General features: G+C 41.5%; 1 protein-coding gene across 1 annotated transcript; it reads right to left on the bottom strand.

Moving 5' to 3' along the window:
• Positions 1–19,915: 19,915 nt before the first annotated feature.
• LRRC9 (leucine rich repeat containing 9) lies at positions 19,916–63,667 on the bottom strand (the record flags this gene model as incomplete). Its single annotated transcript, XM_080933173.1, has 24 exons — positions 19,916–20,093; positions 21,187–21,317; positions 25,290–25,412; positions 26,702–26,922; positions 28,412–28,589; positions 29,868–30,002; positions 31,535–31,660; positions 32,925–33,116; positions 34,156–34,275; positions 38,487–38,699; positions 39,688–39,791; positions 40,718–40,840; positions 42,979–43,111; positions 47,151–47,268; positions 47,973–48,149; positions 50,573–50,704; positions 51,487–51,668; positions 54,877–55,032; positions 56,776–56,958; positions 60,898–60,968; positions 61,494–61,557; positions 61,991–62,131; positions 62,869–63,087; positions 63,620–63,667. 24 exons carry the CDS (start codon positions 63,665–63,667, stop codon positions 19,916–19,918), a joined length of 3,468 nt encoding a protein of 1,155 aa, XP_080789299.1.
• Positions 63,668–72,089: the final 8,422 nt, after the last annotated feature.

The raw sequence follows: 72,089 nt of genomic DNA, 5'->3' as shown, positions 1-72,089 counted from the left end.
AGCCTGGCTGTGCTGGTCTGCTGGTTCCTGTTGTCAGGGTTAGAGCAGCCCTTCTTCCTATTCAAACAGCTGTGCCTGTAGTGATATGATTTTACAAAGTTTCGGGCTAAAAGAGACACGTTCAAACTGAGTTTTGACCCTTAATAATGACCTCTAACAATAATTCTAAATGGGTAGCTAGTTAACAAACCGAAGTCCTCCCAGGGCAGGCCTCCATGAGCTCTAACAACTAACTGCTTCCTATACCAGAAGCAAACATTTGGATTTCTACAATTTGCTTCATGTCCTATCACTTTTATCTTCTCGGATTCTTGTCTACATTATAAGTAGTTCATAATGGTTACAGTATAAAAATTGGGGCAAGTGACTAAAATAACCATAAAGTTTCAGATCGCTGGTATTAAGTCAGATTAATCAAGGGAGACATCTTCACACACAGCCAAAGTGTCTCAGCCATGTGGGTCTGCCATCTGCTGGTGTCTGCATGGCTGCTCATTTACTTTTAGGTAGTTATGTTCCATTTTTTAAAAGGAACTTGCCCTCAGGAATTCCGTAAGAAACAAGGTAGGTATGAATCGCATAACAGCCACTTGATGATCCGGAGTGACGCTGTGGTAAGTGGCTTCAGTGTTGTGTATGTGTTCAGTTCCCAGACACAGTATGGAGGGGACAGTTTCATCGCTATTTAGGAATCATGTCAGCCTAAAGATTCACCATGATGCTACAGTGAGGGAGTCGGTGCAGCCGGGGCTGCATTTAAAGAGCTTTGGAAGCATATTCTTTTCCTAAAGACAATGGAGCACACTGAAGAGAAGTTGTAGCAACATTGGGGATAAATTAAACTAGTAGGAAAAACAGTCAAAATGGTATATGGTTTGGGTTCTAGTGGTTGTTATCCGACCCATGGGCAATTACTGAATAGCCTAGTCAGAGACATTTTGACTTTCGTGTGCCACTGAATTTCACTTGAAAAATTATGTGTATGCTTATTAATTTATGTATATTTCACATGGAAATACATGCCATATATAACACACTTAGAGAATTCTGGCCAAAATAATAGTGGTTTTGGTGTGAAAAATATATAGTGTAATTTTCTACTCTCTTTGTGTATATAGTAAGAGCCATTCAAATGAACATCTTATGACTTATATTTTTAAAATATAATATGTAGCTTTGAAGTTTTTAGGTTTATGTACACATCCAATCTCTAGAGCACATATTAGCAATCAACTTGTATTTCATGTATTTAACCTAGAGATGTTTACTTCTTTACAAAGGGCTGTACAGTCCACGAGCTGATTTGAACTCATTACAATAAATATCTAAGTATTCAGCTGTGACAGGAATTACTCTCCTCTAATGAGTGATAAATACAGGTAAGTCATATGTCCCATTGGGGTACTTGGCCAAATCACATTTGGAGGACAACTAATTGTCTAAAATTTATCCAAATACAATTAAAAATGTATTTGCCACTACTTGCTGAAGATTTTGAAAGTTAACACCTTAAGTGTCTTTGTCATAGCACGATTTCCCGGGAGCGGTGTGTGAGCAACAGAAGCCGTTCTACCTACTGCAAATGTTTCAGCTATTTGGGTATCTAACATTAGGTCATCATGACTAAAACGGTGTCATCTTCCATCTTTAACACTGTGACATTTTTCATTGTTAATATTTTCGTCCTAGTTAATTAAAAAATAAGAAAGAAAGAAAGAAAAGAAAAAGAAGTCCGGAGTGTGAGCAGTTCCTGAAAATTCAGGCATCGAGGCGGGGCACAGCGGGGCGGGGCACAGCGGGGCGGGCACAGCGGGGCGGGGCACAGCGGGGCGGGGCACAGCGGGGCGGGGCACAGCGGGGCGGGGCACAGCGGGGCGGGCACAGCGGGGCGGGTACAGCGGGGCGGGGCACAGTGACTACATGAGCACTAAGGGTAGGTTCTTGGGGCTGAGTTGGGCTTGGGAATGGGTCACCAATGGAGGAAAAGTAAGAGGAAATGTTAAAGAAAGCTTGGGATATTTACAAAATTCTATGCCTTCACTATCTCAGTGTTGAGTTTATTTGCTGCGTGAGTGCAGCGAGTCGGGAGGAAGCACAGAGCTTCTCTGTTGTCATTTCTGTGTTTTCTCACTAGTGAGTGCTTCCTATTTTTGGAACACAGTTCAACTTTGTCGTTTTAAACCTTTCGAATTATTATACAAATCTATGAGGTTTGGCAGCTAGTTTATGCATGTGGGAAAGGAGGTCCTACGGTAAGAGTTTTTTTCTGGAAAGCAAAGTAAGCTACAGCAGTATATGGCAAAAGTCATGATTTTTATGCATGGTTAGAAGATTTGGAGTTTTTAAGTGGAGAAGCATGTTAATGGCTCGCAGACGGCTGCGCCTTTCTTCATCTTGATGGATCAGGTACATTAGTACAGTTGGAGATGTCACGGGCTAAGGAGATAAAAGAGGAGGAGAGAGGTTATCCCTTCAAGCTGCCTAAGGTTATTTCTGTACGGGTCCTTTGAGGATGTTGTCAGAGTCCCTCTAGTCTTGGTTATCTTTTGTCTGGAATTAGGAATTCAGATAGTTACAAATGAAAAGAGGACAAGGAGCGCTAAGCGGTAAACTTAAGTTACCCTTAGGCTCAATCCCTGCTATATAGGATTTACAATGTGAATTCGAAATTTCAAATACAAATATAAAATTCGGTTGCGAATGGAGACACAGCAAGGCAGGAGGGTGAAGAGGTTGGGGGCCATAGTAAAAGGCTACTTAAAAAACCGCACACAAGCTAGGTGTGGTGGGGCATGCCTTTGATCCCGGCACTTGGGAGGAAGAAGCAGGTAGCCAGACCTCTGTGAGTTCAAGGCCAGCCTGATACACAGAGTGATTTCCTGGATAGTCAGAGATATGTAACTAGACACTGCTTCAAAAACCAAACATGCTCCCCCACAAAGAAAGACAACAACAAAAGCAACAACAACAGCTCACAGCATTGCCATCTATTGCTAGAACTTACTATGGCTTACATTTTCACAAACTAATCTGTTTGATTCTTTGTAGGTATCTAAATAAAATGTAGCTATCTATATCTATCTGCTGGAGAGGAACACACTCGAGAAGCGACCATACTTCTCAAACTAAAAACTTGAGTAGTATAATCAGAGAATAGCAAAGTAAAGATTTTTTTTCCTCAGAAAGTCTAAGGAGCTGCTGACAAATCTTGAAGAAAGATACATAAGAGAAGAAAGAGATGTGAGCAGGGCTGAACTCGCGGGAAAGAGCAGTGGGGGAGAGGAAGGGAGACCAAGCCAACACCCCAAGAACAGCATTTTATGCTCCAGGAGACAGACCAATTTGACAGATCCAATTGTGTGTATAGTTGAATGAACCTTTCGAACAAAAACAAAGTAATCCTCATTATAATTAGAAACGTGAGAATAAAGACAAATGCCATATTCATAAGTTATGCTGTCTGCTTATTACATGTGTGTGTACGTGTGCACTTGTGCATGCATGTGCATGTACATGCATGTGTGTGTGTGTGCATGTACATGCATGTGTGTGTGTGTATGTGCGTGTGTAGGAGGTCTGGGATGGTAGGGGTTAGGGGTATAGGTGGTGCATTCCAAAATGAGTGTGCAGTGGTCAGAGAACAATGTTCAGAAGTGGTTTCTCCCTCCATTGTGTGGGTCCTGGTGATGAAACTTGGGTCCTCAGGCTGGGCAACAAGTACTGGATGAGCCATTCCAACAACCCTGGTTTCTTTCAACAGGCTTTTCTTTATGTATTCTTTGTGTTTCTTCATGAATGATAGCCTCCTACTCTTAGTAGGCCCCTAGATAATTTTATAACTATTGTGGTGATTTTGAACAAAGGGGATGTTAAAAGGAATGGGCAAGATTCTCTCTCAAGCAGGAACTCCATCCTTGTCTGTTCCAAAACAGAGCAAGCAAGGAAAGATCTGAAGTTAGGGAGTAGGTGTCTTCTAAATGCTAATTAAAATAAATATCCTAGATGAAATACTTCCCATGGCCTATTCTTTCAGTATTTCCCATCCCTTAAAGCTCTGGCTCTCAAACTCCTTCAGATTAGCTTCATGAGTTTACTGATAATCCCAAGGGAAGCATGCCGTCTCATTGGAAGATACTCTATGTGACTACAAGATTCTGTTATGTTTTATGCTTTCTGATTTCTACTTTTAGTAGAATTCACCACTGAACTTGTCTTGGGAGTTGTTCACGATGACATGTGGAAAACGAGAAATCTTTGAAAACAGTCAGGAAATTCTTGTTCTCACCGAGAGTGGATACATCACAACCTATAAGTTATTCAATGGAATTAAAACAATTCAGTTTTGAATTCGCACAGTCACCAACAACCCGACAAAATGTACGATGCTAAGATGCAAACTAAACCATGCAGCTTGAAGTAACATTAGACGTCAAATGAGAGGCTGTTTTACATGAGGGTTTTTTTCTTTCTTTTTTATTGTTGTTGCTGCTGCTGTTTGTCTGTTTTTTCATTCTCTCTGAAACTCTTTGTAAAAATACCTTCAACCTCAGGAGTTAAGGTGAAGTCAGGTCCCAAGAAATGGCGAAATCCAGCAGGCAGGATAACATTTGTTATTTTAATGGGAGAGGCTTTAACGGGGCAGAATGACCCACCGTCCACAGGAGAGCTGGTGACAGGAACAAACTACACAATAAAATAAAACAGTTAGGAACATCTTACCTCTGAAACTGGAGGGAACAGGTTTAGTCCTTAGCATAAGCCCCAAGGCCCAATAAACTTTGAAAAGTTCTTTTACATCGCCTGAGCTAGGGATAGTCCTGTAGGCCCAGGGTTGAATTCCCGCAGTCTGTGGTTTGCCTTTTCAGACTACACTGTACTAGTCACCAGAGGCAGGGCTTAGTGGTCCATTTACCTCCTAAAGCTTTTAGGTGGGACGGGCAGAACCGTGCACAGGAGAAGATGTTTCCTTTGTAATGGTTCTCTTCCTTTCTTCAAGTACTTATTTTTTTTTTACTTTGTATGTATAAATGTCTTGCCTGTATGCATGTATGTGTGTGTATCACATGTGTGCCCAGAGAACAGAGATCAGAAAAGAGTGTGGGATCCTTTGGAATGAATTCCAGTCAATGAAAACCACCATGTGGGTGCTGGAAACTGACCTGCCTTCTGCGTAAATGTTCTATTTTTGTTTGGACCGTGAGCTTGTTAAAGGTATTCACTCTGAGCACATGGTTCCATTTTGCTATTTGTCTAAAGTAACCAACTCGACTTCAGTAAGCATCAGCAAGAGTGTAGCTGTCAGTGTGCCCAAGGGATCTTTAACTAAAGCTGTGTAGTCCCAGGCTGCCCAACAGTTTTTTTTTTTAATGGGAGTTTGTTTCTGCCACTGATATGGTACATGGTTGACTTTCTCTTGAAGCCAAACCCTGAACACATTTAGGTGAAAATGCTGGGTTGAATTTGCCCTTCTCCTGTTGAAAAGAAACAACTGCAGTGACCAAAATAAAGAAATCTTAATCGAGAGACTTGAAATCTTTCCTAATCTTGTTTCTTCTGAACAGCTAAAAGAAACAATGGCTTGGCTTTGTTCCAGCCATGGAAGTAAGAGTTATTATTGGACCTTAAAATACACTTTTTGAAAAGCAAAGATTTCAAACACTTTACTCCTTTTATTGGATATAGATAAAATAAGATGCTTGCCTTTGTAACAAAAGAAGACAGTTAAACTCTTTTATATAGGGCTATTTAAAAAGGTAAGAATAGTTACAGCGAATAAATCATTACCCCGTTATGCAGAACAATGGAAAACAGGAATTCTTGAGAGAAATACACAAGTAAACATTAATGAAATGAAATGCTGAAGGTTAGTCTACATATTTTTGATAAATCAAACCAGTTTAAAATTTATATATATAAATTGTGTTTTAAAATTATTGAAGGTGATTATTTGCTTTAAAATTTAGCAATATTATTTTAAAATAGAACTTATACATTTTAACTGAACAGTAGTTCCTATAAGTGCCTCTAAGGAACCTCATATGCAGTGTGGCAGGAGCATCTTCCCCCAAAGATGTCTGTCTACTAGCCTCGTTTCTACACTTATGAGACCTTACCTTACACGGCAAAGGAGTCTGCAGGTGTGACGGAAGTAAGGACTTTGAAGTGGGGAGATTACTCTGGATTATCTAAAAAGACGGAGACAGAGGGTCAGAGGGAGAAGAAGTTATGATGACAGGAGGAGGAGTGGAGAGATGCCGGCTGGTGGAAAGCCAGGAGCCAAGACAGCCTTGGAACCTCCAGTACAAGGCTGGGTGCTTTCCACAGCTTCCAGGAAGAAATTCAGCTCAGCCTAGTCCTCCATGTAAGACCCAGTTTCAGACTCCCATCTTCCGGAACCAGAAGACAATCACCACACACTCTGGTCAAGCCAACTGTTTGAGGATAATTTGAAGCAAGGACAACAGAAAAATACTTCACAGGGCATTTTCCCCCAGAAATTGATTGAAGATCAAGAAAAGCAAACAAGGCTTAATCATGGAACTAAAGTTCATCTGACTCGTTTTTTTTTTTTTTTTTTTTTGAGAATGACACTTATGACAAGAGCTTGAGCACATGGTATTACACTGACTCGTAGCTACGTCAGTGGTTAGAACTCAAAGCTACAACTTAATTTTTTAAGCCCACTGATCAATCTTTTTTGTTTAAACTAACTTTTATTAACATCAAACAACTATGAACCTTAAGGCTTCTGTAGACACTTCAACCTATTCTAGAGGTACTTTAATCAAAACACATCAAGATTAATTTTTAAAACTGGAGTTAGTTAGAAAGTCAAGAAATCATTAAAAATTTTAAGTAGAGATAAAACTGTATGTCAGTGATAGGACACTTCCTGTGTGACCTATGCTTGCCCCTTGCACCACTAAAAAGGATAAAAAATACAAATATAAGAGATATTTATCTTTTGACAACATTTTTCAGATCACATTTGTTTGATGAAGAAGAAATGCCCTGCCTTTTTGAGGCAGGCCCTCAGGTAGCCCCTGGCAAGGATGACTTTGAACTTCTGATTTTCCTGTCTCCCCAGTGTGGTTGGAACAGGTATGCACACCCCCATGCCTGCTCAAGGCCATTTTTTGAGCAAGGGTCTCTGGTTGATATTTTATCTGATTATCCTTTAAGATTCTTACAATGGATTTCTTCTGCTGGCTTCTTAACATCAACTTTTAAAGATATGAAGAAAATTTAGAGACAATACGTTGCCTAGGTTTAAAAGTTAGTTATCTCTAGATATGTGTCCTTTCTCCTGCATTTTACAGTTTGTTTTTATAAAATTCCATATCCAGTTTGACATTGTGTGTGATTACTCTCTCTCCAGATTTTGCAAAGTACTGAATTTGGATTTTTTAAAAAATTTATTTATTATATATAAGTACACTGTAGCTGTCTTTAGACACACCAGAAGAGGGCATCAGATCCTATTACAGATGGTTGTGAGCCACCATGTGGTTGCTGTGGTTTGAACTCAGGACCTCTAGAAGAGCAGTCAGTGCTCTTAACCGCTGAGTTATCTCTCCAGCCCATTGAATTTGGGTTTTATTTTAACACAGAACTCCTAACTTAAAATTTGAACTTATATTTCATTTGTTGACTTAGTATAAAACTGCACAGCTGGATTTTTTTAAAAACAAAGTCATCTTTCTACCAGTCTGTGACAGAGAACCATCTCTCTCTGAGTATGTGACTCTTTTGCTGAAGGGAGAAGTAAGCCAGAATCACTGATAGATCAGAAGCACCATTTTTAAATGAAGGGCTGAGGGGAGCCATCCACCAGTATGTATTAATCCTGGGGTGGAGGGAAAGCCTAGTAGGAAGGCGTCCATCTGAGAGACTTTCCCCATTTTTTCTTCTAGAGCCTTTCCCCCTTTGTTTTCTTTTGTTGTTTCAAGCTAGGTTTTCTCTGTGTGACCCTGGCTGTCCTGGAACTAGCTCTGGCCTCAAACTCAGCAATCTGCCTGCCTCAGCCTCCCGAGTGAAGATGCTGTTCTTAATGTAACCTTGGATTCTTGACTCTAATGTCCTTGGATTTTTGTTTCTAGTTATAGTAAAGGTTCAATTGCACATCCCCTCCCCACCTGCTCAAGGTCGTTGTACCATCTCTTGGATTACTCTAAAAGTTTCAGCTGGTTTCCCTCTCTACTCCCGTCTCTTCTTCAAACTTTGCAAAAGCCCAACTCTAATAATTCTACATTTCTGTTAAAAAAAAAAAAGAAAAGAAAACCATCATCTTTCTGTGTTGAATACAGTATTTAGAGGTTGATGAGAATAAAAGTGACTAATAATAAAATCCCTAAACGCCTATTTCTGCTGTTTCTTCACTCTAGAATTTTGCTCCTGTTATGGTCAGGTACATGTTAAGGTTCATGGGTAAAGGGCCCAGTAATCCTGCAAATCTATGATAGCAGCACAGATCTCTAAGTTAGCAGCACAGTTCTCATGTTAGATGAACTATGAAGTCCAGAGAGCTGAGATAAAAATTCTCCTCCTCCCTCTGTGCTTAAATTGAAGCATTTTTATGTTTTTAGTTTCTATAAACATGGCACGTTCCAGATTCTTACCTTCTAACGCCACTTGAGGTACTGAACAATCAGATATTAAATGGTTTGTCTTATATCAATGTCTCATTAGGAAAGAGCTTCTACTGATAGTAATTATTAAGTAAATACTACAGCTTACAGAATCACAGGTGCTTAAGCAAAGAAGTCAAAATGCACATGTTGCAATGGTCACTTACAATAATCTACACTGAAAAGAAAAGTGCGAACAGTATACTTACCGAACTTTTTTTTGCTTGTAGTTCAGAGAAGTGAAACTCAGCTTTTGCCCTATCATCAGCAGTTATAGGAATTCCATCCAACATCTGCAGATTAGGCAGGCGGAATATGAGCACATGCCGATGAACCATTTTTCTACAAATCTAAAGAAAGGTAAAAACAAAAGTTTATTTCCCAAATCACTTATATTTTAAGAAAAAGAAACTTCAAAAGAAGGCAGCTTAGGAAAGGACACAAAGATGGTGGAAAATGGCTACTTTACAGTGCAGACTGCTACAGGCAGAAGCCTCCTTCCTGAAGGACTTCTCAATCTTCTGTAATACCAAGTAAAAATAGAAAATACTTTAAACTAAGGCTAGCATTAAGAGGTTTACTCTTTCTCCTTTCCCTTTTTCTTTCTGTCTCCTTCTCTCCCATCCCCTTGTCTTTTCCCCCTCTCCATGTCCCGTCTGGTTTGAAAACTAATCCCCTTGCCTGGCCCTCCTCGCCGCTGGAACACAGCTGCATGCCACCACCCTCAGATTATCATCCCTCTTAAGTCCTTAGCACTGACCACTGGATAGCACAACCTCAACTCAAAGGCCCCATTTCACTTAATTCAACATCTTCTGGTTTTTATGATCCATCTCTTCACAGTGCTAACTGGCTCTAAAAATTGTATATGTCCATAAAAAGGTAGGTAGAAAGGTAAGTAGAGTGGTCTCAGTATGTTTACTCTTAGAAGGCTCTGCTTGCAAGGATGGCTCCTGGTGTTTGGTACTTGGACTTGGGGATATTCTTATCATTCCTTGGTTGATATGGGTAGTTGACTATGTCTTGATAATTGCTAAATACAGTAGGATTTATTCTCAACCTCTTTTCCATCTGGAAAATTTCAGTTCTTGATTGGAAAGGATGCCTATGTGAGTAACTTTCAATTGTTAAATGCTAAGTCTCTAAGGGGCTTCCTTGAATAAAAGCAACACGTAAGACATGCCATTTTTGTGGCTAAATGAAGAGTGTGCTCTGTGTCCCCACCACGGGAGAGAAAGCAAGAGGAGGTAAGTATACACACAGATTCCTTCAGACTCTGCCTTTCTCTTCCTCGTATCCTGTGAGTTTGTGTCCTTACGATGGCATTGCAATTTATCTTACTGGTGTATTCTTACTATCTTAGCCACAAGGAAAACATGCTGATTTGAGTCTCTCTAATTTCTGAAGTAGTGGTTATCTTGAGGACTCCTAATACAGAAAGTATGCAGCACTATTTATAATGGCAAAGAACAACAAAGTCTTGGAGATGAATGGATAAGCTGGGTCTGGTGGCTGAGGCCTAAAACCCTGGAAATCAAGAAGTTAAAGCAGGAAGCTTTCTGTGAATTATAGGCAAACCTGGTTTATCTAATGAGTTTCAGGGCAAGCTGAAGTTAAAAAATAAAACAAACAAAATGGAAAGGAAGAAAGAAAGCAAGCAAACCGCTTAAAGTGAACATGAGACAGTGACAGAGAAAGACCTGTAACTCATGTAGCACCCAAACAAATCGCTGACCCACATTCTAGGTTACAAAATACTTTTCCTAAATACCAAAGAGCAGAGTGCTTGCTTCCTCTGATTGAGAAACTCCAACACTGGAGAAAAATGATGAGGATACAACTGGAAACACACCATAGATTTAAAAAGAATAAAAATGTGTGCACAGTACTCAGTAATTTACAGATGAACACCAAGTCTTTTGAAGAGTACAAGACTTTCAGATACTAGTAAAGGCAATGTATATAAAAACTTTCAGGACATTTTTAGAGCAGTTCAATATAACCTAGAACTTGCTGATTCAGAAATATATTGAAAATTAATATTAAGCTTAAATGATTAAGAGTTATGAAGTTAAGAATTTCCTTGAAAAATTTCAAGAAACTAAAAGAAGAAAATGACAAAGAGTAGATTGATAAAAGAGAAAGCAAACAATTCCCTTGGTAAAGAAATGTACAGGGCTCTGAAGACGCACTGCAAACAAGGCTTGAGCAAGATTTATCAGGAATAAAATGCAAAAGCAAAACTTGGCGATCTTAAGCATAGGCAGACAAGAAGACAGATACAGTGTAGGTTGGAAAGAACACCCTGAGCTTACCATGATAGCAATACATCAAGAGCTTACATCAAAGAACAAGACCTAGAAAAAATTAACTTCTCAAAATGAGCTCCTAAGGAAGTAGACAATGTGATTGGATTTATACTCATGAAGGAATTTGAACCAGCAAGTTAAAGTTCAGGTTATAAAATAATTAAGGCCAAGGGGTTTCAGAGATAAGGTTTAATTACTTTTCAAGGACCATATGAGCCTTCAGACTAATCCATAGACTAGTGTTCCCAAATTAATCTCATAAAGAAAAAGATTTAAAGTTAGTGTATAAAAAAGATAGAATTACAGTTTTTTATCTGCATAGATGTAGATATGCTATATTAAATATCAGATTGAATTCAGTAAAATACAAACATAAACAAATAATATTCACAACAGGAATTTAAGGGTAGTTTTATTCTACTAGGTCTGTTAAAGTGATTTACCACATCAGCAAATTAGGACGGAAACTATAAGCTGCTCCATAGAAATACATTCCTGATCGGGAACACCTTCTTCTACATATGTTAGTGTATAGAGCTGATGATAAACTTAGGATTGCTATACTTAGTGTGGTCTGTTGCTTTGTGTTTCCTTGTGAGCTGAGCACTGAGGGAATGCAGAATTTAGTTGTAATTTTGCTAGTACATCTATCTAGAGGCCTGCTGTCGTTTTTGTCTTTTATGAAATTTCTGCTGCCAAGGAAGACAGGATTACAATTCTGTCTGACAGATTGAGATGGCATGGTGTATTCCTGGTTATCAGAATTCTCGTAGCATGGGGTTTTTAGTTGGTGAATATTCACAATGAGGGAAATCATGGCACACACTACATAATCTCAATTACCTAAGTGTGTGCACACTTGCAGGATCTAGAATACAACATCTAGCGGAGCTGCTTGTGCCTGGGTGACTTTATTCTCACCTTCTTGTGTTTTATTTCCTGTACTGCACGTATTAAAAAATAAATGAAAGTTTCTTTAAAAACTTAAAAAGAAGGAAACTATATTATTCATCTGTCAAAACCTATGTTTTACCCACACATTTGAATAAACGTAAACTTCATGTAATCAGGTGAGTAGACCTCCATTCATCACCGTTTGTGGAATAATTTAATGACCGGTGTAGGGGCCAGTCATTGTCTGTAATTACCACCTTATTGACTAGCACAGCACAGATTCTGGCTCCTGTCACCTAGAATCCATTGATAACGTTCTTAACTCAAGAAAATTCTAAATTTCTGATTAAGACGCATAAAGAATATCATATACTTCTGAGTACAAAAGGTGAATACTGCAAGTTAGAGAGCGCTGCTCACGGACACATTCTTCTTGCTAGAAGACACAAACTGCTACCACGTAGCACTATGGCGGCCCCACCTCCTTGGCCCTGTCCCCTAAGACAAGCAAATACATGCATGGCTTCTGTCACCCCCATCTTCACTGGAAGACTGTTCAACTCCTCTCATCCAGAGAGATCCCCATCAGGAGTTTCCTGGTCCGCTGGAATCAGATTGCATACTTCTGTAATCTATCAGCATGCCTGTTCGGCATTTTCAAGGTGTGCATCGGCCTGAGCTGATCCCTCTCATCTTGTGTTGTAATCCCTCTAATGGTTCCGAGCAGCCTTGACCCATTGGTCCGAATCCCCACAGCATTTCCCAGTACTACAAATAAACAAAACCATTAGAGCAACGTTTGAACTTTCCAGCTGGGTCTGGATGCCACCACCACCACCAGGCATGTACCTGACCACCTCTCTGATATTAGCTTGAAATCAACTGCTCTGGGTTAGATGAAAGACCCTTGTCTTGCAATCAAATAAGCGCCTCTCTTTTTTTTTTTTTTTTTTAAGATTTATTTATTTTATGTATATGAGCACACTGTAGCTGTCAGACACACCAGAAGAGGGCATCAGATCTCATTACAGATGGTTGTGAGCCACCATGTGGTTGCTGGGAATTGAACTCAGGACCTCTGGAAGAGCAGTCAGTGCTCTTAACCACTGAGCCACCTCTCCAGCCCAATAAGCGCCTCTCTATGATTCACTGTCTTGCGGCCCTTGGGATGCTTCTGGAGATCCTGGACCTGCCTGTCTCATGGCCTTTTCAGTCTCGCACCTTCTGCTGTCCGCTCTTATGCTGGGCTTCCCTGAACACTCAGCACACTGACCAGAAGGCCGTCTCTCCTTTGCCATGTCTTTCAGTTTGCTTACATGTTAAATGGGCAAGACTCCAATAAGAGATGTGACAAATGTCTCCCAAGTTAACTAAAAACAAGTACATTTTAATTCAAACATCAACAAGACGTTTTTCAACTTAATTTGCTTCCTAAAATTCACAGGAAAGTATGAGGTGCAAAGAATAGCAAAGACAGTGAGGAAAGTGAAGGATCTAAGGAGGAAGATATGATGGAAGAAGAAGATAAGGAGAAATACTTTAATAAGAATTAAGACAATATACAACATTACACATTAACATACTGTAATATTATCTGTCATAATATTAGCAATGGGCAGGTAAGTCAAAGGGTGCAGCACAGGATGGGAAACACACATGCTTGCATTTGGCAGAGCTGATTTGCAGTACAGTTATGTGGAGCCAAAAATTGTGCTGGGTCAGCTAGTATGTAGACATAGAAAGATCAAATCACTTTCTCATATCGTATAAAGTAAAGTGCATATTGGGAAATTAACAAGTTATAAAGGTAAATAAATACTCACTGGATTGCCATAGACAGTAAGCTCTCTGAGAGAAGGAATAACATCTAGTTTTTCCAGTTCTGTGATATCCTGTGGAAAAGGTAACAAATTATATTTAGTTAGCTTACGTCTCCTAATATAAACTATTCTGAAGTTGTTCAATGTAAGTTTTAGATTCCAGGTGGCTCATGATTGGATCCTCTAATGTGAACATGAGGACTAGACTCCTAATGCCTCACTGGCAAAGGCAGCACTGCACCATGGGAAATGAGCAGATCTTGCAAGGTAAGTGCAAACTTTTTCTAGAAAGAATTTTGAGCCATCCTGGGGCTTAGATGATGACCTTAGTAAGAGAAGAGCACGCAATGTTGGCTACACTCTGATACACTATCAGGGTATATACTGTGAAAGACAGACAGATAAAAACTATTTCTCTGGTTAAATGTTTACCCCTCACACTGCATAGGACTATTTATTATTATACACTTAACAGAAGTGTAAGTTCGCAATGTTGTAGTTTTGCAAAATTCAAAAAGACTTATTTTTATTTAATGGATATATGTTTTGCCTTCACTGTATGATCAGATGTTTAAAAGTACACAGAGAGTTGGGATGCCAGATAGAAGGTTCACCTAGCCACAGGGACCAAATGGTCTAGAGCTAAAGTCTTTTCTTGTGTTGCAATGATGATTAGAAGCAAGGGAATAGGCCACATTTTTTCTCAGTTAACATTACTGGGCATATTGGGGGAAGTCAAAAGCTCTGCACCATGGCCTGCAGGTCAGTGAGAGACCGTATCGACCTTTATCTGACGGACTAGTGTTTGAATAGGGTTTTCTTTTGTCCTATCATTCTTGGCTAACCCAGAGATTGTGCTTTTAGTGTTCATATGTAGAAATAATCCTGATATCGGACTGCCCAAGTTGAGAACAATCCAGAGAACAAAAATCACTTCCCCAAAGAAATTTTTAATGGATAGCCAGGTTTTGAAAGAAAAAAAATTTTTTTAAGAAGAATTCAAGTAACTTTCCAACCCAGGCTCACTGTACAGAGTTGACTTTTCTCTCCAGTTAAAATACACGGCCACACTAATACACAACAACATCAATCATAAGTGTAAATTCAGATGTAAAATAATCCACCTAAACTCAATGGAGAATGCCATTTCAATGATAAAAGGCTAAAATAATCCAACAACCAACAAAGTTCAGTCATTCTTTCAATGATGCAGGCGCAATCTTCTGATTTGTCACACGCATTACTATGTAGCTGTATTACGTTTTGATAGTAAACCCCACTAAGCATGATTCTGCTCAAGTTGCTGAGGTCAGGGCTACCACACTAAGCTGATCTACGATCTCCCCATCTCTTATGAAGAATAGGGGCTCAACAGGTGAGCAAGGACATCTTGGGGAAAAGCTGGTTACCTGGTCTAAGCTCCTTTAAGTATGTTGCTAACTCAGTGTCCCAGCAGACAGCAATGACATTTTCCAGGAGGGTCCTTACCCATGGCATTCTCTTAACAGATCTCTCTGGCCAAAAACTGATTACAGTCAATTAACCTGGAATCTATGGAATTACAAGGCTTCTAATAAGATGGTACAGAAGCTTAAGTATAAATTGTGAAACACTTCCCTATTCTGAGACCGATCTGCAAAATCTTTTTTGGAGACTGCTTCTTTTATTCTGAACTAGATAGTCTGTGTGGAGTGGGAAGAAAATAACCAAGAAACCACTAGAATGTCAAGGTCTCAGGTATTAACTGCTAGAGTGATAAGCAAAACCTAATGGAGAGGAGGGCACTGATGACTATGTGGAGGTCTCATTTGTTTTTACTGAGCTTGTTTAAGTTTGGTCTTTGGGCATGCCGGCCACACCCCTCTACCATGGACCTGCTCCCCCTCCCCGCCCCCGGAATCCCTTTGCTAAGGTCACTTGCTGTAGCTAGAAATATCTCCCATAGAACACCAATTTTCCAAACTTTGATTTCTTCTGAATAAAGTTTTGTAAGATCAGTGCCAATTTAGTCTGGCTTTCCTCAGACTGGAGTTTGGATTAATCAGGCGTATGCTATTTTCTCAATATGATATTTCCCACTTGCTATATTAAAAGAGATATTACTCATGATTTTCTCCTGACCTTGGAAAGAAATCTCATATTATCCCAGATGAGGCTTTATGAACTGTGGCAAACAGAGCCTCAGACAGATATTTGTCCAGCGTCTAGTGTCTACCATGTACCTTGTGCTATATTAATATAAACACAGATGAGATGAACACAGGTCTTGTTCTGTGGGAGAAGTGTACAGTTCACTCTGTCTTTATAGCTGCCTTAGAAGTAGAGCAGAAGCAATGCTAACCAAATGCTAATATGAACACACTCTCTGTCAGGGTGTATCAGCTCTCAGGAGAGCTCTACCTGTGACATGTACCACAGGAGTGCATACCTGTGACACGCCCAATAGAGAACTCATAAACGAAACGCTCTTATTGGTGTATCTGGGGACTACGGTGAGATCAGAGGATTTCAAACATGTAGACCTCAAAATGACAGCACTCCCAAATAATGTTACCTGGATTTTGTTATATCCTAGAAAGAGTTTCTCCAGTTTGACCAAAGACTGTAGCTTGCTCAGCTCTCGCAGCCTGTTTTCCTCTAGATGAAGAGTCAGCAGGGAACTTGGCTTGGCAAACGCGGTGTCATTAAACGCCCTGATGCGGTTATGGTCGACGACCAGCTCCTGGAGGACAATCAGGTTGTCCAGACCTTCGACTTGACTGATCTCATTTCCTAAAGAGTTAGGACATGCTGTGTGAGCCCCAACTTCCAGTTTATCTACCCACCTTCGTTTATATAGTCACCAAATGATTTTTAAAGCTAAAAACATTTATTTTTAAGTCTCAACTGTAACACAAACTGATCTTTCCCTAACCTCCAGTGAGCAACCATTTTCCAAACAACTTTGTTTAGTCTAGCAACCCTTCTTGTCAATCTGTTAATTCAGTTACAAAATAATCTTTGACTACTTTTTCTCTCCTTTTGCTCTATATAATGCGTTACTTAGTCCTAATAGTTTCTCCTTTTAGACTTAACCACTTCTATTAATTCCACTGTGGGCCAAGGCCATTATTAGTATATATTAATAGATATTAATATATAATATGTAATAATTCATATAATATACAATATATATTAATATGTGATCAATATATTATTGTGGATCAAAAATGCATATACCTTAGATCATCTGATTACCGTTACACACCAGTGCAAACTTGGGTACATTATTTAGCCACATTGAACCTCAATTGCCTTTTTTTCCCAACCCCCAAAGTGTCCAAGAGCAGAGAAATGGCTAAGAAAATGTGATGGGTAAACATACAATGAATTTCTCAGTCACAAAGAAGAACAAGATTATATTCTTTGCAAGAAACACATGCTACTGGAAAGAACCACGGTAAGCAAGTTAAGATACTCTCAGAAAAGCAAACGTCACGTGCAAAAGTGAAGCGAACAAAGGGACTGACTAACGGGGACAGAGGAGGAGTCAAGGGACATAGAGAACACACCCCACATGATATACATGTATGAAAATGTCCTCACACGATACTACCAGGTACAGTGAGTATGTAAAACCAGTTACTGTTTAAAAGTTATTAATAGTCTACAACTAAAGAAAAAGCCTGTGATTGTTAAACTTTTGTTACCAATGATGAATGATACTTGCCCTTGCTTGTCAAAGCAAGGTGACAACCCAGCCAATCCACAGGGTTTGTAAGCAGCCTGTCTACTCACCCTGTAGAAAGAGGAACTTTAAGTTTCTTAGTCTGTTAAGTTGTAGCTGGACTAAGTTACAAATTCCATTGTATCCCAAATGAAGAACCTCTAAACTTTGCATTATTGGGGGCAAGTTTTCATTGCTCACTGAGTCTCTGAAACACACAGGTAAGTTTGAAGTCATAAACTTGATTTAAAAGCAATTTGATCATAAAAGGCAGCCTGAGGTGTATTTACTATAAGGTAAAAGTAAGATAAATATTTATATGAGCTTTTGATATATGATAGTTGAGTATTACTTTTATAATAATAATTAATAATAATAATAATTATTATTAAAATTATAACTACTTTTATCTCTTAAAAATTCTTACATGGAAGAGAATAAAGTACAGAAAGTTGCAATGAAAAGTGAATCAGCAAGAAAAAGAAAAATGTTGCATTCCATTAGGAGATAAGTGTAGTTTAGTTATCTTTACTCTAAGAGGATGTATGCCTGAATGTATTAAATTCTCACTGATATGCTAAAAATAATCTTGCTAATAAATTAGTTCATCAAAGCCACAAGATAAAATATTAAGTGTTGTCTGAAATTCCAGTGCCAGAAATAAAAACATAAAAATAAAATTAATAAAACAATTTCCTTACCTTCTTTATCAGTGAAAGAGAAAATTATTTCAGAACATTTTAGAATTCCAAAAAAGTACTAAGTTTATATATAGTTAGCTAAACATCACAGAGTTGTCAGAAAGTAAAAAATTATTTTGTGTTTGTGGATTAGAAATTTAATATTAAGAAGTCAATTCTTTCAAATTAATAAATAGACTCAATACAATCTTTATCATTGGGATAGAGAAAAGTTCATTAGGAGAAAATGGACTGCCTTAAATTTGTAAAGAATTCAAAGAACTCTGAATATCCAAAACAATATTAACAAAGAAAATAAGTTGGGTAGCTTACATCCTATATACTGAAACAGTCACAATGGTGCAGTGAAATTAATTACTGGCCCTTGCAACAAGAAGGGGTAGGTCTCAGTAAGTAAGCTAAGTGAAAGAAGCCAGACATAAAATGACAGTGGGAGCTTGGAGGTAGAGGGAGAGCAACCATGGGAGGAAAGCAGGGTATGATAACTGGGACTGAAGGTAACAAAAGTATGTTACATACACAATGGAATGCCATGATGAAACCCATCATTTTGTATAATTAATAAATGCTAATAAAAATGAAAAAAGTACGCACTACGTAATTACAATCTTACACAATTCTAGAAAGAGGCAAAATGTAAGAAAAGAAAGCAGATCAGTGGCTATTGCCAAAGAGCTGGATATGGGGAAAGGGGACTGCAAAATAATTGGGGTGACTCAAGGGGCCAGTCACTTCATACTGTGGCTGTAGGTGAGGCATAACACAGAGCTATAGGACTGAATATGACAGTCAGAAATAATTACATATTACACTATTACATGCAAACTGCCCCTCAATAAAGATGGTAACACAAAAATGCTCTTCATCGAGAATATGAACTTGAAAATATTTTGATGTAGTGACGCATGCGCACACACACATCTCTGTCTATCTAGCCATCCTTCCTTTCATAAATGTGTACCAGGAAAGATAGGTATGCCCTCATCTTCATAAGTTGTATCTTTTCCATGAATCTAAGAACTGGGTAGGGAACAATGACAAAGATATAGTTCGTGTTTTTATTTGTAAAGTTTATTTTTGGCATACTGTTCGTTAAATAAAATAATCCTTACGATCAGCCAAATATGTGCAATCTTATGTGTTACTTCCCTGGTTGTTTTTAAGTGTGAAAAACAAAAGATTTTTTAAAAAGTACCTATTTAGTTTTGAGGTTCCTTGTTGTCCATAGCCACTCGAGGGCACTTTCTGGTAGAGCAGTTGTCTGTTGCTTAAGTGAGTCTGAGGTTTTAGTCGAGGCATGATTGATTCAATGTGATTATAGTTGAGGCATAAGACCTACAGAGAGAACATCGCATTAATCAATGTCCTGTGAACATTCAAATGGCATGACTGATACTTGGGATACAGAACATATTTAGTAATAACATTTTATTGTGAAAAATAAAATGATCCCAAAGTGTGTTTAAATTTATCTTCAGATGTGTTTTTAACGATCTTACATGTTGGAGAATCATTATAAATATCCAGCTGTTCTGCTCTCAGCCTGCGCTCCTAATCTGTCTAGGCCGGAGAGACGACACAGTTACTTAGCAAGTTGTTTGCTTCTGTGTCTGATGCTTCCATTGCTGAGTTGAGGCAATGAGAATGCTTTGAGAACCGCCTCATTCTCAAGTTTGCTTCATATCTGCTCACGAGACTGTGCCTCTCACCCTGTCTCCTACTGAGGAGTAAGATCTGCGTGTAAGGTACATTGACTAAAAAAATTTGGAAGGCAAGACTAAGATTCTCTCGATTAGTGAAAAACAAAATAAAATACAATTTAGGGAAGAATTTCGACACCTTAATAAGGAAATACAGTTTAATGTAAATGAAGATTAAGACTTGTGCTGAAGCCTTTGAGGGCAAATATGGCTCTGCGGCCACGTGCCTTCACGTTGGGCAGGTAGATGAGGCCACTGAAAGAGGTGAGGTTGTTGTTCTGGAGGTTCACATTGCTCACGCTCCTGAAGTGGTCAACGGGGATCAGATCCACAGTCCTGAGTGAAAGCAAATAGTCATTATTTCAACGGGACAGAGTGAGTTCCACTATCCGTGACTCCCAAAGCCATTAAAGCGTCTCACCGGACAAACTATATGCAATGTCGATACAGGAGTTGGATGCTCAGCTAAACATCTGTTTTGTTGCACAGGTGTGAAGAAAATGACAAAGAATCTGATCGCTTAAAAATAAAACCCTTATCTATTACCAGTACTGTAGAGGACACTTATTCAATTAAACATCTCTAATTTATTTACAAATTAGCAGAAACGTTCATGAACTCATAGAAGACTTGATACAGTAAGTCATGAAACAAGCCGGTCCTAACCTTCCATGGGCACATGCAATCGGCTGTTTCTAAGGTGACAGGAAACAAAAAGAGTGGGCAGAGGAGAGGAAGCAGTGAGGGCTTTGACACCAGACCTTTCTGAGCTCTGTGAAAATCCTTTGCTGCACTGGGTCAGCACTCAGAGCGGCAATGGGGCTGCAGGGTCATTGGAGAGGCTTGAAAATCCAAGCCAGACAAGTCTGGAGCCCGAGCACAGTGACCCCACATTCACACCCCTTCATGCAGCCAAGAATCTCATTAGAACAATTAAAAGTGTAAACAACTTCTTTTTTTTTTTTTTTTTTTACTAACTTTGATGTTCATGATTTTCTTAAGACATAATCACACATTTGCTGTTCCTTAAAAGAACAACACACCAAACATAAGTAATAAACCTAATTAACCAGCTGTAAAGGAAACAGGAGAAACAAAACCCAATGAAAAACAAAGCCTCTTGGTAACGTTTTAGCCATAGCTCTTGTTAGTAAGAATTATTGCATCATTTCATGGGGTATTTGAAATACATTAGCATAATTATTGCGTATGTTCAGTAAAGGAACTCAGGAAACTTGTTAATAACTACACATGCGGTTACAATGGCTCATGCACACAGCTGCACATGTGGTTACAATGGCTCATGCACACAGCTGCACATGTGGTTACAATGGCTCATGCACACAGCTGCACATGTGGTTACAATGACTCATGCACACAGCTGCACATGCGGTTACAATGGCTCATGCACATAAGGAAGTGGGCATACCTGATGGATGAGGAAGTCCAGTTTAACTCTTGCATTTGGACAAAGTTTGAGTGTCCTTGTCGTTCGGCAATCATGTCAGAGGTGAGTCGACCACCAAACAAATCTTTTGCATTCTCAGTCTCTGGTGGTTCCTATGGGGACATATGGAAAGTGATGGCTTCTCTGCAGGTGACCACATATCTGGTTACAGATGCAAATGAAACAGACACGAGTCTCTTTATTCTTTCCAGGAGAAACAGCGACTCCAAGCCCCTTGCACACTGGATAGGTCAAACAACACAAGATGGTGCTGGGGCTTTAGGGGCCTTGTGGCCTGCGGAATGATACCCATGGTTTTATTTTTGCCTCATATAAGCCAGACCAGGTGTTGGGGAGCCAGTAAATAAAAAGCCCACCATGATCCAACTGTCCCCAGTCAGCGGAGAAGCAGAGGAAACCTAGTAGACAATAACTGTTAACCTTTGAGATAAAAGTAGGCCTGTGCTATCTAAGCAACAGACCCAAAACTGTCCAGAGAAGTAGAAAAGTTTCTTGTCATAGTAACAACCAAGAAAGAGCTCAGTGTGAAGGGACAATCATGAAATGGCTTAGACATGAGTAATTACTGACAACCAGGAATCACAAGAACACTTCAGCAATTCTGAATGCACTTGAGTCAAATGAAAATATTGACTAGCAGCAAGGAAGTTAAATCCCAAGAAAGACAGACGTTATGAAAAGATTTTAATTCTGAAGAATTATATAACCAGATAGTTATCTCAAGGGCAGTGATTTTTTTAGTTTGTATTATATAAAACTAATAAGTTGTTTGATCAACATTACTTACCCTCCCTTCTTATATTTCTAACTCAAAGACTTCAAATTTGAAATGAAGATATGTACTCCTCAGGCAAAATGATTTTTTGTATTTCCTACACTTTCAAAACTATATAGGAAGGTGGAATAAAATGAAGTTGCAACTACCAAGAGAGCTCTTTAGCTCTTCATAGACTTTGCCCTCACTTAGTTAACAATGTGTAAATCAAGAACTGTCTCAACTGAAACACGTCATGTGTCATCTCTCTGCACTAGACTGAGAATGCAGGGTCTATAGGGACTTCATCTCAGGAGTGCTTCTCGCTGCTGATGTACCTTTCCTGTCACTATTACATAGCCTAATGGTTCCTGGGTATTAGCTCACCCTATTGGGCAGATTTCCTGCAAATCAATAAAAAGATGTACATTCACATAGTAATACTGTGGAGACAAATTGATTTTATAATTCCCAATAATGATTTCATAGAATTCCTAAACTGATATAAGTAATCTCCAGTTCCCTACAGAATAAGAGCTACAAATAGTTCTGCAAAACTTCACGTGTCACAGGCTAATTGCACTAGGAAAAGAAAGCAGGCTTGGAACAAATTTACAATCAAGAAAAACATTCCTTCTAGGTTAGGTGTAAGACCATTATCTGGTAACTAAAGGTCATAAACTGGGAACAGTCAATTTATTGTAGGTACAAGGACAGAAACTAAACAATAGACTAGTTTGTTTATACAAGACTTCAAAATAATGAGATACAAGGCAGATGAGTTATCTCTTGACAAAACCGTGATGAGTTATGACATAGAAACATTGCATTAAACTTATGAACATATGGAGCTAGTAACAGATAATGCATCTTTAGACAGCTAATAGTCTTTATGAAAAGACATGCAAACTGTTCTGCTGTCATTCCTTAAGTCTTATCAATCTATGACATAAACTATTGACTTAAACTTATTATGAACTCATAGAATGTAAAGATTCTTAGAAAACTGTGTGACCAGTTATTCTGGGAAAAAATTAATAACTAAGAACCACAAGAAAATGGTGGCAAAACCTTCTTCAGCTTCATCTAGTATGTATGTGCCCCTCCTCTCTTCCCTTCTCTTCCCTTCTGCACCCTCTCTTTCCTTTCCTTGTTCCTTTCCTCATTTATTCCTTTTTCCCCCCTTTTCCCATTTTCTCTTTTTCCCTTTCCCCCCCTTTTCCTTTCCCCTCTCTTCCCCTCCCTTCCCCTGACCTAAATACTGCTATTAGATGAAAATTCTTAAGACACGGTTCTAGATATGTAATTACTCTTATGAAAACTATTTGCTGTGTTCCCATTCTCTTTAACTTGAAGCCTAATTCTTCAGCCTAGTCTTCATGTCCCATTATAACTCATAGATTTGTAACATACCCCATTCCACAAAGAACTTAGAGCAGCTTAAAGAAAACAATAAAAGTACAAATAGTGACTAATGAAGAAGATCAAGCCTAAGGACAAGATAAGTCAAGCCAGGCAGTGGTGGCACACACCTTCACTCAGCAGGCAGAGCCAGGCGGATCTCTGAGTTCAGTGCAAGCCCAGTCTACAGAAGGAGCTCTAGGACAGCCAGGGCAGGTACAAAGAGAATATGGGGAAACCCTGTCTCAAAAAACAAAAACGAAGCAAGAAGCAACAACAACAAACGAACGAACAAACAAAAACCCAGCAAGAACATAAATTATATCAGATAAAAACAAGGCTTAGGGACAGAGAGACTATAGTATCCTATACAATTTCTATTGTTGAATCAAAAAATAAACCCTGAGCTTTTGAGATGCTAAAATGAAAAAGGAAATACACAATATTCATTGTTAGTGAACTAGAACAAGACTCTCTCCCCACATTTATCTCTAAAAGTATTTTCTCATGACACCTTTCAGATGAGAAGTTAATAAGAAGGAAAAGAGCTCCAATGTATTTAGAGCAACTGAAATACTAGTTATTTAAGAATTTGTATTTATTGGAATGAGATGCTTTATTCAGTGAGACCCTGAAAAATGTGGGATTTGTAATCTCCTCAGAGTGTCTCAGAGTATTAAACTACCAGGAGTTGTCTCTGGTTTTCTAGAAAATTTGAGGTGCATTTTTGTTGATGATAGCTGGATAGTATTACACTAGGAAACCGCAGCTTTCATAGGACTGCCTGGCACTTAACCTGTTACGTGGAGCCTGGGTGTCCTCCATGAACTTGTCTGTTATAGAACCTGAGTCTTCAGATGAGGATTTTGTGTTCATTCCTAAACCCTGGCTTTTCCATTTACTATTTTTTAAAAATTATTTTTATTGATACTTCTTTTTAAAAAGTATTTATTTATAATATGTAAATACACTAGACCTGTCTTCAGACACACCAGAAGAGGGCATCAGATCTCATTACAGATGGTTGTGAACTACCATGTGGTTGCTGGGATTTGAACTCAGGACCTCTGGAAGAGCAGTCTGTGCTCTTAGCCACTGAGTCATCTCTCCAGCCCCCTCCATGAACTATTTTTAAGTAATCTTACCATACTACATTTGTGGGTTCAAGCGTATTTTCCACAATTGTCAACACTGTATTTCCTCAGGAAGTAAGAAACATGGTGGTGCTCTGGTGTGTACTTCTGCTCTGCCTCACAGAATTGTGCCTTGTCTGCTGCAGCGTTTATTAGATATTCAACCCAGAATGTCACATGTTATGAAACTACTCCCCCCTAAGCGTCACCTCCAGCTGCTGCTCTTCACTTACGAGGGTCTTCTTTCTGAGTGTCTGTGCAATGGTGTGTGCATATGGAGGTCAGGGGACAATCTTACACTGGTCCTTCCTTTTTATCTTGCTGTTCAGTGCTGACTATACCAGGCCACCTGCCCAAAGCTTCTAAGGATTCTTTGCCTCGGCTTTCCATCTCTCTGTAGGAGCACTGGGGTCAGAGGTGCAGAAGACATTGCCTGGCTTTCCATGTGAACCATCGATTCCAGCTCAGTGCCTCATGTTTGTGCTGAGGGCTCCTTGCCTGCCGAGCCCACTCTTTAGTTTAGAGGCACCCAATTCACTGTACTAAAAAGTAAACTTCATCTTCCTTCTCTGCCTCATATTAGACTATTAAGAATTGCCCAGGGGAGAGAGCTCTAAGATCCAGAACCAAAAAGAGCTTTGAAAAAATAAATTTCAATCAGCATGGTAGGGTTCATTATAACATTAGTGATAAGTCAATATTAAAAATGCTTATGACCTGTGAGTATGCAAATATGCTCTGTGAATCAAATGTTAAGATTCATAAAAACAACTTACAATTGAGATTCCATCCAACGCCTTCAGTTCTGGAAGATGAAATATTACAAACAATCGGTAATTTTCTTGGTTCCATATAATAATGTTTCCATACATGTCTAGAATGACCAAGTTGCATAAACCCTAGATAATGAGAATGCAATTTATATACATATGCAAATCATACTCCATCACGTTATTTTTTCCATTAAACAGCCTTGAATTTTAGCATTTCAATTATATCATATATATATATATATAATTATATCATAGAATTTGAGTGTTCTTGGAAAATAAAGTGTTGTGGATTGCTGTTTGTATTTTGTTGCTAATTCTGCTCACTCAAGAGGGGTGCCCCTTAGGTGATGTCAGGTGAAATCTTAATTGATCCAATAAAGGCTAGAGCCTCTGATTGGGCAGTGGAAGGGAATGGTGGGGCTGGAGGTTTTAGAGAGGCACAGATGGAAGAAGAAGAAAAACGATGAGGAGGACAGAGGGAGGAGATGAAGGAGGAGGTGGAAGATGGAACAGACCCATGTGGCCTGGAGAAAAGTAGCTACGGAAAACATAGCTGGGCAACAGTGTGGTGTCACATCTGTCCAACCTCGGCCTGCAGCTTGTACATATATTGACTGAGTTGTGTGTTCTTTGCACGGGCATTTTTGGGGTTGGAGATTTACCAATATAAGTCTGGCTGGTGTAAATGTAAGTTTCTAGTGTTTTCCTTTCATGGCACTAGAGAAAGCTGAGTGAGACCAGAGTGGTTGTTGGTGTTCGGCTTGGAGCTAGGCGTGGGGACGGGCGAGCCTGCAGATGCCGTGGGGACGGGCGAGCCTGCAGATGCCGTGGGGACGGGCGAGCCTGCAGATGCCGTGGGGACGGGCGAGCCTGCAGATGCCGTGGGGACGGGCAAGCCTGCAGTGCTGGCACCAGGCCGGAAGGAGCATGGGTCCTTCTAAAATCACACACGACAGTAAGATAGTTTCAGAAAAACAAATACTGTGTGCTTTCTCCCATGTGTGGAGCTAGTGGAGAGAAAGACCATGAAGACAGAAAGGATGGAAAGGAAATATTTTGGGTGGAAATTGGGGGGAAGTGGAAAAGGATGAGGAGCAGAAGGTGGAGGGCAGTAAAGGGGTCCGGATATGATCAAAGCAACTCCATGTGCTGGGAAAATGTCCCAGTGAAACAAATTACTCTGCACATTACGTATGCTGATGACAAGTTGCCCCAGACTCGTATCATTTGTTTCATTTGCCCCAGATTGCTGTCACTTGTACATTTACATAAAATGAATGCAGATGTACTTCAATGAACCCTGTTACTTTACTTTCTTCCTTACAGTTTCAACGACCTCTGTGTAGTGAGCATGGTTTCCATGGCTTAAACAGTAAATGCTGTTAAGAGCAGAGCACCGTAGCCCAGGTGGTCACCTTTAAGTTGTAGATCTCTTGGTTCACGGCTATGTAGTTATTGCTTATGTACAACTCAATCAGAGTGAATGTCTTTTGTAAAGCGCTCAGGGACGTGATCCTGTTGTTCTCAAGAGAGAGGGAGTGGAGGTGAAGCATGTGATCAAATGTGTGCTTTTCCAGGCCGGTGAGAAGGTTGTTGTTCATGCTGAGGCGGCTTAATTTAGTCAGCCTGGTGATGCCTAGAAAATCAGCAAAGTCAAGGAGAGACTCAGACGGCAGGTTAGTTTCAGACAGAACAAGCTAGCCACTGCACCGACGGTCCTTGTAAATCATTCCTTGCTCTGTGTTTCAGAAGGACAGAGTTCCACTCACGCATCACATTTTGATTTGGAATTTCTAAGTAGATTCGTTTTTCTTAGATGTTAAAGAAATGCATTTTGTAGGTAACAATTTCTCCTTCAAAAATAAAAATAAAAACATAATAGCTACTAGATCTCATTTTAAAACTAAGACTAAAAGTTAGAAACCGAAGTACAACACTCTGGAAATGGTGGGGTCAGCCATATTCACAGCAACCGTTTCCCCAGTTTTTCACATTGCGTGCCTAAAATTGTTTTTAGAATGAAATTTGAAAGCTGGCCATTCCCAGCAGAATCTAATCCTGATGTTTACAGTGGAGAAGCGTGCAGGCAGGACAGAGCAGTTGAAAACAGGGACTTCTTTTCTTTTTCTTTTTAAGGACAAGGTCTCAATATGTAGCTCAGACCGGCCTCGAACTCCCAGCTCACAGTCCTCCTGTCTCACACTGCCGAGTGCTGGGGTTACTGACATGAGTCACCACACAGCGGCTGAAAGAACTTTGGAGTCACAGTCACCGTCAAATTCGCCAAATGTGTGACACAGAGCCACAGGTAAATGATACAATCACTCCATTTCCTTGTCCATAAAAGAGCTGCATGAAAACCCACTTCTAAGGGGATACAGAATAAACAAAATTGTTTCTAGGAAGGGAGTCTATGCCACAGTTTTTAGCAGGCCAGAGGAGGTTTCCTTAAATTTCTTTGCATTAAAGACATCAAGTAAGGGTCAGGATAGAATCCCAGACAGCGGCAGAATATTTAATGTAGTGTGTTTCAGAGCATGCGTTGTAAACATCAGGTTTTAGCTGCAGATAAGCAAACTAATGTTATCAGAAGAATCTGGGATAGCTTCCGGGGAGGGGAAGGAGACTTCACTCTGGTATGGAATCAAAGTTCTGACATTAAACTTTGAACAGTCCAAATGCACTCATGCCGTTATGACTGAGACCGTAGTAAAGCAATTTGTTGGTTTTGAAGGTGAGCCATAGAAGATGTCTACAGGATGTTTTTCATTTTCTAATTTCTGGTTGAGTATAATTTTCACTTCTGCTAAGGACTTCACATTTCTAACTATCACCTTAATTCCACATTTTGCAAAATGAAGCGGACTGTTGGCTCTTTCCCAAAGAAAACCTCACCCATACATTTCTTCAGTGCTACAAATGCTAATGACCACCTCATTTCTACTTTGCTACACTGCGTGTAGTAACTGATGGCAATCCCCTGCGTGAGAAAGGAGAGAGATGGGGGCTGTGCTCAGCAGTTCATCATCAATCCTGTTCGTGGGGGTGCAGAAGATGCCAGCACAGATGCATCTCTAGACATTGTTCCCTTTGGTGGCCTGAGCTGTGGGGCTATGGCGTCTTACCTTCTATCTTTGAGATGCAGTTGCCATCTAATGTGAGCTCCTCCAGGTTGACACAGGACTCAAGGCCTTCCATTTTGGAGAGGTTATTATTGCTGAATGATGCCCATTTCAAATTCTCCAATTTTTCTAGATTTGTGATTTCAAAGAGATGTTGTCCATCTAAATTTAAGGCAGTTATCTATACAATAATTTATATTACATGTTACTTCTGAATCTTGCAAGCAAATTCAAAATTATTAGATTTAAAAAGCTAACAAAACAATCCAAATGTGATATGTAAATGCTAGAATTCCTTCAGGAGCTAATGCTATGAAAAAGCCTTAGATTACAATAAAACATATCTAGACTCTAAGGAGGGTGTTTGTTGTGTTTTGGGCATGGTGGTGGGTCAGCTGTGTGTCACTCCAACTACTGGGACAGCTCCTGGCAGAGCTGTCAGTCCCTGTGGGGACAGCCTCAGCTACAGAGCCACTGTCCTTCACAGCATGCTCATTTTTAGCCTGGCTCACTGTTATGGTGGATATAAAAATTTGGCCACCTCAGCCCCACTTGAAACGTATTTAAAACATTACTCTGATTCCAGGCCTTGGGACTACCAGTGAGCCTGCACCCCAGCCTAATAACAACCTATATTATACAAGAAAAATGTCACCAATGTTTCCCATTTTCAAGGAACTCTGATGTGGTCAGGTGACCTTATGCAGAAAGAAGGGGTTGAGGCTGTGACTTGTCCCTGGCTGAGGCCTGGATAATTCCCAGATTCTCTTGCCATCGGGATGCTGGCTTGACCTCTGACACTGAGCATTAAGTTGACTAAACTTAGTATCAAAGTCTACTCTTCAGTTTATATCCTTTATTCTATATCTCCAATTTATAGACCTTTATTCCAAATCTTCAATTTCATAATAACCACAGTTGAAGATGAGTTCCTGTAACATCTTTCTAGAACATATTCTTATCATTTCATGTATTTAAACACAACAACAATGGTACATTTATTACTTTAAAATGATAAATTACCTTGTATGTTTTCTCAACTTTATTGAAGCATAATTTAGCATTTAAATGATAAATATTTAGAGTATATTATTTAATTGATAGCAATGCATTATAAATCAAATGCTGAGATTTCAGTTAGATGTAGAATCTAAGTAGCTAAACTCACGGAGGCAGAGGGAAGACTGGTAGTTTCTGCGGATGGAGATGGGAGGGCAGAGAATTGGAGTCAATGGGCACCAAGTTCCAACTTCTCAGGAACAATGAGTTTTGAGGGACTAAAGTCTAATATTCTGACTACAGTTGGAAGCACTGTATTATACTTGACATTTGCCAGCTCTTAAGTCTTCCTTCTCATCGCTTCATGTTTCTGTTCCGTGTCTATGTCTTCTTCATGGTTCGCACAATGCTCAATACAGAGATCTACATAAGCTGACACAAGTTTGAACAAATGAGTTACCTTCAAGTACCAGTTCCCAGTCAGTTGGAAGTGGGGTCCTAGCTTTGAAATCTGCGGCAGGATTTTGGCACATGGCCATATGCTGAGCATCCGAGGCCTTTCCTCTTTAGAGCTGGAATGCTGTAAGAGAGATGACTAGCAAAATAAAAAGACAGGATGAATACGGGGTAGCATAACGATGTTCATTTATACACAGCTACAAGTTTTGCTTCCCACGGAGGATGAATTGCCCAATAAATGATTTTAAGACATTTCCTTTCCCGTAAAATGTCCTCCATATCCAGATAAAATTTAATTTTCAGTTTGTCTTGTTTTCCTATACACAACGTTAAGAATGCTTATACTATAAACATCCATGTGATACTCCCACGAGACCACGTATGATCCAGAACAGCACCACTGTCCTGAGGCTCCTATGGTCCTGTCCCAAGCGTCTTAGATGGCATCCCTTTACATGTTAGTCTACCATCCCCCCTTCTTCTCCCCAGTCCGTTTGTGCTCATACACAACGAAGCATCAAGCCCTACACTGTTTGAACCTTTTGGAAACCAAACTATGTCTTGCATTACTTTCCCCTCAGCACTATGAAATTCATCTATGCTGCCACATTGAGCTGGAGTTCATCTGTAGTCAGTGGTGTGCAAATTCCCTCTGCGTGACTCTCCCCCCTTCTTCCCTTTTCTAGACCAGGTCTTATGTAGCACAGAATATCCTTGAACTTTCTGTGTAGATGACAAACTTCTAAGTGGATTGCCTTTGCCTCCCCAGTGCTGGAGATACAGATGTGCACACCATGCCTAGATTGTGGGCCGCTTAGAATTGAACCCAAGGCTTTTGGCATGATAGACAAGCACTTGGGTACTAACTGAGCTATATCCCTAGCCGTACAGTATTCTCTTAATGACTCTGCTGACCATGAACACTCTTGCTGAGTCCAAGGCCCTTGTGCATGTCTTCTGTGCATACACAGGGTTCCTTAAGAGAATATAAAGTTGCAGAAGTTTGAGGGGGGAATGGAGGGGGAAGGGAAGAGAGGCAGGAAGGCAAATAAAATTTCCAAAGCAATTGGAACAATTATAATTACTGTTTCATCTTCTGGCTGTAACTTAACTTCTTGGCAGTCTGTATTAGTTGGCAAATTATTGTATTTAAACCTTTGTTTTTTGAATGTTAATACAGTAAAGCATTGTTTTCTAAAGTAGTTGGCTATTCCAATATCCTATCCAGTAAAATGCTTTTCTGTCCCTGCAGGCTAACAGGTTACCTTTGTTTCTAGCAGGCTGCACAGAACACTGACACTGGGTAGACTGTGAATGAATGCTCCCTCAAAGCCTAAGCTTACCGCACACACGAATACTGCTTCTTTTCATGCAGCCTCTAGAAAAGACTCAGTAAGTTCATGTGATTAGAAAGTAATTAGCCTAGAGATATTGAGGGAGGGGCTGGTATTTGAGGCTATTCCAAGTCAATCCATAAAGCCCACTGCCATTTATGGGGGAGCGTATGGGAGGCACATCGATGTAGGAAAATTGTCAAGTGGATAATATCAGTATGTGTTGATTTTTATTAATATGCTAATTAATATCATATTTAATAAAAAATAAGGCAGAAAAGTATTATTTGTATGTTCCACCTAACATGGGGAATAGTTACCTACTGATGCCAACCTGAGTAATCTTTGTTCCACTAATGAACTTCAGAGCTTCTCTGGTTTCTTCTTCAGAGATGAGGAGCCCATCTAAGTGTGTAAGAGTCTTTAATCTGCCAATAACACTCAGCCTCAATGTGGCTGGCTTGGGAAAAAATATCAAAAAGTTAATTTTCATAAGACACCACATGTATTATGGCATGGGAAAGCAACACTTCCTTCTTTTCCATATAATTGAAAACTGTACATCTCTCTTCTCAAACTACATAGCTTCTAAAACTAAGAAGACTTAATTTAACTCTTTAAATAATAGTTGGAATTAAATTATATAAGGATAAGTCTGTTTTGTTTTTTAGTATGTGTGTCTGCTGCCCTGGCTGGGAGATCCCAGGAGCTGTTGCAAAGTGTCTGGTGGAAAGGATGATGGGAACCACGTGGAAACTCTTGCTTACTGAGTGGGCAGTAAGCCAGGGAGCTCTGAGCTGGGCTCTGCATGGAGCTCCTGCTTTTGAAATCCAACCTGACTACAGAGAGATAGTGACCATTGAAGAAGTCTGCTTTGGCAACAAAACAGAACACTATTGTTTTACCTAGCTTAAGTTTAGTGTTATAAATTTAGTAATATGGTCCACTTAATAGAACCAGTCATTTTACTGGTACTTTTAAAACACAAAAGTTAACTTACAAATGTCATTTAGTTATTTATTTGTAAGATATGGTCTCAGTACAGAACCTATGCTGGCCTTGAACTCACAACCCTCCTGCTTCTGCTCTCAAGTGCAGTACTTGGGCTTTATGTGCATTTTAGAAGCAGTGAAAAAGATTCTTAAAATTATAAATTTGGGCTCATTTAAAATACTCGGAGACAGTCTTAAAGGTATAACATGAACAATAATAAAAATAACATTCAAATTTCCTTCTATGACAGAATATGATTTTATAGTCTAGGCTTATGAAGAGACATGGCTTCTACATTTTAAAGAGAATAAATAATGGAAATTGCAAAGTGAGCCTATATGTTTATTATCCAGCGTTTAGGGCACACCGTAAAATGCTGGTCCCTTCTTAACAGTATGTTTCCCTCACCATATCAGATTATTCTTGGCTCCTGTGTGTCATAAAGGCATTCTAGCACACTAACGTGAATTCTCTGGAAGTTTGCAAATGACAATGACTTCAGTGACTCTTAGGGCAATAATGTATTCAAACTGCCACAAGCTACAAGACATCTGGCATGACGGCACAGCTTTTTCATTCACTAGATCACCACTCTAAACACATTACACAAGACTGAAGGAAGCACAAGAAACAGGGGTGGCTTGCCTATCTCTGCTGGGACTGACCAGTGAGGCAGAGAGACTGGCCCTGAACTTAGAGTGTCTGCTTCTCTAGTGGTGTCTGCTACATACCTTCTGCCAGGGGTTGTGCTGAATGTCAAGGGTGAGAAGGTTGGTGGTGTGTTTGCACAACACGTTGATCTCGTCACCAGTCTTCTTCAGCTGGTTCCAGCTCAAGTCTAAGTGTTTCAGCTTCATCAGGCCTCGGAATCCCTCCAGGGTTATCACGTGGTTATGGCTGGCGTCCAAATACTCAAGGTTGTACTGCGGCACACACAAACAGGAGCAATGCTAACTCCGGGTTTGTGTATGCCAAGTGCTTTCCCCACTTCTTTAAATATGCCACGCGTTTTCTTTTAACACGCACAGAGAGCCTTTACAACAATCACTCTGCCATAAGCGTAACACTCGGGGTCACTGCAGCAATTCTCAGGTTAGGCTTTGCTGGAGTAAACTTGGGAGAAGGTTAGGATTGTGGATGAGTTATGCAATTAGATTATGGCTTTGGCAGTGGGGCAGCACTGTCAAACACACACAAAGCCAGTCCTTAAAGACTACAAAAAGTACAGCTAGTTTCCTCATCTCTCTGAACACAGAGCTGCAGGGTCTTGTTTGCACAAGAGGGCAGGCAAACAGTGACTTGTAAGACACCTTGTTACCCACAAAATAAAATAAAAACACATGACTTTATACATAGTTACATTGTTGAAATGGCTTCAATTACAAAGTATATGCTTAGACACAGAAATTTATAATTTTCTTTCTTTCTTTCTTTCTTTCTTTCTTTCTTTCTTTCTTTCTTTCTTTCTTTCTTTCTTTCTTTTTTTAAAGGTGTGTGATTTTATAAAGCTGGACCTCATGGTGTAGGCCCATGATTGCTGCTAGACAAAAAAAAAAAAAAAAAAAAAAAAAGCACCTTTCTTAAAATGGCAAAGCCAAGGGACTACAGTAGTGTGTGCACTTGGGTGACAGTACAGAGAGTACAGGGACAGAATCTAGGGGAGGGGCAGAGGGGGCTCTCAGTAGCAAGCTCCCCTCTTTTTGCATGGGCTTCCTATAAGCATGTTCTCCTAAGAGCGCCCCAACTCATACATTCGCACTGTTTATTTTAACATATCTTAATGTTATTTTATAGTAAATAATAAAATAGATAATAAGGCCATCTATTAGACCCCCAGGACATGGTCATCTCATTGACATTTCTTTACTTTGACCAGCATTTCCTCTCTCCAGAGGCCCAGGCTGTCATCCTGTTTCTAATGGGTTTGGTTTTACATTTATGTTTCAAAGGAGCGGCTCTTACCAAGTGGTACACATCATCTAAGCAAGTGAATTCGTTAAAGCTAATGTTCAGTTTTCGAAGCCCAGTTAGCTTGGAAAGATCTCTCAGTTTACTCAAGCTATTCCCATGGAGATTCAAATTCTGGAAGCAAAAAACAAAACAACAAATAAAAACATTACTTTTGCCTTGAAACAGGGGAACAGAATGTCAAAGAGGGAGATGAGTGGGCATCTAAGGCCACGCCCACACCCCACGATGGCCTGTACGTTCCCTGTTCATCTCATCGTCTCATACACAGAATGAACATTATTTCAGTTTTGTACTTAGAAGTTCTCATAAGGGCTACACAATTCTCTGACATCAAAGCTAACACTGTTCTGAATATCAAGTGAAAGTGGTATTTGTGGGTAGACTATGAAGTAAATACCGGCACAAGAAAAACAGTCTAACTAGCTGACTACAGTCATCACAAGTGGTGATGTGAATAATTTCAGCTATTTACTGTCAGTCATGGTCACACACTGCCATCATTTTACTGGTGTGGATACAGCTAAGCTCCTCACAGGGGGAAACAATTGAGTTTCTAATTGTATTCATAATTGGCTAAAACTTTGACGAAAGGCTAGGTTGTGTGCACTATCCCAAAATTCACTGATAGGTTGTGCAGATCCATCACATTTAACATGAATAATCTGAAATGGAAGCATCTTCTCCTTAAGTCTGAGGCTTAGGAGGCTCAGTATTTGTGGAACAGCCCTTTCCTTCCTTCCACATCTGTTTGACTGAGAAGTGTTTCTCACACCAGCTGCCTCATCCTTCACCCACTCCAGTGCCTCACACTAATCCCTCTGCAACACTGCAACAGTTCCTACTGAACCTTCACCCCACCAGTCTGGCTGCCGCTAAATTCACCCACAACATACCAAAGTTAGGGTTTTGAGAAGTAAGATTCTGTCCCTTAAAAACTCAACTCTTCTGAACGTGGCTTCTAAAACTCATCCTAACCTGGCTCCGACCTCCTAATTTTCCTGCACCAACTTTCTGCACTGTCCTTAAATTCCAGCGTACACTGTGTCCCCCACAGTCACAATGCTGCATTCGAGTCAGAATGAAGATCTCAGTGCTCCCACAAGATACTAGTATCTTTTGAAACTATGCTCCTGTAAGGAACGGTATTTTCTCTGACAGCATAAGCAATGGATTTCTCATATCCTTAAAAGATACACCAAAAGTCAGCTCTGTAAAGCTCTTCCGGGACTCCAGTCTTCCCACACTTGCTTGTACATCTGTTCTGGAAACCAGACTGACGTTGTTGAAGTGGGAACAATAATTTGTTCACTTTCAATACTGTCCAGGTTAGCTTTGTCAACTTGACACAAGCTAGAATTATCTGGAAAGAGGAACTTCAGTTGAGAAAATCTGCCTCCATCAGATTGCAAGTTCATGAAGCATTGTATTATCTAATTATTGATGTAGGAGGGGCCTTTTCATTTCTGGGCATGGGAGGCCACTCTGGGCTGGTGGTTCTGGTTGGTGTAAGCAAGCAGGCTAAGTAAGTCATGGAGAGCAAGCTAGTAAGCAGCATCACTCCATGGCCTCCGCATCAGCCCCTGTATCGTTCAGGATGACTGAAAGCTGTAAGTGGAAATTAATCCTCCCTCCCCAGCCTGCTTTGGGTTACGATGCTTGTCAAAACAATAAAAATCTAACTAGAGTAAGTAACTAGTAGTTAATTTGCTGATTTAGGCAAAGATAACTGTGAACAAATTACAGGTAAAAACCTAAATGACTATAAAAGCCAGGTTCACACTTGGTTGTCTAAAAGAGAATATAGAATTCAGTGCCTTAAGTTATAGGGGTATATTTTATTTTATTTAATTTTGTAAATTCCATTTAGTGCTCTGATGTCATAATAAAATTAGTAGACTAAAAAGAAAAGATGCACTCTGAAGTTTCTATCCTATTGGCACATGTGCAAAAAGGACAGAAAAGAGAAATTGTCTAGACAATCTTACTATGACAGTGAGAACTCCTACTAGAATCCCTAAAAACTGCTGGTTTTATGCAGTTTAATCAAATGTAAAGTGAAGATGCCCAGGTTAACTGTAATCAAAGTGTTAATCAAAGCAGTCAAATAAATGCAGAGAAATTCTCAGCAGGCCAAGTGCTACAAGTCTCCCTCACTCCTATTCTCTATCTTTATTTATAGCACCCACTTTCTGTGGATGTTTTCCTGGTTTTTATTTAAGTCTAGAGAAACATGCTGTGGGGGCTTAGTCTAGTCAGCTGCATTCATTTTTTTAAAAGTCATTTTATTACTAAGATTTATTATGAAAATTCATCACTCTTATGTGAGAATCTCAAAATATTTTCCCAACATGTTAATTTCGAAAAGCGTACCTGTCCTTACCATTCTGGGCTTTGATATCACAGTAGATGTCAGTACCTGAAGCCTATGTCAGTAGTGATAACCAACTGAGACACACTCAACCTCATCTAGAATTAACTATCCCATAGATGGAGGCGACCCTGCTTCATGAACTCAAAAATTTGTAACACTTTGAAGGATATATTTTCTGAAATTAGTAATTTCAGAAATAGAATTGTCAAGTTCCCTCATTTTTAGTTTTGGATTCTGTTGTTTTAGGATTTTCTTCTTGAACAGTGGATCTAGAAATGTGGTACTGGAGTCATGTAATTAAGTTCAAAGATCAAAATAATGTCTGCATCTTTGTGTGTTTCAGCACTCACAGTGCCTATAGTGAGATAGTGGCATACAGGAAAAACCTGGTTCTCAAGGTGCGTCCACTCGGTTCTTCTGCAGGTCCAAGCAAGTAACCAGCTCTCTGGTTTATATGTGTACACACACACACACACACAAGCATTTTGAAGGACTAACTAAGGAGAATCTAGTGTGTATCACATACTGGGCCAGGTATTTATGGACAGAGTTGATGGCAGTCCATAGAGTTTCTATGGGTAATTTAAGAGAAAGCCACCCATCCTTTCCTCAAGATACCTTTGTGTCTAGATTTAAACATTTTTAGATAACACTGGTTTGATAAGAAATTATGTCATTTGAAAACTGCTGCAAGCTTACAACTTTATGGTTTAAAACATGTTCCTTCAACATGACCCTCATTCCCAAAGCATCCCACTAAACCTCACACTGTTCTGGCTCTGGAGGCACAGATGGCTAGGGATGGTCAAAGTCTCGTCACCTGCATGAAGTGCCCTCCGGGGAAGACATGGAACATACAGCAAAGGAGTATAGCCTGGGCTCAGAGATAAAGGACGCCCTTAGTGCTTAAGTTGAGCTCTAAGAGAAGCAGGGCTTAACCAGGAGAGGAGGGCCAGGGGAGGGGGAGGGGCCTTGTGTAAGCGGAGAGCTTGGTACATTTAAGAAGTGCACACGAGGCCGAGCAGACCTGACAGGAGGGTGATATGGAAAGAGTGTAAGAAAGTAGATAATGGGTCAGGCCGTGCAGCAACTTATAGGCCCTTAAAGACGCTGGGAGTACTATACAGTAAGGTTAACACATTGAGGGTTTTAAGGAGGAGTGTTTGAGGTGGTGTGAAGCTAACATTGTCAGATCGGACTGAGCTGAGTGGAGCAGACATTGGCAGGCCTTCGTTGCATCTCTGGGCTCTCTATCTGACCACTCAGTTATTGATATGTGTATGTATGTGCCATGGCACGTGTGTGGCTTTCAGAAGGTTCTAGATCAAACACAAGTCATGGGGCTTGGTGGTAAGCACTTTACTGGCCGAGCGAGCCATCTTTCCTGCCCTGGATTTTATTTAGTTGTAAGTTGATTAGCAGACTATACTGTGCTCTACTTTCTGGAGCAGGTTACAATGTGTACACTTTGTGGAGTTTCAGAATTGCTACTGCAGAGTATGGAAGTCCTGGTTAGAAAGATATGACAGCACAGTAGGTCAGAGAGGAAGGTGGTTTGGAAATCGCAGCAGCAGCACATCTGAATGTGGTAAGTCTCAAAGCCAGAAAGGCATATAACTTGCTATCTCACGCAGAGCTGATTTCCTGTACAACATCACTTTAATTGGCAGCTCACGTTTTGCTTATACATACGTAAAAATGAAGCTGTCATATACACCATTAATCAGGATTCTAAAACTGATTCAAAACTTTTTGCTTTTACCTAAATCGGAAGACACTTGATTACTACTATAGAACACTGGTCTAGTTTTCAAAAAAAAGAGAGGACTGGGCACTTTTCAATCAAATTATATGATTCCTAACAACATTGGGTAGTAACTTTATACTCCACATACTAGATTCAAATTCCAAATTCAGGTTTCCCTTCCAATTTTATTCTTATAATACTCACCACAATATGGCTATAAACATTAGTCTTAGCAAGGGAAATTATTGTCTTCTCATCCAGACTAATGAGTTTTGGGCGGGGCTTAATCCTGGGCTCCATCTTCAGAACTTCATCATCAAATTTCAAATCCTGTGAGAAGACTAATCCTTCAGAATACTTTTTGCCTTCTTCTAGAATAACATTGTTTAATGTAGAAAATAAAGAATGGACTTTGACCTAAAAAATATTTCAAATGTTGAAAATTCAGTTGGTTATTTGTTACATAAAACCAAATAGGCTGTATAGAAAACAATTGAGCTTTACAGTTATACAGTGATATCTAGGATAAGTTTTAGAATAGTTTTAGGTGTTTGAAATTTGAAATATTCTGCTTTTTTGCTGAAGAGAATAGAAAACGTTTGATAGTGTACCACACTAGCAAGGATGCAAATAAAAACAACAAACAAAGAACAACAAAACCCCCATGCCACACTCTGCGGGAAACATGTAAAATGGCCAAACCTCTGTGAAGGCTATGGGGCAATGCCAAGCCTTAAACTGGGTGCATCTGTGGACTTTTACTGTTCTCGGTAGCTTTCTCTTGCATAGGAGCGTCTACAGTCATATAAAGACAGCTACAACAACGTTCACTCAAACAGATTTAAATAGATAAACCTACATAGAACCTATTAAATATTATCAGCACAGGAGAACTTAAACCAGCTTTTCTGAATAGTATACAGCCTCAGAAAGGAAAAAAACTATACATCTATGCGCAATAAAATAAAATATGTTCATAATGTATTGTGAAAAGCAAGATGCAGAGTTTGATTCTACTCACTCAGACTGTGTGTGTGTCAATAGAAAAGAATTGAAAGTAAGCCACAAAACTGTTATGGGATGCATTGGTGAAAGGGGCGGGAGGCTAAGGGGGAGGTAGCTTCCCAGGTTTATTCTGTAGGCATCCATAGGCTTCCGATGATTCCCAGTGAGACTACAGCTATAGAATAAACCTATAATGTGCTCACATATGAAAGTATTCAGGTGTCATGATGACAAGGTTTGAAAACTCAGTCCTTCACAGAACCACCATTGTGTGTGCACACATGCACACACAGAATTGATAAGCACATATAATACAAGCTCCGCTTAACATTGCTGGATTTCAAATCATTCCACTCCAGGCTAAGGATTTTAAAAACTGCAGGAAAAAAAAAAAGCATACCACTGTAGTATACTCAAATTCAACGATGTACTCTGGCAAAACGAGATCATGGTCAAAGACAAACCATTTGTACTGCCGAAAGCCGCAATCGCAAGTTCTGTGTCCTGTAACAGAATCTATAGTTATAAAACTGTCCAGCAAGGTGAACACTCAAAATACAGTAAACGTCTAAACTCCAGCACTCTTCCCAACAATTTCACACAATTACAACACTGAGGATGTTATGAAATCTTCCCATGCCCCATACAGATGTCAGAATGATGGCAGCCCTTTCTCCACAGAGCAGGCGTGATGTTTAGCTTTTCACTTTCCTCTTAAATCTTCATCTTACCGAGGACCAGATGGCTGTGGAGTTTTGATAAATGTAGCACTCTGAGATCTTGATTAAAGGTTCCTATTTTTTAATCCTGGTTGTTTGCACACACTCACACAAGAAACCCTCCACACCTATGACTTCTGCACCCACTGATTCAAACACCACAGAGCAGAAGTATTTGGTTTTAAAAAAGTGTCTGTAGTGAATAGTACACTTGTCACCATGCCTGAAATTAAAAATGTATAGCCGTGGTTTGCAGCATTTTATTTATTCTGTAGATATTATGAAGATGGTGTCATGTACCCAGGAAGGCTGTGTTGGTGGCAGACACCATGCTCTTTGGCATAAAGGACTTAAGAATTCAAATTTTTAAAAAATCTATAGGTGTGTGTATGTATGTGTGTGTGTGTGTGTGTGTGTGTTTATGTACTCTAGAACTAATTCCCCACAGATACTGAGAGTTGAATGTGTGAGCACACACACACACACACACACACACCTCAAATAATAAACTATTGAAATAAGTTTCAACACATATTATTGATATGAATAACAGAAAACTCATTACTATCTAGATCAGGTTTTCATAGAGAAGTTTAAGGCCTTGTTAGGTTGAGATTAAGACCACGCTATACATTACAGACCGTGTACTGAATAGGAATGCCTTGTACTGGTGGGAAGGAAGCAGCACACCTTTCTTTCTGGCAGACATACTTAGCACATGTCTCTGAGGAACAAACACCGAGTTAACCATGGGATAGTTGGCTTTACTGATGGGCTCCTTGTCACGAGCCTGAATACTCTGGCCAAGAAAAACCTTCACAATGAGGATGGTGCCTAAATATGAAAAAAGACATAATTTTAACAAATATGACCTTGGCAAATTTCCAGTGTACTGTTTAATTGATCTCAACACTCTGTAATGTTGAGGTCATGGCTGTCTTGATACTGGATAACACACAGCACACAACTTGATTTAAAGTAGGTGTTAAGACATATCTGTTAAATTAAAAGGGCCTCATGACTGTAGTGAACACACTTGAAGTGCTGCACGGTGGCTCACGTCCATAAATCCCAGTGTCTAGGAGGCAGAAGCAGCATCTTTACAACTTTCAGGCCAAGTTTACATGGTGAATTGCACATCACTGGGCTATAGAATGAAAAAGAAATATAAACAAATAGAACTGTAAAACATCTAGAAAATAAAACAATGATTTAGCAATGCCTCTGCTGTGTGTGTGTGGTCTCTCTGTGTGAGTGTGTGACTCTGTGTGTGAGTGTGTGACTCTGTGTGTGAGTATGTGACTCTGAGTTATGTACTCTTTCCTATCATGTAGGTCCCAGGGATTGAACTGAGGTACCTGAGACATCTTCTGTCTCTCCCACCTGAGATCTAACAGGTACTAAATACAAAGCTATGGAATGGAAGGACCGACATTTCTTATGGATTCTTGAGATCCTCACAATCTGCTAAATACTAAAGGTTGCTATGAGTCAATAAAGTTGAAAAATGTCTAATCATTACAAATACATTATATATAAAATGATTTTTAATATTTTATTTTTCTCTGTGTGTGTATGTGTGTGTGTGTGTGTGTGTGAGAGAGAGAGAGAGAGAGACAGAGAGAGAGAGAGAGAGAGAGAGAGAGGAACTGCACATGAATCAGTGCCTGTGGAGCTTAGAAAAACCTGTTGGATCCCCTGAAACTGGAATCACAAGGTGGCTATGAACCCCCAAGTGTGAGTGCTGGAACCGACTTTGGTCCTCTGCAAGAGCAGCCAGTGCTCTTACACGCTCAGCCATCTCTCCCGGCCTTTTTATTTTCACTCTATGCATGATATAAAATGTGAATCAGGCTAGCCTGTTTTCGGAATGCCTTTTAGAAGGATTAAGTAGATGGTAAATATGAGGTGTTTCTAATAACTGGCATGGAAAAGAAGGATTTGAAAAGCATTAGGGTTATTTATTTTCCATCCAGCTTGTGTTTCTGATATTTACATGAAGCCATGCACAGTTGACAGCCTGCCATGAACCATCTCAGCAGAACTGCCGTCTGGATCCTGGCGCCTCCCGCAGGCTCCGCTGCACCTCCTGCCACAGCGGGTGTTCCTGGCTGAGGACCAACCACAGGTCTGCCTACCTGATGCTCAGTCGGTTTGGTGACTGAGAGATACAGAGTAAGCGTCCTTAATCCCTGATCGCCTGTCTGTCCTCTTTATTGCATGCATTCATATTTATACTTATAGTAACTGTAGCTTCATATTTAATTTTGTGATTATTAATATTTGTAGGTTCTGTGTAGGAGAAACTGGTTTGCAAAAAGCCAGACAGTGCCCAAGATACACTGAGCATTTAATTAACATTGTTAATTAGTACATTCTGAAGAATGATGAATGGAAGAGAAGGCACAGGGGCTGGGCTTTTCTCCAGCCCGTAAGCAAGTAAGTGCTTCCAGGGTGTTTTACAGGGTGGTTCTGATACTTAACACTGCCAATCTATTTAAGTTGTAAGAATGGCATTTACTAACTGAATAGATTACCACACAGTTTGTGTTCTACAGTTTGTGTCTAATCCACGTGCTTTACAACTCGTCTCCTGATGATAGCAAATTATTCAGGTTTGTTTGTTTGTTCTTTATCACCTTAGAGTGTGGTGACTCAGAGCAATTATTTCACACACAAGCCAACCCTTTTCTCTTTCTCATGAAGCTAGTGTATGTAAAGAAATACATGTGTGTACTTCTGAGTTTATGCTTATGATGCAAACTAAGGACAAAAGCAGACGCTGCAAAGCATATGCAAGTTGGGTGCACTATCTGAACAAAGGATCTCTTCTTCCTAAGGCTGGTAGACCGCAGAGAGTCTTAGCCGACAGCGCAGCCGGATGACAGACGTGTGTCACTATTGGCGAGTATGCCACACGATCCTAGAGCCGAAGGGGGCTGAGGGCCTCATGGCCTCAGGAGCTCTGTTACCGTGTCTGTAGAGGTCACTCTCCGATGGGCCTTTCTTCTCCTCCTTATACTTCTGCTGGAGGAACTCAATTCGGGGGCACTCACACATGCTGAGGCTGTTCACAAGGGTAACGGCTTCCTTTCTGAGAGGGGGCTGAAAGGAGAAAAAAAACATCTGAGGACCTTTTTTTTAAATGTAAAATCCATTACTACTTGGATGCAGATAGCTTATTATTTTACCTTTCTGTGGCAGCCAAAGTAATCTGCCAAGAGATTACCTCCAGGTGCAGGTTCATTATGCAAAGTCATTTAAATATTCAAAATTCACATGCAAATAGGTCTATACAAAAGTGCTAAAAAACAAAATTTGCTCCTCAGGGAAACCCAGTCAAAGTCATAACCAATGTCAGCGGCGCAGCGCGTGGTGCTGGGTTCAACAGCTTTCAACAAGCACTTGTGGAAAGACTCTTGCTAACTCTAGAAGGAAGGCCTGTTGTAAGGTATCAATCAGTAAAGGAGCACACTCATTTTGAGTGTATGCTGTACAGTCAACGTTATTTTCCAGAAGCAAAAGATTTCCAACTGTGCACAGACATCTTACTTTTGTTGGTGACTAGCTTCACTGCTTCCAAACTGTACCAGAATTACACAAAGAGCACACAGAACCACTGTTCTGAGTAAGGACCCTACAGCTGTGAGGGACTATGAGCAATCCCAAGATCTTTTTGTCTTTGTCACAACCTCAGAGTTTTAAAATTGATCATTAGTTTTCGATCGATAGCTATATTATTTAGAATTATGTCTTTTCTGAAATTGTATGTATATATATATACACGCACACACATATTTGTTGTATATATTTCCTAATTGAAAGCCAAAGCAGCCCAAAGAAGTTCTTTTTTAAAAAGGCAAACTGTGATTCCTGTGACCACAAAGTCCACACTTCAAATGGTCTTTCCAGCCTGTGGTGGTCATTCTTACTTGCTTAGCTGCAGTCTCTGTGCATAGCACATGGCACTGTGAAGCTAGCTTGGCCCTCAGGAGACAGAAGTCCGGAACCATGAACAATAACTAATCTCAAGCAGGGTAATGGGAAGGTGGCTAAGGCTCTAAGACAGGAGGGAATCTAAACAGAAGTGTAAAGAAAAATTATTTTAAGATGAAAAACTATAAGTAAGGCACAGACATAGGAGTTATGACCACTGTCCGCTCATTCACCAGGTTTTTGTTGAGAACCTAGTCTATAAATATTGGCTATGCCTTTAGGCAGTAGTAGAGAAAGGTTTACAGATGATTACATTTCAGCACAGAGTTCTGTAATAATGATTCTCAAATCCTTGCTACTTAACGAAGCTAGTGTTTAACAATTTGGAGGGTCAGCCAGTGTTGTCCACCCTTGCTCTTAAATCTGAAGCATAGGAGCAGTTCAGGAATAAAATGCCTCCTTTCAAATCAATCAGAAACGTCATCCTATCCAGCCTGCTGTATGTGCACCAAGACTGAACCTAGGGCCTCCCGATGCTACGCAAGTGTTCTACCATAGGGCTGGAATCCCAGGATTCCCTTTATTCTGAGAAAAGGTTCAGATTTCTAGAGTGGCCTTGAACTCACTCTGAAATCTACGCAGGTCTTGCAATTTCAATCTGCCCGACTCAGCATTGCAAGCAGCTGGTTATTCTTTTTTGTCTAAGTTTTTATTTTAATTGATTAAAAAATTAACTTGCAAAACAGGAAAGAGTGCTCCCCTGTTTGAGAAATTTGAAGGACGAGTGAGCTTGGCTCGGGAAATAAAGAAGAATTCATTACTTTGCCAGAGGGCATTTGCCACTCTTCCAGAGCACCGGGTTTGATGCCTAGGACACACAAGGCAGCTCCAAACTGCCTGTAACTTCAACCTCTTAGAGCAGGCGTGCACACACACACACACACACACATACACACACACACACACACAGAGTATATTATATATACTGAAGCTAGAAGGACAGAACTAGTGTAGTATGAATGTCATAGGGCTACTACTGCTGTGATGAAACACCATGACCCAAAGCAAGTTTGGGAGGAAAGGGTTAATTCGGCTTACACTTCTACACTGTAATCCATCAACTGAAGGAAGTCAGTAAAGGAACTTAAGCAGGGCAGGAACCTAGAGGCAGCAGGTGATTCAGAGGCCATAGAGGACCCTCATACTGGTTTGTTCCCCTGTGGCTTGCTCAGTCTGCTTTCTTATAAAACTCAGAACCACCAGCCAGGGATGGCACCACCCAAAATGGACGGGATCTTTCCCCATCACCCACTAATTAAGAAACAGGTTTGCAGACAGCCTGGTCTTATGGAAGCATTTTTTTTCTCTCTCCTCCCTTCTTCTCTCCCTCCCTCCCCCTCTTTCTGTTTCTCCCCATCTCCTTCTCCATCTTCCTCTTTCCTTCTTCCTTCCTCTCCCCCACCTCTGTGCATGTACACATGTCCTGTATGTGGAGGACAGAGCTCTCCCCATGCCTGTGTGGACACACATGTCCTGTATGTGGAGGACAGAGCTCTCCCCATGCCTGTGTGGACACACTTGTCCTGTATGTGGAGGACAGAGCTCTCCCCATGCCTGTGTGGACACACATGTTCTGCATGTGGAGGACAGAGGCTGACACAAGTGTGGTCCCTCTATCATCCTTGACATTACTTTCTGAGATTCCATCTGTTTTACTTACCAATGTGGCTAGACTGGAGGCCAACAAGCTCCTGGGACTCTCTGTCTCCCTAGATCTGAGATTATAGGCATTTGCCACCATTCCTGGAGTTTACTGGGGTGTTGGAGATTGAATTCAGAGCCTCATGGTTGCACAGAAAGGACTTTATCAATTAGACCATCTTCTCAGTAATGGAATATATTTTTGGTCATTCTTTTTATTGTGGTAAAATGCACACAATGTAAAACTGACCATTTTCACTGTTTCTTGGGCACAGAATTCAGTGGCAATGAGTATTTACATTACTGTGTTACTATCTTTCCTACCCATGGCCAAAACTTTTTCATTGACTTGACCTGAAACTTTGAACATAATACGAAATATTATGTCTTCATTCCACACCTCCCAAGACCCTGGTGATCTCTATGTCCTTTATTCTGTCTCTGACTTTGCAAATTCTAAGTACTGACACAATATTTTTCTCCCTTGGCTTATTTCACTTAACATGGTAATTTCAAGGTTCTTCTTTATTGTATGGAATCACACGGCAGAATTTAATTTCTCTTTATAATCTACTGTAAGTTAATGATAGTTTTTCCTAACCTTTCATCTACTGACTAATGTACATTTGGGTTGTTTCTACTCTTTTCATGTTTAATAGTGATGCATGAACATTGCTATACAGATGCCTAGGAAGATTTCAACACGTTACTTAACTAATCCTATTACCAACTTTGTAAGACACATACCACTATCATTTTCATGTTAGAGGACAGAGACATGTAGGGAGGGTGGGGATGCCACTCAGTTGGTAGAGAGCATCCCTGGCACATCCAGAGCCCTGGGTTTCATCTCCAGCATGCACAAACCAGGTGTGCTGGTGCATTTCAGTCTAGCATTCGGGAGGTGGGAGTGGAAGGGTCAGGAGTTCAAACTCATCACCAATATATGGAGAAAACAAGCAGGTCTAGACAGGTGAAGTGGTCCATCTGGGGAAGATCGACAACAGAAGCAGTTCTCTGGAGCACTGGGCTACAGCTGCCTCATCAGGAGACTGCAGGAAAGTGGGCTAGATGTGTTGGCACTCAGGGACCCAGCGATGACGCAGTGTTAGTGGCAAGGTGAGGACGAAGAAGTAGGAAGAAAAGAAATAGTGGCAGAAAAAGGAAGGAGAAATCAGATGGCAGCTCAGAAGCATAGCCGAAGCAAGGCGATCGGATGTTTTCAACATGTAATTTACAGGAGTGTTGGAGGTTAGTGTTGGTTAGAGCCAATTAAAGATGGAGATTTCAAAGTGATCAGTAAAAGACTCCAAGGAGAATCAAGTCAAGGCAAGCAGACAGAGCAATGGAGGATGGCCTGTGCATGCCTAAGACGCTCAGTCTGCCACCGTGCCACCAAGCTTCCTGGGAGACAGGAGCAGAAGTTTTCGGCAAACAGTGATGCAGGGATGGTGTGTCACGCTGGACCAGGCCACCCACCAGGATTTCGGGAGACAGCATGTGCTACCTTGCTGGTGTCGCTGTCTTTGAATCCCCTTTCAAGTATTTGTAGCAGGTGCTTTTTCTTCACTATCACCTCAGGATCAAAGACATAGAAAAGGCACTCCAGCATCTTTCGGTAGCTCCTTAGGAAGAAGAGGGGCAGAAAGAGGGTGAGAGTTAGTGTCACAAAAGCTCAACCATTGATAAGTTAACTGTACACCATGGTGAGAGTTTCCTGTCTCCAGTGTCATTAAAGCCTCCAGTGCTGTACTCCACTCTCAGAAAGAGGCTCAGTTCGTACAAATCAAGAAGTCATCTCGGCCAGGGGGGATGCAGGACCAGAATATATTTACTAGCGGGGCGCATCTTTATGTGGTTAACTTTTACTTACTTATTTATTATATATATATATATATATGAGTACACTGTAGCTGTCTTCAGACACACCAGAAGAGGACATCAGATCCCATTACAGATGGTTGTGAGCCACCATGTGGTTGCTGGGAATTGAACTTAGGACCTCTGGAAGAGCTGTCAGTGCTCTTAACCACTGAGCCATCTCTCCAGCCCATGGCTTTTTTTCTCCCCATTATCTTTGCCATTTGCTGTGGATTTTTATTTTTTGATTAGATACTTTCTGTATCTACATTTCAAATGTTATCTCCTTCCCCTACCCTGTCCCCCTCCCCCTCTCCCCCCACTTGTCTCAGTGAAGGTGCACCTTCTCCCAATCACCCTCTCCACTTCAGTGCATTGTTAACTTTTAAACAGGAATATTTATATTCTCTCCCCGCCCTCAAAATGAAACAAAGGCAGGCTTTTTACTCATTACAGAATTGATTCTTACTCCGAATCTTGTATGTCTTCAAGGTCCAAACATTTCTGGAATTTCTCTTCGAACCTCAGTCTCAGAATGCGGTTGTTAACTTTAATGACGCGCTTCACTTTCACCCCCGTGATGCCGTATGCTCTGAAGTCCCAGGTGCAGAACCGTGAGAGGATTAGTTCATAGCAGGAATTAAACCTACGTGGGGACACACATAAAGCAGAACAACAGATTGCCTTCAACACGCTGAAGAATATGAAGCCTATGCAATAAACTCGGAGTCCTATTTTTTTTTTTTTTTTTTTTTTTTTTTTTGCTAAACATTCTTCATCAGATCACAGTAACTGCATTTTCATCCCAATGGGCATATTTGGTCAACAAAAGATGCTAAAATTTGAAACATAGTAAAGCATTCCTTTTACTATCTATTATCTAGTTCTGTTATCTAAAGATGATGCTGACCGAATAGTCCTTCCTCCCCAAGACTATTTGATTAGCTTCAGTGTGACCACATACCCCTGGACACCTGCCCTCAGGTTATACCTTCATCTTTTCTTTTCCTTCCTCTTTTTTTTCTGGTTCCCTGAAATGATTCCTTTTAAAATTCTTACTTATTTTACATTTTCTTTCTTTCTTTCCTTCCTTCTCTCTCTCTCTCTCTCTCTCTCTCTCTCTCTCTCTCTCTCTCTCTCTCTCTCTCTCTTCTTGTGTTAAGGATTGAACCAAGGACCCTCTGTATGCAGGGGGGTCTTAGGAGAGAGGGTGAGCACCGTCCTTCTCACTACGAGCCCTACCTTAGGAAGTTCTTGGCATAGACCCAGAGACAATGATAACCCTAAAGAGGACAGCACCAGTGCTGGTGATGACCCAGGGTCTGATTCAGCTTGCATTTGAAAGCTATCTCCCAGTCTCCAATAGACGGAAAGTTTGCATTTCCCCAGCAACCAGAATTATGGTCTCTGGTTTCCACTGTCCTTGGGTGATTTTATCTGGCATGTATGTATGTAGGTATGTACATGTGTGTGTATATATGTATATATTCATACACAAATAATCATTTCTACCTAAATGTAGGTGTAGTACCCAGATTTGAATATCCACTCTTTCCTAAAATACTCTTGTAAATATGTAAAGGGCCTATGGCCTTCTAAGGCTAATTTCTCAGCACCTGGCCCCAACTTGTAGTTAAACCAGCAGGAGTGACCACCTCCACTCGTTTTCACCCTCTAGCATGCCTGTATCACATCTCAGACACAAGCTGAATCAGACCCTGGGTCATTATTAACACTGGTGCTGTCCTCTTTAGGGTTATCATCGTCTCTGGGTCTATGCCAAGAACTTCCTAAGTTAGGGCAAGTAGTGAGAAGGGCCGTGCTCACTCTAAGGCCTAAATTCTAAAATTCTAAAGAGAGTAGATATTCAGTAATATGTAAAGCCAAATATAACAATGCTAAAGAACAGAAGCCTTGGGTGAGGAGCCCAGAGAGCACCTTCCTGAAGCCTCAGAGATCTTCCTGGGAAAAGTGATCTGAGAACCCAAGGACAGTGCAGCAGCTTTGAGCAATGGCTGGTCGGCTCTCTGCTGCCCTCATCTGGCTGCTCTCATAAAATTGCAATTTTGTCTTAAAATCACACAGAATGTACATTAAGACTGAAAGGCAGACCAGTTGACAGGGAAGCAAATGATCCTTTATAAGATACATTTACCCCGTAACCATTTGAACAGGTGTGAGGGCTACAGCCACAGAAGGAAGCTTCCTGTTGGGTGGTTTCTGAGAACTCCTAGCTTTCAGCACCTGACTTTCTTGCCATGAAAGGCTTTATCAGTGCAGGAAGTGACTAACAACCCAGTGACCTCGATGTTATATGTAAGACCCAGATCATGGCAGATCCTTCCCTAGGCACTTAATCTAATACACGCAGTCTGTCTCTAGAACTCTCTTGCAAGAAACGACATGCACTTTGAAGTAGGTTTTGATAAAAATGGTGCCTCCTTGTGGACCAGAGGTTGTACTACACAAGGAAACTGTAACAAACTGTCATTTAGAAATACCAATAGGCACCGGGTGTCAGATCCCAGGAGTTAGAAGAGGCCTCGCTGACAGGGTCAGAGTGGACAGTTTTATTCTCATCTTTCTCAGATCTTTTCCTGGCTGGCTGTGACACAGAGAAACCCGCAGCCTGAAGTCTGGCCCGGCGCACCTTCTCCCACCACCCAATGGCCATGGGCCACTGACAACTTTGCTCCCGGATGGCTGCCCCTTCGATTACAGGCCTGCAGGGCAGCCAGGATGCCTCCACAGTGGCAACCCGCTGTCACCGGCTGTGTGTCGCTATCTGCCCTGTCTGGGTTTTGTTCGGCCAGAATTCAGAATCAGGGCTAGTCCCCGAGCCACTGTATAGACATCAACCCCTTTTCTTAAAATGCTTACAGCCTTCCTGTGCCCTTTCTCTGCTGGCTGGCTAAGAGTGACCAGTGGGACAGTGGGACAGTGGGACAAAGGCGCAGCTGGAGAAAGCATGCCAGCAAATGCCCAACAGATGAGTGTTTTGAAAGAACTGCTCGGGATCAACTGTAAGTGCAATTATTTTTGGAGCTCAACTTTACAGCTCAGCTTTACCATTCATCGGCTTGAGTGCCTTCCTCAAAGTGGATGTTCCCCACCGTCTCCAGCTCCGTTAGCAGGAACGGCGTCAGTAAGCTGTGGCTCTTCTTTTTCTGTTTGACTTCAGTACGATAAATCGTTTCAATCCTACCAGAGACAAAATACACATGCAGGTAGGTGTTCAGCGGACAGGAAATTCACAGCTCCGAAGCAGTGCTTGTTCATGGGCCACAGCTCGGAACATGCATTTTACTATCAGGTACTTCTTGCTTTCAATGGTTGAGTAACAGTGTTAGCAGTTAAACCCAGAACGAGATATTCGGTTTCTGGCAGCGAAGATTCCCACTGATTTTGTTATCCTCACAGAGTATGAAAAGCTAAGACTCTCCTTGATCTAAAAACGTGGCTGCCAAATCCTAGCCAGGTCATTTTGTTTTCTTACACCAAAGCATTCTCAGCACCACGCCAGTACTTCTATCTAAATGCTAGTAGGAGGGTCACAGCATGGAGTAATCCCCCACCCCCAAGTGCTAAATCCTCTTGTTAAGATCATTACAAGGGCCTAGTAACCCATTTACCCAGTGTCCCCGTAAACGAAGAGCTGTGTGGACAAGCAAGGACTGCGGTGTGCCTTGCTGGTCTTGTCTACTTGCTGAGTTTCTGAACTAAGGAACACGCAATTGCCTTGTTTGCAGACAGAAGCAGAGATGGGACACCAGGCTGAGTGGAGGAAGCCACTGTGCGTAACTGAAATGGCTTTGGCCAGAGCCCAGCTTTGAGTGGGTGAGGGCCCTAGGAACCCGGTGTGCCAACATAGTTCACGCTCTGTTTTCTCCCATTTATCAAAGGGATTGAGCTCAACTCTTGGTCTCCAACATGGTTATCTGTTCCTGTTATCAATTGAAGTGACCAGAGTTCAGCAAACGTACTCATGTAGTTTCTTGTTCCAGAATGTGACTCTGTCGTCCAGGGCGTTGAGCTTGGTCAGAATCTTCTGCTGCAGAACCGACTCCTGCGTGACTGCCTCGCTGTTCCGGGGCTCCTCGGCCTCCGGTGCAGCATCACTCGGACCTTTGCCAGAGACCTTGAGTTCAGCCAGTTCCCGTTCTAACTGTGGAAGTCAACGTGGCAGAGAGCGAATTAAAAACAACACTATTAATGCCCCATTCAGAGTTCATTTGAGGTTAGATTTATTCATCAGTTTAAGTGGTTAAAGTAAAAATCCAGGTAGCTCAAGCTTTATAAAAGCCAAAAAAGGCAGCTCCAGCCTCGGTGCAAATTCAGCTGGTGCCCAGTGAATGAGAGACAGGTTAAAGAAAGGCAGCATGAAATGCTGAGTGTGCTACGAGCCAAAGTGAAATCGGCATCAGTGCTGGTCTGCATGTGAATAAAGCCCTACAGGTCAGATAATGTAATTTTAACATAGAGCCTTACACGTCAGATAATGTGATTTTAACATAGCTATTCAGTGTTTCAGTGTTTAAACCCGATGTCTGGAGAGATAAAACCATAAAAAACACACAACTGGGAGATGACATTTCTCTTTTGCTTCAGTATCTGACCAGCTCAAAACTACTACACACTGCATCAGATTTTAATATTTTGGGGTTTGTTGTCTATACTAGGCTTTTTGACATTAATTGAGATGTTTAAGATATTGCTTTAAATATTATTTATCTTGATTACCAGCCTTTGTGTCACTCCCTTAAGTGTGAGACCAGGGCACATATCTTGTAGGATTTAAAGATAAACTATAATACACAACATTTATAAAGAAATCTACTACTCAGTAATACTTCTTCACTTTTATAGCTGTTACTGCTGCTATGACCAAATCATACATTTAAGCAATGTGTGACATTTATATATATATATATATTCCTTTCTTTGCTTGCTGGTTTTAATTACTATGGCTAAAATTTGAAGTGCACCCAAATTTAAAACTTTGGGCACTTAGATATTCAGATAAGAGAAATTCAGAGTTCATTTAAATATTCCAAAATGTGAAAGACTCCAAACTATGAAATCCATTTGGTCATTTTGGAATTTTTAATCAAATAATTTAAATTTAATTAACATTGTACTCCAAGAATCTCATTCTGATTATAAGGCAAAAGCATGTCCATTTGTAGAAAGGGCCATTAATTATATTTTCAAACCTCCATCTCATAAAAATATTTTATTTTTTTACTTTTAAATGTATGGATATGTGGATATGTATAATGAATGAAGGTCCCTATGAAGGCCAAGGAAGGCACTAGATTTCCTGAAGTCAGAATTCCAGGTAGTTGCAAGTCCCTAGGTACGAGGACTGAGAACCAACGTGAATCCTCTGCAAGAGCAGCCGAGCCTTCTCTCCAGCGCTCCAACTTTCTCGACGACAACACAGTAGCCTATTGTGAAACCATCAGCCTGTTTTCTTGTTAAATATTTCGGGAGCATCTAATGCTTTGTTACTATCCATGGGGCAGTGATACAAGTAGACTGGCTGAGCTGAAGGCTAGGATCTCTCTGAAGCTGTGGGGCCACAGCTCACGCTCATGAGCAGGGCAGAGTGGACTGTGGTCATCTGCACCACCTAACGTCCTGTGCTGTGCTTTGATGGTTTACAGTAAAGGTGCTTTCCCACTGCGTTTGAAAATTATAAAGGGGTGTTCATTAGTCACTGCAATGTATTCAGTTGTAAATGCTGATTCAGACGCTTCCTCCCATTTTCCTGTTTGCACATCTTCTAACCTTACCTTCCTCACGGATGCACTGTACTAAGGATAGAATCTCTCTGTGCATGCATCCTGTTTCCTGAGAATGGTTTAATGTCTTCAGACTGTTTTCCTTACTGTGTATGTGGAGGGCATGTGCTTGTGTGTGTACAAGCATGTGGAGGCCAGAAGCCAAACACAGGTGTTGTCCCCAGGCACTGTCCACATGGGTTTTTAAGCTAGGACATCTCACTAGCCTGGAGTCTGCCAAGTAGCCTCAGCTGGTTCACTGGCTTCAACTTCCCCAGCTCTAAGATGAGCAGCACATGTTACCATGGCTACCCAGGTCCTCATGTTGTGTGGGAAACACTTTACCTACCGAGCCATCTCCCTAGCCCATGTTCTTACCTTTTATGAATAACGCCTTTTAGCTCGAAAGCATCTTACTTATTTTTCATTTTGCAATTGAACTTACGTGTTTTTTCTCTGCAATATCTAGTATTTGGCAGGGTGAGATCAGCTAAGTCAACCCACCTACATATTTATTCTTGATATATTATCATTTAATTTTTATCCCCACTGACACTTAGTTTTGATAAAGTGAAAAGTAAGCACCCAGCTCCCCTGTTCCTAAATACCTTGACTGTTTTTGAATGCCATTTGTTAAATCTATTGTTTCTTTCTGTTTTTGAGAAGGTACAGAAAAATTTACACTTACAAGGTTATATTTTCAAGTAAATGATTATTAACTTTTCAAGGTCTACTTTTAATAGAAGCAATCTAACTATTCTGCATAAAAGGAACACACAGGACTAAAATAGAGTTTGATTTGAAGTTCTCCATTGTATAACTGTATGTGAGTGTGTAGTGTGTGTATGTGAGTGTGTCCAGGTATGTGTGAATGTGTATGTATGTGTGAGTGTGTTTAAGTGAGTGTGTTATGTATTGCATATGTGTATGTGAATGTGTTTGAGTGTGTATGTATGTATGTGTATGTGTGAGTGTGTATGTGAGTGTGTGTGTGTTAGTGAGAGTATGAATGTATGTATATGTGAGTGTGTTTAAGTGTGTTATGTATTACATATGTGTGTGTGAATGTGTTTGAGTGTGTGAGTATGTATGTGTATGTGTGTGTATGTGAGTGTGTATGTATGTGTGAGTGTGTGTTTGTGCACATCTGTACAGGTATATGCATACCACAGGACACATGTGAAGGACAACCTCAGATGTTGATCCTCACAATTCCCCTTGTTCAAGACAGAGTCTCTGTTCTATAATGTATAAGTCTTGTCTCTGCTTCCCAGTCTCACTTTAGGTAGCACTGTGATCACAGACACAGGCTACCATGCCTGGCTTTACATGGCATTGGAGAGTGGAATGGAGGTCTCACACCTTTAGAAAATATACATAAAATGCAGCTCAGTTAAATATCTGGAACCAAAGTAATTTTAGAGTAAACCTGACTCAGGTCTCAGTATTAATTGCACGCATGCACGCACACGCACACACACATACACACACAGGCTAGGAATGAATAGGCTGTGGAGTTAAGGATTTACCAGTTTGTTGGATAATTTTCCTGCACTGTAGCCAATGAGATTTTATTTAATTAAATCTTACCGTTTTCTTTGCAAAGTTGAATAATTTTATCCGTTCTTCTGGTAGCTTCTGTAACTTGGATTTTCTGTCATTCAGTTTTTCAAGTTCTTCATTCAAATGTCTCTGAACAGTTTTTATTCTCATGTTATAATACATTATTTTTTTCATTGCTGTGGACTGAAGATAAAAACTTAGATAAAACAAATTATAGGTAGCTGTGTTGGCTAGTTTATATCAACCTAACATGAGCTAGAGTCATATTGGAGGATAGAATTTCAATTATAAATTGTTCAGATGTATTAGCCATTGGTGTGCTTTCTGGATTGATGATTCACATAGAAGAGCCCAGCTCACTGTGGGCAGTGGTCCTGGCGGCTATAAGAAAGAAGGTAGAGCAAGCCATGGGGAGCAAGCCAGTAAGAAGCACTCCTCCATGGCCTCTGCATTAGCTTCTGCCTCCAGTGCCTGTCCTGACTTTTCTGGGAAATATCTTGCAAGGAGTGAACTGCAATAAACTCTTTCCTCTTTAAGAGTGTTGATCACAGCAATAGAAATCTTAGATCTAGCTCTCAGTGGTTTTGTATAGCATAACACGTTCTTTATAAATTGAAAGTTTACTTGCTCCATCAGAAATGCTGATGCTGATAGCAGACATGATGGTACCCACAAAATTTTGTATTTCATTTATGATATGGAATAAAATCCCAAATAACATCTTTATTTTTAATATGTGAGTATGTGGCATATGAATGTCTATTTCCAAGATCTCCAATAAAGAAATTACAGATATAATCTAACTTATAAAGCAGTAAACTTAGCTAAAAAGACATAAGACTGGAACAAATATTAAACCACATTATTCCTAGTTTATTAATTCAGGGAGAACAAATTTAAAAGAGTTAAAAGTAAATGTCAAATTGAGTATAATTCACATTTTAAAAGCCTAACCAAAGGGGGGAAAAGCCATTGCCCCCAATCTGTGAAACAATGCTCTAATTGAACTCCTTTTAGACTAATAATACCATTAAATTATCATTCTAATGTAATTATCTCCAACCTTAAATTTAATACTATTCACTTATTATCCCACAAATAATAACAAATTGATTAAATAGCCTATTACAAACTATACAAGTTAAATGATGCCTGAGAATTAGATTAGTCAAAAAGAACTGGCCAGACAGTCTACACAAAAGAATGAGTTCCTGGTTCAGTGAGAAATTCCCTCTTGAAAAAAGGATGGAGAACATCAGAGCAAGACACCTGACATTCATATTGTGTGTGTGTGTGTGTGTGTGTGTGTGTGTGTGTGTGTGTGTAAAAGGAAGAAAAACATTGGAAAATGATGTTTCTTGTTATTTTAAATATTTGGGGTAAATTGACAATCCAGTACAAATATATGTGAGTCACTGAGAGGTAAAAAGATTTCAAATAAATTCTTAAATCTAAGACAACATTATGTTTTGAGGAATAAGTGGTTTATTTTACCATACAAAACAGAGGATATTAAGTTGCATTTTAAATAAGCAACAAACTATTCACCAAACTTGCTTGTACTCACTGAGTTACATCAAGACATACTTTGGTATTTATATAAAATTCAGATTTAACTTAGATTTCTTTCACACGGGGAAAACAATTTTTAAAATACTATATTTAATTTGTTCTAAAATAATTTTAGGAATCACGTATCAAAAAAGTCTGTTTCTAACACCAGTTTCCCATTTTGGTGTCTGACCACCGAATTCCAGAATTAATGTTATTATCTGGATACTTTTCAGTGAAACATCCCTCTTATGGAAGGGGCACGAGCAAACAGGAAATTAGAACTTACAATATAACAACAGCCATGTGAGGACCCAGCCAGAAAAAAGCCATTAACTACACAAATGTGAGTCACAGATACCTGGTCACACTTACATCTGCCAGCTCCTTGATTTGCTTTGCGGATACGTCAAACGTGTCGAGTCGTTGGAGAGATGGTAAGTGGTACAGAACGTGGGTGGAGTAGTTGCACAGCTGACACACTGGGTTGGATTTATACTGAGGATCATTCAGAGATAAATCCTTCAGCTGAGGGAGCTTGGTCAGGTTAGTAAGGTCCTAAACAATGACAATACTCAATCAGTTATGAATGCTCACCTTGAGAGGAGGCATTTTAACCCTAACACCACAGTCCGATGTAACACTCCAATCTCACACCTAAGTGCTCATGTCAAAGTGATCTAGACGGCTGAGATGCTTCTCGATAGGAAAAGCGCACGTTAAATTCCAGAGGAGAAGTTCAACCTTTGCTAAGTGGCAGACTTCACAGCTCTGTGTTTTCTGTGCGACCCAGATGCTCCTAATCAATAAACACTAATTCTAGTTCACTGTTCCCCAGGACACCTGTGATCATATTGTAACAACCCCTTGCCAAGAAGCAGTGACAGCTTCATGTCGCCGATCAAACACACTGCCACACTGGAGATTTGATTAGATTTTTAGCCCCAACGCCCTATGCTCTCCTGCACATCATACATTTGAGCCACAAAATAATGCTGACATTACTTGAAAGAGTTAAAATTTCAAGTTGGCCCCACTGACCCTGCTTTGAGGACAAGTATGCTTCAAGGCTAAAAACAAAATAACTTGTTTAAAGAAATGGCCCAAACCCAGACTGGCTAGACTCGATAAGGTCTGGGCTGGCCTTATAGTCCTGAGAGAAACAAAGTATGAAGGTCAGTGTGCCCCAAAACAGAGTGGTCTAGAGTTAAATCATATCCAAAAGCAGACAGTACCAATTTGAATAAACCAATAAAATGATTATGTGCTTGTTGCTAACTGCTTATGTAATTTTCCCTATAAATATGTCCCCCTAATTGAGTTCAGGGTCGATGCCTCTGTCTCCTGCGTGAGATATGTATCGGCCCGGAGCTCTGTCATTAAACTACCTTGTGCTTTTGCAGCAAGAAGGTCTTTCTTGTTTTATTGGGTAACTCCATGTCCTGAGACTCGAGTGGGGGGTCCCGAAAAGGGGGGGCTCCTACATTATGGGGGCTCGTCCGGGATACGAGGGGTCCCCAGAAACTCAAAGACACCCCTTGGAGGTATGTTATTGTGAGTCTGGTATGTTTGTGTGTGTGTGGCCGCTGAGTCTGTGTCTTGGTTTCTGGTATTTTGGCAGCTGCTGCTGAGGGCCATAAGGACCCAGCGGCTGCGGAGGGAGACGTCCTAAGGCCCGAAGGCTGCAACCCTGGAAGAGGTTCCAAGGGTGACCCTGGAGGAAGTGCCCAGGGTAAGGGACAGTTAGTCATCTGGTAGAGCAAGGGAGACTGGGTGCTCTTTCTTTCAGAAACGGAGTGGAAATGGTACTCCACCCCATCAGAGGTAGCGTTTGGCTAGTTGTATAAGTCTCAAGTGTGTTTGGAAGTGCTAGTGTCTTTTGTTTTTGTCACTGTGTTGTCTCTGTTCCTAGTTTTTACTATGGAGCAAACTGTGTCTACCCCTTTGTCTCTGACCGAGGACCACTGGACAGACGTTAGGGCAAGAGAACGGAATTTATCAGTGATAGTTAAGAAAAAGCCTTGGCTAACTTTCTGCTCTCGGAGTGGCCTGCCTTTGGAGTAGGCTGGCCACCTGAGGGAACCTTTTGATCTACCCACCTTCAGCTCAGGCCCCGGGGACTGGAGGGAGAGGTCCCTCAACAGGGACAAGGAGCTGGCGGGAGCCACTACTTCTGAGGGGCCAGCCAATTCAACTGTGGCACTTCCCCTCAGGGCTGTTGGGGCTCCCCCAGCTGACCAGAATGATTTACAGCTCCTACAGTATTGGCCTTTTTCTTCCTCTGACCTTTATAATTGGAAAGTTAATCACCCTTCCTTTTCAGAAAACCCCGCCAGCCTGATGGTGGAGTCTTTGATGTTTTCCCACCAACCTACCTGGGATGATTGTCAGTAGCCTTTTCAGGTCCTCTTCACTACCGAAAGAAAAAAGAGGATCCTGTAGAAACTCCAATAAAAACCATCTCCGGAGCTAATGGGACACCAATCAACCTTCCGAATGAAATAGATGCCGGGTTCCCCCTTTAACTGACCTGATTGGGACTTCAATATGGCAGTAGGTAAGGAGCGGCTGACAGTCTATTGCTGGGCTCTTGTGGCAGGTCTCAGAGGGGCTAAGGTAAGAGAGGTTTTTCAGGGACCTGTTGAACTGCCGTCCATGTTTCTTGAACGTTGAATGGAGGCTTACAGGGGTTATACTTTGACCCAACCTCTGAGGGTCAGCAGGCAGCGGTGGCTATGGCCTTTATAGGGCAGTCAGTGTCAGATATTAAGAGAAAGTTATTGTTAAACTACCTCGTGCTTTTGCAGCAAGAAGGTCTCTCGAGTTTCATTGGGTAACCCCGTGTCCTGAGACTCGAGTGGGGGGTCCCGGAAAGGGGGTTCTACATACTCAGTAGAGACCTGATTTTTATCTCCTTGTCCTCATGAATACCTATCTTTCCCTCTAGAATGGCCACGGCCACTGCCCAGAAGAGCCTCTCTCAGTGCCCGTTAATGCTGCTAGCCTTTCCCATCAATTAGTTCCCTTGCTGTTAGACTGAGCAGGTAACATTTCACTCAGATTTCTTCTTAAAGTATTCACTCTACTGCCTTGCAACACCTTTCTGTTTTCTCTGAGTTTGAGTGTCTCTTTACATTGACTGACTTAAAATTATTTCTTACTCTGCTTTCTCTCGTATTTTCATAGGCTGTGCTTGACTGTGTGCCTTCAGTATCACAGTCAGAATCATATTGTGAGCAAGGTGAGCCGGCAAAGGGAGTTTGACAATAGAAATTTATCATCGCATATTTAAAAGGCTCCAGCAAGCTTTGCTGGGAGAGAGCAGACTGAGGAGAAGGGAAAAGAGGGTTGGGAAGATGACTCAGCAGAAAAAGAGGGTTGGGAAGATGACTCAGCAGGTAAGGGCACCACCTGCCAGCCTAGGCTTGATCCCCAGGACCCATGTGGTAGAATGAGTGAACTGACTCCTGCAGAGCGTCCTCCATCTCCACAAGTGTGTCATGGCACATATGTGTGCACACGCTTGTGTGCGTGCACACACACACACACACACTAAGATCAATCTCTCTCTCTCTCTCTCTCTCTCTCTCTCTCTCTCTCTCTCTCTCTCTCTCAGTGATGTAGACTGGTAATGACAGCGTTGCCAACCAGGTTGACAGTGACCCAGGTAGTAAGGCTCTGGGCATATTCCAAATATGCAAGAACAAGATTTGCTCACAGATTGAAGGTGGGCTATGAAGGAATAATAGGGGCAAAAACTTCTGTCAGGACTTTTACTCAATTAACTAGAAGAGGAAATACTATTTAGAGAGTCAGAGACATTTGGGGAGGGGACATCAGTTGGAGCTTGTTAAGAGATGTCTGTAGTTCAGAGGAGACAACAGGGTAAGCAGAGGGACCAGCTGGGCAGCAATAGGAGCAGGTGCATCACAGTCTAGAGACAGGGTGGGATGATGTAGAGAGTGAGTATGGATGGAAATGATGAAGAGCCCAGGACTCAGAAGGGGCAGTCCACTTTTTCAGATGAGGATGAACCCCCAACAAGATAAATATAACCAGGAAGACGAGGGCAAAGTTCAGAGAAAGCAGCAATCAACCAGCACCTGAGAACTATTTTTTTGGTCCTGAAAAGATTGAGTCTTATGGCTAGCTGAAGAGATGCCACTCAAACTCCCTAGAGCAGTGGGCCTCAACCTTCCTAACACTGTGAGCCTATAATACAGTTCCTCATATTGTGATGACCCCCAACCCTAAAATCATTTTGTTGCTACGTCATACCTTTGATCTTGCTACTGTGAATAATGGAAATATCTAATGTGTGACCTCCAGAAGGGATCACAGTGCACCAGTTGTGACCCACTGCGCTAGTCCACCAGGAAGTACAAAGTAATGAACCCAGTGCAATTTCCCCTTGAAGGACTGTTTGGTATATTTTCTGGTCTATACAATTCATAACCAAGGTTGATAAACAGAAACCAATCATTTAGTTGAACATACCTTGAAAGAAGTAATTTGATTTCCAGAAAGGTTTAGTTTTTCCAGTTGTTCATTGGGATCAAGACATCGACCTTTCATTTATAAACAAGATTGAAAAAACATTAGGGATGAGGGCATAGCTCAGTGGAGGATGCTTGTCTAGCATACCCAAGACCACGAGTTCAATACCCCGAATTGCAAAGAATGTTTAGGTTTCTTGTTCTACCTTTGTTATATACTCTGGCACACTTGTAAGTTCCAGAATGGCCATTATTCCTGCATTTCAATAGGATTAACAACACCACTGAATGATTAGCAATAGTGGTTATTGTCTGAGAGCTGAACACATGAACCACAGATTTAAAAACAGGTAGGAAAGTGGAGGTGGATCTGGGAAGAGATGGGTGGGCATACATATGATCAGAACACACCACAGGGATCTCTCAAAGAGCCGATAACTTTGAAAAACATCTTCATAGCTCAATAGAAAGAACCGTGATCTACGGTAAGACTGTTGGCAAAGTAAAACTGATTTTCAATGGCATAAAGTCTAAAAGAGACAAATCTAAGTGCATGGGTTTAAAATGCACCAGTGCACTAAAGGAAACGGTACATACCAATGCTGCTTATTAGGTTCCCCGCAAGGTTGAGGTCTTTTAGATTCTTCAAGGTCTGCAAGCCCTGAAAGCATGGACAATATGTATTTAAAACATCAACTCTGATCAATCTTGTTATTTTCTTTTTGGGTGCTTGGACATGCTTCACAGGCACACACACACACACACACACACACACACACACACACACACACACTAGTGTTTTGCCTGTGTGTATCCTGGGCACCACAAAGAACAGAAGAGGGTGTTGGGTTTTCTGGGACTTGAGTTACAGACAGTTGTGAGCTCTTATGTGGGTGTTGGGGCTAGAACCCAGGTCCTCTGGAAGAGCAGCCAGTGTGTCTAACTCTGAGCCAGCTCTCTAGCCCCAAAGTATTAATAATTATAATTGTGCTATTCATCAACATTTTTGACCCTTAACATTGTAGTTTAGACACTGTGTTTTAATGCCTTAGCAGTAAAATGACTTCACATGCAAATTATCAAAATTATCTCACCTCAATATATCTTATCATATTGTGGTTCAGCCACAGAACTTCCAATTTTACTAACTTCTCTAAATTTTCTATTTTGGAAATTTTATTGTAATATAAATATAATTTTTCCAAATTTTTGCATCCTTGAAGGCCTTCAATTTTCTGTTGAAAAGAAGATTGAAGAGTTTACTTAATATAAATACCCAGAAAATTAAAATAAACACATAATTTCTCCATCTAAATACAGTTATATTCAATTCTGTATGTTTTCTTTAAATGTTAACCAATGACATCTGTTTGATATTAATATAACCATATGCATATGATTTTTTGGGTGGTGTGGGGTCTTTTATTTTTGCTCAAGACCATCTAATACATTTTCACAACTTTCAAAGTCTAATATTTAATAATTACAAAATATTTTATGAAGGTTGTAATAGCTTTCTTTAAAATTCCCCCATGAGTAGAATATTCACATTTGATGCTCTTATTTATTCTGAAAGCAGTGCAACAAATACTTTCATGTGTAACTGTTTTCAGTTGTTGAATTACTTCTCCAGTTTAAAACTTTTAGGGTAGGGGTTTCTGAGTTCAGAGGTACGTACATTTCTATTACTCATGATATATTTGGTAGCGTTTCTTTCTAAAATACATGTCTAACCATTTAGTGCTGAAGTGAATCGGTTTTGTTAGTAAGCAATACTGGCTATGACCTGATTTGTATGTTTACCAAACACCCTTTTGTTTTGATTTCTTATTCTGTTTCACTTTGTACGTATTTTTATCTTTGTCCACTTAACAGTTTGGGCCATACACACTGCACATATTTTAATGAACTATTTTCCCAAAATCAAGAATTCAGGATTAGAAGCACCTTGTAAGACTCTGTTTGAACTTACTTCTATGCAGCACTCAGCAATCCAGAGTTCTTTAAGCTGTAAGCAAGTCTCCAACCCTGAAATTTCCTTTATTTCTTGAGCAACAATTGTAAGACTTGATAAATTATGAAACAATGATAATCCAACTATTTGGGGATACCCTGAGAAAAACATCTCCAGCTTTGAAGTGTCTGATCCTTCTTGTCCAACCATCTCATAAGATAAACCATTGCACAAACACTGTTTTAAAAGAAGAATTTGGATTATTATCTGTTTTAACTAGTTTTTTAAAACTGTCTTTTGACAACTCAAACTATAAACTTCCCCTGGAAAAGATACCATTCTCATACTCCCATAGAAGAGAAAGCTGGATCGCTCTCCTGACGCCTGTGCCTCCAGTCACCCAATAGGAGGAATCTCCTTCCCACCAACCCTCACAGCTCCTAGAAGAAGAGTCAGAATGTTCCCAGTTCTGAAGAGTCAGAATGAACCTAGTCCTCACAGCCCCAGGAAGGAGAGTCAGACTGTCCCCAGTCCTCACAGCCTCAGGGAGGAGAGTCAGAATGTTCCCAGTCCTCACAGCTCCAGGGAGGAGAGTCAGACTGTTCCCAGTCCTCACAGCTCCAGGGAGGAGAGTCAGACTGTTCCCAGTCCTCACAGCTCCAGGGAGGAGAGTCAGACTGTTCCCAGAACTCACAGCTCCAGGGAGGAGAGTCAGACTGTTATATTCAATACTCTTGCAAGCATTACTGCAGGAAGGGCTTGGACTCACCAGTTCTTTAATGATTTCCCCTCGATTTAAGTTCTCACTTTCAGTCATCTTCCATTAAAAACAATGGTCACACTAATATATCTATTAAAGAAAACAAAAGATGAAGTTCAGTCCTGGAGTCAGGTCAGGGAGTGGAGAGTCACCTTAACACTAGCAACGGTGGCACTGTCAGGTCCCTGATTACAACTAGACAGCCTACCAGCAGATGAGAACAGAGAAATGTATACCCGAACCGGGAAAGGCTGACCTCTAGAAAGACTGATGAAGTTGTTTCAAGACAAACCAGACATCAGATTGGGAAAAAAGCCATTTCTACAAACCACTCCAAAATTCAAGACACCAGAAAGAGAAGTTTTACTAAGCTAATTAAAAAACAAACAAACAACTGTAAAGCCGTTTTTGAACTCAGAGCAGCAAGTGATGGGGACAGGAAGTGTGTACATTCTCAATGCAAGCGTGCTTACGACAAAGCATTCTGTGGATTAGCACTCAGGCCTGTGAACTGGGGATACTGTTCCACCTTGAGGAAGCTGTGGCTTGGACGAGGACCCTCCAAAGGTCAGGTGTCACCAATACAAAGTCATTATGACCTAAATTCTTTAAGAGGCCATGAGGGTTCCTATCCCCAAGAAGGGGACCTGGTTATCAGTAACACCCTGATGGAGAGGCTATCTCCCCATCTTTCCCTCTTCCACCTGTCACATGAAGAACACAACACCCGATTCCAGTGCCTTGATCTTGGGGTTCCCGGCAGACAAAGCTGTAGAAACCAGATGTCTATTGATTCTATTTTGCTCTGGGCATTTTATTACAGCAACACAAAATTGACTAAGGCACCGAGCCAAGGAGGAGGAGGAGCCACACCCAGCTAATTCCACAAAGCAAAATGCAATCGGAAAAGTACCTTATTTGCACTGACGCCTTCGCTCAGTGTAGCCATTTCCCCAGTCACTAACCTATGTTTCAAAGACCTAATAGGTACCAGAGCAGGTGGCCAAGGAGAGGAAGAGATTCCACCAGGCTGATGTGGTGGAACTTGACCTAAGAACGGAATCCATAAGGTGAGGCACGAAGGGATCTGCATCACAAGCATCCGGGCAGAGGGAGTAGCAGTCAGAACATAGGCTGAGGACGCACTTGGGAGATTTGCACAAGGCAGATGGATGTGATGGGCCACACTGAGAACACGCAGACTGATTGCATCTGCAGTCACAGGCGTGCAGTGAGGCTGGACCTCGGCTGCCCATTCCCTCTCTGCTTCCCACTGGCAACTGCACCCTTATCTAGAATACAACAGTGCCACCGTGTGGGTCTCCCTTCTCCCTGGGCTCATTGTCCAACAGCCCACTGGGACAAAGGAAGCAGAGTCCACAAACAGGGTTTCAGAAGACCTGTGAGTTCCAACAGTAAGGTAGTAACAACATACTGAGACCAGCTTTGGGAAGACAGATCAGCTTTACTTGGGGTAATGACTTAAGGGTTCTATAGTTTGAAGTTAATGGGGAAGGAATATCCAGGCTGCACAAAGGCTGAAGGCTAAGGTACTGAGGTACCTCATTAGCTTGGGGAGGCACTCCAGGAAACTCAGGTGCTTGCTGTTTGGGTTCTTGTCGGAAGAAAGGAAGCTGAACCTGTAATCTAACAGTCTGCGTGGCATTTGCAGATAGAGATGTTTGTGTGTGTGTGTGTGTGTGTGTGTGTGTGTGTGTGTGTGTGTGTGTGTTGTCGGGGGCTGTTAAACTCCCTAGCTAGGTCAGAGAAAAAGCCCAGCTGACAAAGGGAGTCTGCCATTTCAGAAGGCTATCTAGATAATGGTAGACTTTGACTTTAATTAGCAAGAGAACACTAGCAGGAAAGGAATTTAGCCAGAAAACACTTGAAAGCATTTAGATGCCACAAAGGCCCTTATGTAGATATGGGCCATAGTATGCGTCCCCTAGGTTTACTGGGAAGGAAGACTGAACAGGGTTTGTGCCCCTCTACTTATCAGAAAACTGGCCTTCCTCTGGTTTAATGTTTGTGGGAGCTGAAGGCAGGCTCTCTGCCCACTACGATGCAAAGGTCAGAGCCAACCCTCAGGACCTCCCAGACATCAAATAAGTATTCAGGTAGTCTTAACTTATGCCCAAGGTATCAGTTCTGGAAAGAACACACTATTTGCTCCTGAATGATTACAGACATTTCATACTAATTCTGGACCTTCTGATCTGCCACCCCTGCCTTCTCCAGTAGCTGTGTCACGCTGTTTCCATGAGTTGTCCCCTATAATCTCTGGTACTTGAACACTTGGTTCCCAGTGGGAGGCTGTGAGGTAGCCTTGCTGGAAGTGTGTTGTGGGGCATGGAGGGCAGGCTTTAAAGTTTCAAAAGCCACGCTAGTCTAGCTAACCTTGCTGCAATGCCTTCCTATTGCCACCCTTCCTCACCACAGTGCCAACTGGCTTTGTGATGACTACATTTGGGGTCAACTAAAACCTAAATATCTGGGCTTTCCCGTAAAGATTTTTCCTCTTTGGTTGGATTATTTGAGGTGAGAAGACCTACCTTAAGTCTAGGCTATGCCTTCTGGTGGCACAGAAGAAGGAAGCTTTGGTTTTTGCCTGCTTTCCCTCACTCTCAGGACAAGCCCATTTACCTTGCAGCTGAGGTAGTACTTTGTTGGTATAAGGACCCTGTTTCAATAGGATTCCAACACAGACTGAAGACCAGCTGAGCTATCCGGCCAAGTCTCCAGTCAGGAGAAAGCCGTTCTTGACTAGCCAGACCACAGCCACAGCTTGTAGCCACGCCAATCAATTCCTCTTGCACAACCACACGGACAAAGTCAGTTCTCTTCTCTTAGAGAATCCTGACTAATACAGGCTCTTAGTCCTCTGGAACCAAAAGCCCAAGCTTCTTCTATGCTTCTATAGTTGCCAATACAATGACCCTCTTCCTCCTCCTGCTCCTCCTCCTGCTTCTTTTTGTTCTCCTCCTTTTCCTCCCCCTTCTTTTAAGTTTCTTAGTTAATCTTTTATATTCATTTTATGAATAATACTTAAGATTTGTTGTTGTTAAAGGTACTCTGTTGTGAGGCTTGAGATTCATTCAGAGGTTAAGAGCACTTGCTGTTCTTCCAGAGGACCGGAGCCCCATTCCTAGTTCCCACATCAGCGGGCTGGGAGCTGCCCCGGCTCTGTAGATTCCGTTCCTCTGGTGTCTGCGAGTACCTATTCATCTTGCACACCCATACACGTATTACAAATTAAATATAAAAAAGAATTTTACAAGTCGATCTGGGATTCTGATTGAAGAGTATATTACAAAAAAGCATTATAGGAAGGGTCACCTTTACAGTGCCGAGTCATCATAAAAACAAAGCCCACCTCTCCATTTAATCAAGAAGGCTACATTTTCTGGGTATACACACCTGCGGTTTCTCTCTCAACTGCATGCTACTCTGTCAGCATCATCAATGCCCCATGCAGACAAAATAACCGTATTCTAAGTCAATAGTTAATTGATGTGAAATTCAATGCGAACCCCCAGATTTGCACAACTACATCTGAGTTATGAGAAGCCATTCCCCAGCACAGAGGCACCCACTTCTGTTTGTCCTCAACTCCCTTTCCTATGAGAAGAGGATGGAAGACAAAATCCTGGGGTCCATGAGAGTACCCTAACATTCACCACCCTTCTGGCCTTCCCCCCTTATCCCCCCTCCCTACCTCCTCCCACATCTCTTGTCAGATGAACTTGTCCCCACCATCACAGACAACAGGGCTGTCAGAGGATGCACTTACTCCCTCCGATTTCCTTTCTCCTTATAGACACACCCCCACCTCCCCTTAGGACTTATGGCTCAGTAGAAATTTTGCGGCCGAGGGAGCTGGCTCAGTGGGTGGAGTGCTCGTGTGCTCCTGCAAGCATGCGGATTTCAGTTTAGATTCCCGGCACCCATGTAAATGCTGGATATCTGCAATCCAGGCCGACGAGTGGAGACAGAAAGAGCCCAAGAAGTTGTGAGGTAGGGGTGTGGGGGTTGGGGAAGGCTTGCCGGGTCCGGCAATTTGGCTGAGTTAGGTAAGCTCCGTGTTTACTGAACGATTGTCTCAAAAACTAAGGTAGAGAGTAATTGAGGAAGACACTCCATTTTAGCAGTCCCTGATTTCCACACACCCTTGAGTGAGCATGCGCCCCCATACATGTATCACATGCAATAAATAAAGAAATAAACAAATTCTTCACTTTGACTAAAATGAGTCAGCTTTTCTGGGCACAGGTTCACCTTTTGTACCTCTGTTAGAGACTGCCCTGTCAGTCCTCTGTCTTTCTCTCCATGGGGTCTCCTTTCCCTGTGCATGAGCACCAGGCTTCCCTGGTTAGAAAAGTCCTTTGTATATTGCATTTAAAAAACTTGAGTAGCTACATTTGACCCTTTCACAAAGAGCTTTCTAGGCAACCAGCAGCAACAATTTACTCCATTCAGTCCTCAACCCACTGTGAGGTGGAAGGAAACACTTCAAGTCACCACTGCTTCTACTTATGGTCAAACAAGATCAATAGTAAGTAACCTCCAGGTTGCCAAAGGCAGTGGACATGTTTCAGCAGTGGACATGTGTCAGCAGTGGACATGTGTCAGCAGTGGACATGTGTCAGCAGTGGACATGTTTCAGCAGTGGACATGTGTCAGCAGTGGACATGTGTCAGCAGTGGACATGTGTCAGCAGTGGACATGTTTCAGCAGTGGACATGTGTCAGCAGTGGACATGTTTCTGCAGTGAACATGTGTCAGCAGTGGACATGTTTCTGCAGTGGACATGTGTCAGCAGTGGACATGTGTCAGCAGTGGACATGTGTCAGCAGTGGACATGTGTCAGCAGTGGACATGTGTCAGCAGTGGACATGTGTCAGCAGTGGACATGTGTCAGCAGTGGACATGTTTCTGCAGTGGACATGTGTCAGCAGTGGACATGTTTCAGCAGTGGACATGTGTCAGCAGTGGACATGTGTCAGCAGTGGACATGTGTCAGCAGTGGACATGTTTCCGCAGTGGACATGTGTCAGCAGTGGACATGTTTCTGCAGTGGACATGTTGAGTAATGCTGATGACACTGATAACGTTGATTACTATTAAAATTTCTCCTTGGTTTCTCCCTATCTCCTCCCCTCTCCCCTCCCCCACTCCGTGTTTGCACATGCAGGTATAAATGCTGGTGTGTGTATCAAAGTGTGGAGGCTAATCTCAGGGGCCATGCCACAGGTGCCAGCCACCTTGACGTTCTTCTAAGACAGTGTCTCTCATCTCGATGGGACTCACCTGTTAGGCTAGGTTGGCTGACCAAGGAGCTCCAGGAGTTGGCTTGCCTCCCCAGCACTGGGATTACATGCCATGTTTTATTGACATGGGGTTTGGATGGAGCTCAGATCCTCTTGCTTGCGAGAAGAGCACCCCACTCTCTAAACTGTCCCCCAGTTCTCTACCTGTTATTTTGCACTAACAGCTTCCTTCTTTGTAAAGTCACTCATCTTTTACGTCCTCTTTCCTGTGCAATAAACTCAAAAGCGCACGAGGAAAGCTCCATATGGGCGCGTCAAAGGCATCTCAAATTCAGTATGTGCCAAGCTGAGCTCGTATTTCCACTAATGTTTCCCCTAATGGATGCTTTCTTGTGCTAAAGGAAACCACCATCCATCCCTTCTTCATCCAAGACGGAAGCTTGAGACTTATCCCCATGATTTTCCCAGGTTCATTTCTAACCAAGCACGCTCTCTCTCTATCACACACACACACACACACACACACACACACACACACACACTCTCTCTCTCTCTCTCTCTCTCTCTCACACATTCTCTGACACACACACTCTTTCACACACACACACACACACACACACACACACACTCACACATTCTCTGACACACACACTCTTTCACACACACACACACACACACTCTCACACATTCTCTGACACACACACACACACACACTCTCACACATTCTCTGACACACACACTCTTTCACACACACACACACACTCTCTCTCTCTCACACAGTCTCACACACACACATACTCTCACACACACTCTCACACACACTTCCACACACACAAACATACAAACTCTCTCTCACACACACACACACTCTCATACACACTCTCACATACACACAAACACACACTCACTATCTCTCTCACACACACTCACACAAACACACACACACTCTCTCTCACACAGTCTCTCACACACACTCTCTCACAGTCTCTCACACACACTCTCACACACAAACATACACACACTCTCTCACACACAAACATACACACACACTCTCTCACACACACACTTACCCTCTCTCACACACCATCTCTCTCTCTCTCACACACACACTATCTCTCACATACACTCACACAAACACACACACTCTCTCTGACACACTCTCTCACACACACATTCACTATCTCTCTCACACACACACAAACACACACTCTCTCTCTGACACACACACACACACACACACACATTCTCATGCTTCCTCCCCACTCTCCGCCAGCATGCCCTCTCTCCTCTCACCAGCTACCCCATTCTCTAGTTCACTGGAGAGCCAGCCTCCTGAGGGGTTGCTTGCTTCTGCTGCTCCTCCTGGTCATTGTTTATGGTCACTATGTTCAGACTCATGCCAATCTCTTAAACTCCTGGTCAACCAAAATAGCCATACCGCATTCCAGGACTGGCTGCAGCTCTATCCTGGGAGAGTAAGCATGGCTGAACTTCAGCACATACTTCTTCCTCTCCTTGAACTGTCTTCTCCTTGATTTTATTACTCCATCTATCCTTAAGGAGTGCACCGAGTCTTCTTCGAAGAACCCTCTTTGGCCTTACTGTAAACATTCTCTTCCACGTGACTGGGTTAGGTTAGCACATGCCACATTGCATTGTGTGATACTTGCAGGTCTCTCTTCCTAACATGTTCACCCAGAATAGGAACCACGTCTGATACACGGTAAGCAGTCAACGTGACTTATCAAATGGTTCTAATTAACGGTCTACCACACAGATCCTACCCAACATAATCTTAAACACTCTTCTGCATGACAATTTGAAACACAGAACTGACTGGCCTGTAAAGCACTCTGTCTGCCAGGGGAGCTGAATACACATCTGTTCTAAGAAACTACAGCTTTTCTGCCCAGCAGAAGCCCTATGTGGTCCAACTGTTTTCTCACTTGAGTATAGAGGGACCGCAATCCAACAGTTAGTTCTCACCGATGGCCCATGTAAACCTCTTATCTAGATCAGTCTTCAGCTTCACCAATGAGCACCGAGTCTTTCAGTCCAGTAGACACCCGAGCCTGCGGCACATCTTTTCTTTCTTTTTCCTAGGATCCTTCTCTAAAGCATCACTATTTTTTATTATTACAACTATCATTACACTATTATTATAACCCCCATTGCACCATCACGGAGGTCCCCTGACCTGTGTGCTGTTGGTAGATTTCCTCCATGTGCGAGTAAAGCTGCTCTCTAGTCCTTCCTACAGGGGAGGGATGCCTAGAGGCCACTAGAAGAGGATACTCAGTACCTTATTCCAGAGAGAGGATAGATTCCGGGACTGCCCTAGACAGGTCGGAGTGAACTTCGACCTCCCAGTCCCTTCGTGCAGCTGACACTGCACGCTTTCCGCCCCGGGCCTGCTGTGTACTGACCAGCCACTGCGGTTGCCTAGGAAACCCGCTCTCCGCCTCCCTTGACCTCTGGGTCACGAAGGGGATGAAGAGGGCGGAGAAATCAGCCGCCCACCCTCGTCTACGTGTCACGTGGTGGCAACCTACAACCAATTAACAAAAGCAGGGAAGACCCTCCCCCGCCCCGTTCCGGAAGACCTCCCCTCCCACCTTAGCTATGGCTTCTGGAGAGAGGTGGGAGCCGGTCGTTGGCTAGTTCTTAGTCTTGGGTATATCTCTTCACTTTGTTTCCTTCCGAGGACAGTGACAGTTTGTGGGCTAGGTGGTGGGGACCTGGTCCTGGCATTTTCACAGTGAAAGTTTTTGGCACCTGGAGCCTCGAAGTCAGCAGTATGAACTGGTCTTGATTCCCAGCATGGCGTGGAGCGGTGAGGTCACAAGACGGTTTCCAGATCCGCCCCCTCCCGCCGCTGAGGGTCTCGGTCTCTGCGGCTGCGCAGCTGCGGACGGACGGACGGACGGCAAGAGTCCCCAGGAGCAAGCGCGAACAAGACCGCGCGCCAGGATCGTCTCCAAGCCACCCCGCCCTCTCCAAGCAATCGACCCCCACCGGTCGATTCTCAAGCAGGAGTTCTCAGGGAGGTTTCGAGTGTCTTTCAAATTTGCCAAAATTCCCAGGAGGCAATAATTTATTTACAAAATAGAAGTTAAGGGACAGGAAGAGCAGTGAACTTAGGAAACAAACCAAATCAACCGCTGCCAGACCTGTATGTCCACCGTTAGCCAGTAACCACAGCCGCGAATGTG

This window comes from Micromys minutus (genome assembly GCF_963924665.1).
Source record: "Micromys minutus genome assembly, chromosome: 1".
In the NCBI taxonomy this organism is placed as follows: Eukaryota; Metazoa; Chordata; class Mammalia; order Rodentia; family Muridae; genus Micromys; species Micromys minutus.
This window is presented reverse-complemented; position numbering and strand designations above follow the sequence as displayed.